At 48.0% G+C, this 60,948-nt stretch overlaps 1 protein-coding gene across 1 annotated transcript; it reads left to right on the top strand.

Annotated features, from left to right (window-relative positions):
* The first annotated feature begins 43,598 nt into the window (after positions 1–43,598).
* On the top strand, positions 43,599–54,997 carry LOC143989309 (E3 ubiquitin/ISG15 ligase TRIM25-like). Its single transcript, XM_077489394.1, has 2 exons — positions 43,599–43,675; positions 52,421–54,997. The coding sequence occupies exon 2, from the start codon at positions 52,423–52,425 to the stop codon at positions 54,016–54,018; it is 1,596 nt and encodes a 531-aa protein (XP_077345520.1). The 5' UTR covers positions 43,599–43,675; positions 52,421–52,422; the 3' UTR covers positions 54,019–54,997.
* The last annotated feature ends 5,951 nt before the right edge of the window (positions 54,998–60,948 follow it).

Consider the following 60,948-nt stretch of genomic DNA (forward strand, 5'->3'; position numbering starts at 1 on the left):
TGTCTCTCCTGTGCTGACCACTGTGATTGGCTGTAGAGTATTGGAGTGAAGGGGGTTTTATATTAATTGCCCTCCTCAGTTGGCCATTGGTAGTGTCACTGAGATAATACATTTACTTTTTTGGATTACATCTCAAAATATGGCGCTAGCCATGGAAGCCACCCAAAGCAGGCTGCCCTTGTTCTCCAGGTTTCTCCTATCTATCTATCTATCTATCTATCTATCTATCTATCTATCTATCATCTATCTATCTATCTATCTATCTATCTATCTATCTATCTATCTATCTATCATCTATCTATCTATCTATCTATCTATCTATCATCTATCTATCTATCATCTATCTATCTATCTATCTATCAATCTATCTATCATCTATCTATCTATCTATCTATCTATCTATCTATCTATCTATCTATCTATCTATCAATCTATCTATCATCTATCTATCTATCTATCTATCATCTATCTATCTATCTATCTATCTATCTATCTATCTATCATCTATCTATCTATCTATCTATCTATCTATCTATCTATCTATCTATCTATCTATCTATCTATCATCTATCTATCTATCATCTATCTATCTATCTATCTATCTATCATCTATCTATCTATCTATCTATCAATCTATCTATCATCTATCTATCTATCTATCTATCTATCTATCTATCTATCATCTATCTATCTATCTATCTATCTATCTATCTATCTATCATCTATCTATCTATCTATCTATCTATCTATCTATCATCTATCTATCTATCTATCTATCTATCTATCTATCTATCTATCATCTATCTATCTATCTATCTATCTATCTATCTATCTATCTATCTATCTATCATCTATCTATCTATCTATCTATCTATCTATCTATCTATCTATCATCTATCTATCTATCTATCTATCTATCTATCTATCTATCTATCTATCTATCATCTATCTATCTATCATCTATCTATCTATCTATCTATCTATCATCTATCTATCTATCTATCTATCTATCTATCTATCTATCTATCTATCTATCATCTATCATCTATCTATCTATCTATCTATCTATCTATCTATCTATCTATCTATCTATCTATCTATCATCTATCTATCTATCATCTATCTATCTATCTATCTATCTATCATCTATCTATCTATCTATCTATCTATCTATCTATCTATCTATCTATCATCTATCTATCTATCTATCTATCATCTATCTATCTATCTATCTATCTATCTATCTATCTATCATCTATCTATCTATCTATCTATCTATCTATCTATCTATCTATCTATCTATCTATCTATCTATCATCTATCTATCTATCTATCTATCTATCTATCTATCTATCTATCATCTATCTATCTATCTATCTATCTATCTATCTATCTATCTATCTATCATCTATCTATCTATCTATCTATCTATCTATCTATCTATCTATCTATCTATCTATCTATCATCTATCTATCTATCTATCTATCTATCTATCTATCATCTATCTATCTATCTATCTATCTATCTATCTATCTATCTATCTATCTATCTATCTATCGGCTTAGGCAAGCAATAGATGATTCAATTTTCTTTTGGTACTATTTGGTAAAACGATTACTGCTAGCTCCTAAAGCCACCAGCAGTAACAGTATTCAAAAAGTCCACCAGGCTGATTGTACCCAAATTGAAGGATTATGTCTGCATGGAGCTTGCATGTTTGAATTGGGTGCATACATGGATCGACTTGGGTGCAACCAACCTGCCCATACATGAGCCAAATCTCAGCTGGTCGCTGCTGAACTGGCCGAGATTCGATCTATCTATGGCCAGCTTTAGTGGTTTGCACTTCTGCTTGGGGTCCATAGTTTAAAGCCAGGATGCTATGTGCATGGGGTTTGTATTTTCAACATGGGCGTAACCATGGACTAACTTGGGTTCAACCTGCCTGCCCATAGATGGATCAAATCTCGGTCGGTCCCTGCTAAACCGGCCAAAATTCGATCCATCTGACTGTTTTTGGTGGTTTGCACTTCTGCTTGGGGTCCAAAGTTTGAAGCCAGGATGCTATCTGCATGGGGTTTGCATGTTCTCCCTCAGCTTGTGTAGGTTTCCTTTGTGATCTCTTGTTTCCTCTCACATTCCAAAGACATGCTGGTAGGTTGATTGTCTCCTGTCTAAGTTGGCCCTAGTATGTGTATATATGACTGTGAGATAGGGACCTTGTCCTAATATTGTTAGTGTTATGAATACCTGTAATAAATAAATAAATAAATCTATGATCAATCCATGTATCTATTATTCTTGTGCTGGAAACCCCAACCTAGGTGGAGGCGGTTATATCATTACTTATTATCATTACTTATATTTCCTGTGCCTCTTTAACAAAAATCTTCAAAATCTGCAAAAAACAAATTTCAAACATCTTGCTCAACCTGAACTTGTAGAAGACTCTGCACAATGTGGGACATTGCGACATCATTCCGACATGGCCTCAGGCAAGGGTGCAGCTGCAGATCATTGGGCCCAACAATCCCCTCCCCCCAGCGATCTGTATACTGTTCTTAACATAAGTTACACTATATTTTCAAAAGTTTTGGGACACATGCCTTTACATGCACATGAACTTTAATTGCACCCATGTCTTAGTCCGTAGGGCTCAATATTGAGTTGGCCCACCCTTTGGAGGCGCTATAACAGCTTCAGTTCTTCTGGGAAGGCCGTCCACAAGGTTTAGGAGTGTGTCTATGGGAATGTTTGGCCATTCTTCCAGAAGCACATTTGTGAGGTCAGGCACTGATGTTGGATGAGAAGGCCTGGCTCACAGTCTCCGCTCTAATTCATCCCAAAGGTGTTCTATCGAGTTGAGGCCGGTCAAGTTCCTCCACCACAAGCACACTCATCCATGTCTTTATGGACCTTGCATTGAGCATTAGTCCAAATCATTTGGTGGAAGGGGGTTATGGTGTTGGGTTGTTTTTTCAGGAGTTGGACTTGGCCCCTTAGTTCCAGTGAAGGGAACTCTTAAGGCGTCAGCATACCAAGACATTTTGGACAATTTCATGCTCCCAACTTTGTGGGAACAGTTTGGGGATTCCCCTTCCTGTTCCTACATGACTGCCCACCAGTGCACAAAGCAAGGTCCATAAAGACATGGATGAGCGAGTTTGGGGTGGAGGAACTTGGCTGGCCTTCCCTCAACCCAATAGAAAACCTTTGGGATGAATTAGAGTGGAGACTGTGAGCCAGGCCTTCTCGTCCACATCAGTGCCTGACCTCACAAATGCACTTCTGGAAGAATGGTCAAACATTCCCATAGACACACTCCTAGACCCCCTGGACAGCCTTCCCAGAAGAGTTGAAGCTGTTATAGCTGCAAAGGGTGGGCCAACCCAATATTGAACCCTATGGACTAAGACTGGGATGCCATCAGCAGCGACCTGTGTCCATAAGGGTTGCAGGGGCACCACCCCCCTAATCTCTATGTGCCAGCCCCTAATCTCCATGCGGGGTTCCGGACTTGCTGGAGTTCTAAAAGTTATTTTTTTATTTTATTTTCTGAAGCACGTGATTAGAGCCGGAGGCACTAATTGGCTTAAAAAATGTTGGGCTCGGGGCACAGAACACTGTGCCCTGAGCCCACCCACTTGTGACACTAGAGAATCAACATTCGCTATTGTCTTCCTCCTGGCCAATAAGGACAGGAAGCGGGTTCTAAGACCGGATTGGCCAGGAGGAGAAGCGACCGGCTTTCTTGGGAGGAAAAGCTGGGGAAGCCGCCAAAGCTGCCTGAGACCTGGATAAGGTAAGTGCGGGGCTGGGAGCGCGTGGTGGGGTTGTTTGCCGCCCCCCAAAAAATGGAGTATCAGCCCCCACTGGATTTCACAGTGGGTACAGGGTCATTGTCACAGGGGGTATAAGGCCAGTGTTACAGGAGGTACAGGGTTAGTGTTCTGGGGGTACAGGGTTAGTGTTCTGGGGGTACAGGGTCAGTGTCGCAGGAGGTACAGGGTCAGTGTCACAGGTAGTACAGGGTCAGTGTTCTGGGGGTACAGGTTCAGTGTCACAGGGGGTACAGGGTCAGTGTCACAGGAGGTACAGGATCAGTGTTCTGGGGGTACAGGTTCAGTGTCGCAGGAGGTACAAGGTCTGTGTCACAGGGAGTACAGGGTCAGTGTCACAAGGGGTATAGGGTCAGTGTTCTGGGGGTACAGGGTCAGTTTCACAGGAGGTACAGGGCCAGTGTCACAGGGGGTACAGGGTCAGTGTCACAGGGGGTACAGGGTCAGTGTCACAGGGGGTACAGGGTCAGTGTCACAGGGGGTACAGGGTCAGTGTCACAGGAGGTACAGGATCAGTGTTCTGGGGGTACAGGTTCAGTGTCGCAGGAGGTACAAGGTCTGTGTCACAGGGAGTACAGGGTCAGTGTCACAAGGGGTATAGGGTCAGTGTTCTGGGGGTACAGGGTCAGTTTCACAGGAGGTACAGGGCCAGTGTCACAGGGGGTACAGGGTCAGTGTCACAGGGGGTACAGGGTCAGTGTCACACGGGGTACAGGGTCAGTGTCACAGGAGGTATAGGGTCAATGTCACAGGGGGTACAGGGTCAGTGTCACAGGTGGTACAGGGTCAGTGTGACAGGGGGTACAGGGTCAGTGTCACAGGGGGTACAGGGTCAGTGTCACAGGAGGTACAGGGTCAGTGTCACAGGGGGTACAGGGTCAATGTCACAGGGGGTACAGGGTCAGTGTCACAGGTGGTACAGGGTCAGTGTCACAGGGGGTACAGGGTCAGTGTCACAGGGGATACAGGGTCAGTGTCACAGGGGGTATAGGGTCAGTGTCACAGGGGGTACAGGGTCAATGTCACAGGGGGTACAGGGTCAGTGTCACAGGTGGTACAGGGTCAGTGTCACAGGGGGTACAGGGTCAGTGTCACAGGTGGTACAGGGTCGGTGTCACAGATGGTACAGGGCTGGTGTCACAGAGGGTACAGGGCTGGTGTCTCAGGGGGTACAGGGTCAGTGTCACAGGAGGTACAGGGTCAGTGTTCTGGGGGTACAGGGTCAGTGTTCTGGGGGTACAGGGTCAGTGTCACAGGAGGAACAGACAGGACTTTCAAGCGTGGCCATTTACCTCCCCAGTGGGCATCATTCAGTATAGGTGATGGTGGATATGACCTCTGGGGGGCATGATATACATATGAATACCGCCTCTATTTACATATGAATCCTGCCGGTCTGCCTTTATTTACCTATAAATACCGTCACTATTTATATATAACTATTGGTATTTACATGTAAACACAGGGTCTGAAGGTGAGTCATCTGTACACAACAATAGGGCATAGCTGAGCAGCATTAGTAACAGAACTTCACACTGAGATATTAGGACACAGCATGGGACTAAAACCTCAAGGGACAAGGGAATTTAAACTGGGATAGTTGCCAAGTATGAGAAAGCTGCTTTGGGCCCCACAACAATGGCAGGGCCCAGGGCAGCTGCCCCTTTTGCCCTGCCTTACAAATGGCCCTGACAGGGGTTACAGGGTCAGTGTCACAGGGAGTACAGGGTCAGTGTCACAGGGGGTATAAGGTCAGTGTCACAGGTGGTACAGGGTCAGTGTCACAGGGGGTACAGGGTCAGTGTCACAGGTCATACAGGTTCAGTGTTCTGGGGGTACAGGGTCAGTGTCACAGGGGGTACAGGGTCAGTGTTCTGGCGGTACAGGGTCAGTGTCACAGGGGGTACAGGGTCAGTGTCACAGGAGGTACAGGGTCAGTGTTCTGGGGGTACAGGGTCAGTGTCACATGGGGTACAGGTTCAGTGTCACAGGAGGTACAGGGTCAGTGTCACAGGGGGTACAGGGTCAGTGTCACAGGGGGTATAGGGTCAGTGTCATAGGGGGTACAGGGTCAGTGGCACAGGGGGTATAAGTTCAGTGTCACAAGAGGTACAGGGTCAGTGGCACAGGGAGTACACGGTCAGTATCACAGGGGGTATATGGTCAGTGTCACAAGGGGTATATGGTCACTGTCACACGGGGTACAGGGTCAGTGTCACAGGGGGTATATGGTCAGTGTCACAGGGGGTACAGGGCCAGTGTCACAGGGGGTATAAGGTCAGTGTCACAGGGGGTACAGGGTCAGTGTCACAGGGGGTACAAGATCAGTGTTACAGGGGGTACAGGGCCAGTATCACAGGGGGTACAGGGTCAGTGTCACAGGGGGTACAGGGTCAGTGCCACAGGTGGTACAGGGTCAGTGTTCTGGGAGTACAGAGTCAGTGTCACAGGGGGTACAGGGTCAGTGTCACAGGGGGTACAGGGTCAGTGTCACAGGGGGTATAAGGTCAGTGTCATAGGGGGTACAGGGTCAGTGGCACAGGGGGTATAAGTTCAGTGTCACAAGAGGTACAGGGTCAGTGTCACAGGGAGTACACGGTCAGTGTCACAGGGGGTATATGGTCAGTGTCACAAGGGGTATATGGTCACTGTCACACGGGGGACAGGGTCAGTGTCACAGGGGGTATATGGTCAGTGTTACAGGGGGTACAGGGCCAGTGTCACAGGGGGTATAAGGTCAGTGTCACAGGGGGTACAGGGTCAGTGTCACAGGGGGTACAGGGTCAGTGTCACAGGGGGTACAGGGCCAGTATCACAGGGGGTACAGGGTCAGTGTCACAGGGGGTACCGGGTCAGTGCCACAGGTGGTACAGGGTCAGTGTTCTGGGAGTACAGAGTCAGTGTCACAGGGGGTACAGGGTCAGTGTCACAGGGGGTACAGGGTCAGTGTCACAGGGGGTATAAGGTCAGTGTCATAGGGGGTACAGGGTCAGTGGCACAGGGGGTATAAGTTCAGTGTCACAAGAGGTACAGGGTCAGTGTCACAGGGAGTACACGGTCAGTGTCACAGGGGGTATATGGTCAGTGTCACAAGGGGTATATGGTCACTGTCACACGGGGTACAGGGTCAGTGTCACAGGGGGTATATGGTCAGTGTCACAGGGGGTACAGGGCCAGTGTCACAGGGGGTATAAGGTCAGTGTCACAGGGGGTACAGGGTCAGTGTCACAGGGGGTAAAAGGTCAGTGTCACAGGGGGTACAGGGCCAGTATCACAGGGGGTACAGGGTCAGTGTCACAGGGGGTACAGGGTCAGTGCCACAGGTGGTACAGGGTCAGTGTTCTGGGAGTACAGAGTCAGTGTCACAGGGGGTACAGGGTCAGTGTCACAGGGGGTACAGGGTCAGTGTCACAGGGGGTATAAGGTCAGTGTCATAGGGGGTACAGGGTCAGTGGCACAGGGGGTATAAGTTCAGTGTCACAAGAGGTACAGGGTCAGTGTCACAGGGAGTACACGGTCAGTGTCACAGGGGGTATATGGTCAGTGTCACAAGGGGTATATGGTCACTGTCACACGGGGTACAGGGTCAGTGTCACAGGGGGTATATGGTCAGTGTCACAGGGGGTACAGGGCCAGTGTCACAGGGGGTATAAGGTCAGTGTCACAGGGGGTACAGGGTCAGTGTCACAGGGGGTACAAGGTCAGTGTCACAGGGGGTACATGGCCAGTATCACAGGGGGTACAGGGTCAGTGTCACAGGGGGTACAGGGTCAGTGCCACAGGTGGTACAGGGTCAGTGTTCTGGGAGTACAGAGTCAGTGTCACAGGGGGTACAGGGCCAGTGTCACAGGTCATACAGGGTCAGTGTTCTGGGGGTACAGGGTCAGTGTCACAGGGGGTACCGGGCCAGTGTCACAGGGGGTACAGGGTACAAGGTCAGAGTTCTGGGGTACAGCATCAGTGTTCTGGGGGTACAGGAACCATTATTAAATATGATGAAATAAAAATTAAAAAAAAACTTAAATTCTTATTGTGTCTTCAATTTCTGTGCTAAACCATACAACTGTGCAAGACCTCGGATTATTGTTCCATATTATCTGCAGAGTATTACTCTTATGCAGTAGTAAAGTAAAAAAAAAAAAAAAAGATTTGGGCCCCCAGGGCGGTTTAAGCACAGTAGTATTACTGCGAGTGACCGGCGCTACAGGCCAGGCAACATACCTGTACATGGCTCAGCACATGCGCACTGGTGCACCGCTCCTGCTGTGCTGTGTTCACCAGGATGTAAGAAGAAACATGTAACAAAAGAAAGAAGATGTTAAACAAATGTTAGAAATAGCAGCCCCACCCATACTCCACCCTGCAAAACTGGTGAGTGAGTACACAGTTCAACCCCCCCCCCCCCTTGACAATTGCATATGTCCCTCGTCTCTGCTGTTCTGCAAAAGACTGCCACTCCTCTGAAAAGTAATCCACAAACAGATTGCTTTTCAGAGGCATTTAACTTGGGTTAAGGAGGTGATATGTCACTTCCTCACCACCTGTTTTAACCCCCTAAATGCTGCATCAACCCTACCACAAGCGCGTGCATTTCACGTGGTTTTGGGGAAGTTGCAGCGCCATCTCTCTGGTAGGGGCCCCAGTGCATTACTTTGCGCAGGGGCTCAGGATGCTGTTACGGTTGCCCTGCCTAAAGGCTTCCTGGTGAAGAGGAGTAAAAAGTCCCCTCCGGTGTCCTACTAAGTGCGGGGTGAGGACAAGGGGAGAGAGCAGGCCGCCCCACGGCATTGATGGCGTACGCCATGTCCAAGCTGAGACCGGCTCAGTGCCCCACCGGAGGCTCTCATACCCCCCGCCAGCCCCTACTGACCCCTGTCACCCAGTTCGGGACCCTGATGAATGGAGAGAACCTGGAGCAGAGCTTTAGCTTGGGATTGGCGTCGGGAGAAGGCAGGAAAGAGGAAGAACGGGGGGGGGGCAAGTCACTGCACCATGGGCCTCTGGGTTGTACTTGCCCCCTGGGCCAAAAGTTACCAGTCAGCCAAAGGAATAACTAGAACCTCCAGGGCCCTGGTGCAATAAACCAAGAAGGGTCCCCTGACCCCAGCCCTTTCCATCGGCCCCAGGGCCCTTCCCACTGATACTGAGGTCTTTTACTCCCATTGTTGGGCCCTTTATTATAGTCCTGCAGTCGTACCCTTTCACATGTTCTGCAGCGGGCCTCCTTCCTGCCTTCTTGGTGCCCCCTCATGCTGGAGGAATACAATGCCAGGGTCCAGTCGCAAGTGCAACCTTTGTGATCCTGGTATTTCCACCACTGACCTTACTATTACTAGGGGGGAGAGATTTTAGATGATGTAAGAGGGCACTCAGGAAGATGGAGGTTCTAAAATACACACTCCTCCAGAGTGCTCCCTGAATGCCTCCAGAGTGCCCCCTTATATCATCCACATTGCCCCCTTAGTGCCTCCAGAATGCCCCCTTATATCCTCCTCTAGAGTGCTCCCTTAATGCTATCAGAGTGCCCCCTTACATCATCCACATTGCCCCCTTACATCCTCTAGAATTCTCCCCCTAGTGCCCCCTTGGTACCTACAGAGTACTCCATATATCCTCCAGAGTGCCCCCCTACATCCTCCAAAGTGCCCCCTTGGTGCCTACAGAGTGCCCCCTTACATCCTCCAGAGTTCCCCCAACTGCTCCCTTAGTGCCTCTAGAGTGCCCCCTTTGTACAGTAGAACTAAGGGTGCACTCTAGAGGATGTAAGGGGACACTCTGGAGGCTGTAAAGGAGCACTCTGGAGGAGGATGTAAGGGGGCACTCTGGAGGATTATTATTATTATTATTCAGGATTTATATAGCGCCAGCAATTTACGCAGCGCTTTACAATATAAAAGGGAGACAATACAGTGACAATACAATTAAATACAAGAGGATTAAGAGGACCCTGCTCAGAAGAGCTTACAATCTAAAAGGATGTAAGGGAGCACTCTGGAGTAGTGATGGACGAACGTTTCGCCCGGCGGTCGTTTCGCGGCGAATTTCCGACATTCGCGGTCCGCACGTTCGAACGCCTTTTTCCGTCGTTCGCCGCGGCGGACTTACGTGTTTAATGTATACAAGAACTTTAACCTTTGGTGACACGTTTATCATGTGATACAGGACAGCCAATTGAGACATGACAGCACATGGACACTTGGACATTCCCCCTAACCTATAAATACACCCGATCCGGTGGCCATTTTACATTCTTTCTTCTGTTACGATAGGGACAGGTTCCTGTGTGGAGTAGGGAGAGATAAACCACTAGCTATTTGGTACACAAAAGTTCTTTTCAGGACTGGTATAGGTGTTAGGTGTTGATAGGTTTGCTGTGCTGCTGATTCTTGCAGCAGCCTGAGTGTCTTTTGTTAGTTTAGAGAAAGGGAAAGGACGGTGTATGCTACAGGGACAGCCAGATTAGTCTTTCATCATCATCATCATCATCATCATCATTAGCTGTTACTATCAAGGTCCACAAAAGAGCTGTTCCAGTAACCACTAATCGTTCTCTTTTTTTGCCAATTTGTATAGGGACAGGAAGGAAGCAGTGTTGTCAGGCAGTGAGGGTAATTTTAAAGACTTGCTGTTATTATTAGTTCCACAAAGGTTCTTTTCAGGACTGGTATCAGTGGTACAGTAATAGGCTTGTACATGTATAATATTCTTTCTTCCAAATATAGAAAGGATATTATACTTGACTGCTGCCCTTCTGCTGCAGTCTGCTAAACATTCACAACTCACTTGTTCCACAAAAGTTCTTATAAGGACTGGTAACTTGGTATAGGGTGCTACGGTACATAGGCTTGAGTGCGGTACAGTCTGCTGTTCTGTAAGGACCGCTATCGGTCCACAATAGATAGGGTTGACGTGCACCACTGCTGACCGCTGCCCTATACTGCAGCAGTCCTTCAGCGGTATAGGGACTGACGTACAGTCTGCTAAACACTAATACACAACCTGCTTGGTCCACAAAAGTTCTTATAAGGACTGGTAACTTGGTATAGGGTGCTACGGTACATAGGCTTGAGTGCGGTACAGTCTGCTGTTCTGTAAGGACCGCTATCGGTCCACAATAGATAGGGTTGACGTGCACCACTGCTGACCGCTGCCCTATACTGCAGCAGTCCTTCAGCGGTATAGGGACTGACGTACAGTCTGCTAAACACTAATACACAACCTGCTTGGTCCACAAAAGTTCTTATAAGGACTGGTAACTTGGTATAGGGTGCTACGGTACATAGGCTTGAGTGCGGTACAGTCTGCTGTTCTGTAAGGACCGCTATCGGTCCACAATAGATAGGGTTGACGTGCACCACTGCTGACCGCTGCCCTATACTGCAGCAGTCCTTCAGCGGTATAGGGACTGACGTACAGTCTGCTAAACACTAATACACAACCTGCTTGGTCCACAAAAGTTCTTATAAGGACTGGTAACTTGGTATAGGGTGCTACGGTACATAGGCTTGAGTGCGGTACAGTCTGCTGTTCTGTAAGGACCGCTATAGGTCCACAATAGATAGGGTTGACGTGCACCACTGCTGACCGCTCACCTATACTGCAGCAGTCCTTCAGCGGTATAGGGACTGACGTACAGTCTGCTAATCACTAACACACAACCTGCTTGTTCCACAAAAGTTCTTATAAGGACTGGTAACTTGGTATAGGGTGCTACGGTACATAGGCTTGAGTGCGGTACAGTCTGCTGTTCTGTAAGGACCGCTATCGGTCCACAATAGATAGGGTTGACGTGCACCACTGCTGACCGCTGCCCTATACTGCAGCAGTCCTTCAGCGGTATAGGGACTGACGTACAGTCTGCTAAACACTAATACACAACCTGCTTGGTCCACAAAAGTTCTTATAAGGACTGGTAACTTGGTATAGGGTGCTACGGTACATAGGCTTGAGTGCGGTACAGTCTGCTGTTCTGTAAGGACCGCTATCGGTCCACAATAGATAGGGTTGACGTGCACCACTGCTGACCGCTGCCCTATACTGCAGCAGTCCTTCAGCGGTATAGGGACTGACGTACAGTCTGCTAAACACTAATACACAACCTGCTTGGTCCACAAAAGTTCTTATAAGGACTGGTAACTTGGTATAGGGTGCTACGGTACATAGGCTTGAGTGCGGTACAGTCTGCTGTTCTGTAAGGACCGCTATCGGTCCACAATAGATAGGGTTGACGTGCACCACTGCTGACCGCTGCCCTATACTGCAGCAGTCCTTCAGCGGTATAGGGACTGACGTACAGTCTGCTAAACACTAATACACAACCTGCTTGGTCCACAAAAGTTCTTATAAGGACTGGTAACTTGGTATAGGGTGCTACGGTACATAGGCTTGAGTGCGGTACAGTCTGCTGTTCTGTAAGGACCGCTATAGGTCCACAATAGATAGGGTTGACGTGCACCACTGCTGACCGCTCACCTATACTGCAGCAGTCCTTCAGCGGTATAGGGACTGACGTACAGTCTGCTAATCACTAACACACAACCTGCTTGTTCCACAAAAGTTCTTATAAGGACTGGTAACTTGGTATAGGGTGCTACGGTACATAGGCTTGAGTGCGGTACAGTCTGCTGTTCTGTAAGGACCGCTATCGGTCCACAATAGATAGGGTTGACGTGCACCACTGCTGACCGCTGCCCTATACTGCAGCAGTCCTTCAGCGGTATAGGGACTGACGTACAGTCTGCTAAACACTAATACACAACCTGCTTGGTCCACAAAAGTTCTTATAAGGACTGGTAACTTGGTATAGGGTGCTACGGTACATAGGCTTGAGTGCGGTACAGTCTGCTGTTCTGTAAGGACCGCTATCGGTCCACAATAGATAGGGTTGACGTGCACCACTGCTGACCGCTGCCCTATACTGCAGCAGTCCTTCAGCGGTATAGGGACTGACGTACAGTCTGCTAAACACTAATACACAACCTGCTTGGTCCACAAAAGTTCTTATAAGGACTGGTAACTTGGTATAGGGTGCTACGGTACATAGGCTTGAGTGCGGTACAGTCTGCTGTTCTGTAAGGACCGCTATAGGTCCACAATAGATAGGGTTGACGTGCACCACTGCTGACCGCTCACCTATACTGCAGCAGTCCTTCAGCGGTATAGGGACTGACGTACAGTCTGCTAATCACTAACACACAACCTGCTTGTTCCACAAAAGTTCTTATAAGGACTGGTAACTTGGTATAGGGTGCTACGGTACATAGGCTTGAGTGCGGTACAGTCTGCTGTTCTGTAAGGACCGCTATCGGTCCACAATAGATAGGGTTGACGTGCACCACTGCTGACCGCTGCCCTATACTGCAGCAGTCCTTCAGCGGTATAGGGACTGACGTACAGTCTGCTAAACACTAATACACAACCTGCTTGGTCCACAAAAGTTCTTATAAGGACTGGTAACTTGGTATAGGGTGCTACGGTACATAGGCTTGAGTGCGGTACAGTCTGCTGTTCTGTAAGGACCGCTATCGGTCCACAATAGATAGGGTTGACGTGCACCACTGCTGACCGCTGCCCTATACTGCAGCAGTCCTTCAGCGGTATAGGGACTGACGTACAGTCTGCTAAACACTAATACACAACCTGCTTGGTCCACAAAAGTTCTTATAAGGACTGGTAACTTGGTATAGGGTGCTACGGTACATAGGCTTGAGTGCGGTACAGTCTGCTGTTCTGTAAGGACCGCTATCGGTCCACAATAGATAGGGTTGACGTGCACCACTGCTGACCGCTCACCTATACTGCAGCAGTCCTTCAGCGGTATAGGGACTGACGTACAGTCTGCTAAACACTAATACACAACCTGCTTGGTCCACAAAAGTTCTTATAAGGACTGGTAACTTGGTATAGGGTGCTACGGTACATAGGCTTGAGTGCGGTACAGTCTGCTGTTCTGTAAGGACCGCTATAGGTCCACAATAGATAGGGTTGACGTGCACCACTGCTGACCGCTCACCTATACTGCAGCAGTCCTTCAGCGGTATAGGGACTGACGTACAGTCTGCTAATCACTAACACACAACCTGCTTGTTCCACAAAAGTTCTTATAAGGACTGGTAACTTGGTATAGGGTGCTACGGTACATAGGCTTGAGTGCGGTACAGTCTGCTGTTCTGTAAGGACCGCTATCGGTCCACAATAGATAGGGTTGACGTGCACCACTGCTGACCGCTGCCCTATACTGCAGCAGTCCTTCAGCGGTATAGGGACTGACGTACAGTCTGCTAATCACTAACACACAACCTGCTTGTTCCACAAAAGTTCTTATAAGGACTGGTAACTTGGTATAGGGTGCTACGGTACATAGGCTTGAGTGCGGTACAGTCTGCTGTTCTGTAAGGACCGCTATCGGTCCACAATAGATAGGGTTGACGTGCACCACTGCTGACCGCTGCCCTATACTGCAGCAGTCCTTCAGCGGTATAGGGACTGACGTACAGTCTGCTAAACACTAATACACAACCTGCTTGGTCCACAAAAGTTCTTATAAGGACTGGTAACTTGGTATAGGGTGCTACGGTACATAGGCTTGAGTGCGGTACAGTCTGCTGTTCTGTAAGGACCGCTATCGGTCCACAATAGATAGGGTTGACGTGCACCACTGCTGACCGCTGCCCTATACTGCAGCAGTCCTTCATCGGTATAGGGACTAAGAGTTTTGTCACAGGGTCATTTAAAAAATGACAGGCAGAGGAAGAGGCAGGCCCTTCCGCAGGGGTGGTAGGGGTAGGGCAGGAGCAACAGGCTTGAGCCAAAGTGGGAAGTTGCAGAAGGTGCGTTCAATTACTTTAAAGGATGCACCAGACTTGGTTGAGTGGCTCGCTCAGCCTTACTCTTCTGCACCCTCCTCATCCTCTCGATCTGCACCCTCTTCTTCACTCTCTGCTATGTGCACCCCCAAAGACACTACCACCAACAACACGACCACCACCACCACCACCACATACCTTCCGCTTGAGTCACTGGAATTATTTTCCGATCCATATCAAGAGGACATTTCTGATGCGCAGCCACTCTTGGTATTGGATCAGGAAGAGGAGGTAGCAACAAGCGCTACTCAGCAGTCTGACGCCAGTACCCAGATCAGCCCAAGGAGGAGGTTGGTCCCCGGTGTTGCTGCCTACTCCGAGATCTCTACTTATAGCGGTGGGGAAGGTGACGTTGATGATGACGTGTCTAGTGATGTCACGTGGGTGCCCACAAGAGAGGAAGAGGAGGGGAGTTCAGAGGGAGATATGGACCAGCAGATAGGGAGGAGAAGCAGCAATGACTTACATTGCACAGCAGGGACAAAGCAGACTGCAAATGTATCAGGAGCGAGTCATCGACCATGTACGGTCACATCTGGCGCTCCCAGGACACCGGCACATGGCTCCGCAGTGTGGGCTTTTTTTAACGTGTCCGCTGCTGACAATAGCGTTGCCATCTGCAATCTTTGCAGTCAACGCGTTAGTCGCGGTAAGCCCAATACTCACCTAGGGACGACCGCCTTAAGAAGGCACATGAGCAGCCATCACCGAGCCCAGTGGGAGCAACGGAACACACAAAGCCACACTGCAGGCTCTCACCGTCCAGCCTCGTCTTCTACTTCTCCTTCTCCTCTCTCCTCACAATTGTCCTCCACTCCACCTTCCATCACGCCAAGCTCACATTTTTCTGCAAAAAGGCAGGCTTCCGTGGGCCTAATGTTTGAGCGTAAAAAAATGATGACGCCGGATAACCCTCTTGCCCAACGGTTGGCGGCTGGCTTGTCAGAACTCATAGCCCGCCAACTACTGCCATATAAACTGGTGGACTCGGAGGCCTTTCGCAAATTTGTGGCCATTGGAACACCACAATGGAAGGTCCCAGGAAGGAAGTATTTCTCAGAGAAGGGCATCCCAGAGCTATATGGCCATGTTCAGCGGCAAGTGAATGTATCTCTGGCACACAGTGTCGGTGCCAAGATACATCTGACCACAGACACGTGGTCTAGCAAACACGGGCAGGGAAGGTATATCAGTTTTACTGCCCACTGGGTGAACCTTCTGACGGCCGTCAAGCATGTAACCCGTGGCACCCGTGTAGATTTGGTTTTACCGCCACGGATTGCATGCAGGCCTGACTCTTCTTCTCCTCCTCCTACTCCATCCTCCTCCCTCTCCTCCTCGGCTGCCTCCTCCTTTTCCGCTGCTAGCGTCTCTTCCACTGCACCGCCCAAGCTCCCCAGAACCTATTCCACATGCCAGGTGAGACGTTGCCATGCCGTGCTGCGTCTGTTGTGCCTGGAAGCAAAGAGCCACACTGGCCCGGCACTCCTTTCAGCTTTGCGTTCACAGGCAGATGAGTGGCTAACACCGCTCAATTTGACAGTTGGTAAAGTGGTGTGTGACAACGGTGCCAATCTGCTTAGCGCATTGAAACAGGGCAAAATCACGCACGTGCCGTGCATGGCACACGTCTTAAACTTGGTCGTGCAGCGATTCCTTGTCAAATACCCTGGGGTCCAGGACATCTTGCGGCAGGCAAGGAAAATCTCGGCCCATTTCAGAAGATCTTACACGGCCATGGCTCGCCTTGCTGACATTCAGCGGCGACACCATCTGCCGGTCAGACGTCTTATTTGCGATTGCCCGACGCGATGGAACTCAACCTTCTATATGCTTGATAGGCTGCTCCAGCAGAAACGTGCAGTTAACGTCTACCTGTATGAACTCTGCGAAAGAAACGGTTCTGGGGAGCTGGGTTTTTTTTCACCGCGCCAGTGGCTGCTCATGCGCGACACATGCAGACTTCTGCGGCCATTTGAGGAGATCACCAAACTGGTCAGTCGCAGCCATGGCGCCATCAGTGACATGGTACCTTATGCCTTCTTTCTGGAGCGTGCATTGCGTCGTGTCATTGATCAGGCTGTGGAGGAGCAGGAGCGGGAAGATGAGGAAGTCGCAATGCTGGATGAATTCCCAGGGGGGGCTACTCTATCTGAGACAAGTCAACAACAGGAGTCTGATGAGGAGTCAGAGGAGGATGGTGCCGGGGCGGATGAGCAGGAGCAAGAAGAGCATGCTTTAAACCTTTCTGGGATCCCTGTTGTGCGAGGATGGGGAGAGGAGAATGAAGAGGACGACATTATCCTGGATGATGAGCAGGAGCCAGGCCACCACACCGCTTCCACTTTAGTGCAAATGGGGGCCTTCATGCTCCAGTGTTTTAATAGGGACCCCCGTATAAAAAGCATAAGGGTCAAGGACCAGTACTGGGTGGCAACGTACTTAGACCCCCGGTACAAACACAAAATGGCGGAAATGTTACCGCCGTCGCAGAGGGCTGTCAGAATGCAGCACTTCCAGGCCTTGCTTCGAGAAATGCTGCATTCTGCTTTTGCGTGCGCTGGCAGAGGAGCAATTCCCACTCCCAGAGAAGGATTTGCGGGTACCAATCCAACAGCGCCTGCAAGAAGAGGCCGGTTTGAAGATGTGTTGGTGACTTCGGATATGAGGTCATTCTTTCAGCCGACCCATCGACAGGTGTCATCCGGATCCAGCATCAGGGAACGCCTAGACCGTCAGGTGTCCGACTACATTGGGTTAACGGCCGATGTGGACGCTCTGAGGAGTGATGAACCCCTAGACTACTGGGTGGGCAGGCTTGACCTCTGGCCAGAGCTTGCCCAATTTGCAATCGAACTGTTGGCTTGCCCCTCATCCAGTGTCCTGTCCGAAAGGACGTTCAGCGCAGCAGGGGGGATTGTGACCGATAAGCGTACTCGCCTAGCTCACCACAGTGTTAACTACCTCACATTTCTAAAAATGAATGAGGCATGGATCTCGGAGGAATTCAACACATGTGACCAGTAGACCATGTATATGTCTATAAACTATTTTTTTAATCAAGCACACAGACCTTCTTAATTCATTTGGCTCACTTCCTTGACCCAAAAAAGCACACCGTACTATATGCCCCTACCCTCCTCTTTGAAGAGGTTGAGCGGTGTCATATTTCTACTGGGGCTGCTTATGATATCCCTGTGCTGTGCTGACTTCCTCCTGGGGGTTCTTATTATGAAGGGATCACACTATCCCTGTGCTGTGCTGACTTCCTCCTGGGGGTTCTTATTATGAGGGGATCACACCATCCCTGTGCTGTGCTGACTTCCTCCTGGGGCTGCTTACGGTGCTGCTGTCAGTGCTGTATGTCACGGTGCTGCTGTCAGTGCTGTATGTCACGGTGCTGCTGTCAGCGCTGTATGTCACGGTGCTGCTGTCAGCGCTGTATGTCACGGTGCTGCTGTCAGCGCTGTATGTCACGGTGCTGCTGTCAGCGCTGTATGTCACGGTGCTGCTGTCAGCGCTGTATGTCACGGTGCTGCTGTCAGCGCTGTATGTCACGGTGCTGCTGTCAGCGCTGTATGTCACGGTGCTGCTGTCAGCGCTGTATGTCACGGTGCTGCTGTCAGCGCTGTATGTCACGGTGCTGCTGTCAGCGCTGTATGTCACGGTGCTGCTGTCAGCGCTGTATGTCACGGTGCTGCTGTCAGCGCTGTATGTCACGGTGCTGCTGTCAGCGCTGTATGTCACGGTGCTGCTGTCAGCGCTGTATGTCACGGTGCTGCTGTCAGTGCTCTGTATTACGGTGCTGCTGTCAGATGCCTCTATCACGGTGCATGTGTCATTCCGGTATGTCACGCTGCTGGTGATCATCTCCTGCACCCTCTTCTTTGCCTACCCTGGTCCCTGACCTTCCCTCTCCTCCATTGCCTTCATTAGCTCCATAGTCCTGAATTGTTAGAACAATTTCCCAAATAAAATAAAAATGCTTGTAGTTATCGATCCCAAATTCACCTCATACATGTATTATGTCATTGTCCAGATGGTGGGACTACGTTTTACCCCCTAATAATTACCACGTGGCCGCAAATTCGACATGAAGGTTTGCAAAGTTCGCCTCCCATTGAAGTCAATGGGGCCCGCGGCGAACGTTCGGTTTCGCGAACGTTTGGGTCCGTTCGCATTTCGCTTTCGCGAAACGTCCCGTCGGAAGTTCGTCCATCACTACTCTGGAGGAGGCTGCAGGGGGGCACTCTGGAGGATGATGTAAGGGGGAACTGTGGAGGATGTAAGAGAGCACTCTGGAAGAGGATGTAAGGGAGTACTCTGGAAGAGAATGTAATGGGCTGCTCTGGAGGCTCTAAGGGAGCACTCTGGAGGAGGATGTAAGGGGGAACTCTGGAGGATGTAAGGGAGCACTCTGGAGGATGTAAGAGAGCACTTTGGAGGATGTAAGGGGGTGCTCTGGAGGTTGTAGGAGAGCACTCTGGAGGAGGATGTGAGGGGGTGCTCTGGAGGATGTAAGGGAGCACTCTGGAGGGGGTGGCAAGGGGGCACTCTGGAGGATGATGTAAGGGGGAACTCTGGAGGATGTAAGGGAGCACTCTGGAAGAGCATGTAAGGGAGCACTCTGGAAGAGGATGTAATAGGGTGCTCTGGAGGCTCTAAGGGAGCACTCTGGAGGAGGATGTGAGGGGGTGCTCTGGAGGATGTAAGAGAGCACTCTGGTGGAGGATGTGAGGGGGTTCTCTAGTGGAGGATGAAAGGTGGTGAACTGGAGAAGGATGTAAGGGGGCACCCTGGAGGATGTAAGGGAGCACTCTGGAGGAGGATGTATGGATTAAACTTAGCCTACCCACAAGACCTGAGATACACTTCTGAAACATTTCAAACGATTTTCATGGAGCTAAATGCCGACAAGCTGTCAAACAAGGTCCAGGTCCTGAAAAATAAACTTATTTTCTAAGTACTAACTTAGTCCAGGATTAAGAGGTGGTATTTATGTTCCCTCAATAATATTGCACTGTTGGCTTGTTACTAGGGATGCACCAATACCGGTATCAGCGTCGATACTACACATTAGGGTGAGTACCAAATGCACCGATACCGGAGCTGTGACTGTAGATCTGGTATCTGAGCAAGTATTGGTGCATTTGGTTGTGTACAAGTACTTGTCCTAATGCATAGTATCGGCACTGATACCGATATCAGTGATATCAGAGCAAATTAGGAAGCCACACACAGTGCTGCAAAGGAGCATGGATTTGTTTCCCATCGGGAAGCTGGTGAGTGATAACCCACACCCTGGCTTACTAATTGGCCGGGGAAGCTGGCCTCATGCTCCCTCATGACACTGAAGGGTAGCGTGGCTTCCTGGACCATCAGGAAGTTGGGTGGTGGGTCATGACCCGCCGTCACCTTCCTGATAATTCAGTGTTGGGAGGGAGCATGAAACCTTTCACATTTAGTGTATAAAGTACCTCTGCGCCAACCACCTTGACAAGGGGAATAGAGGGATGCTGCAAACACTGAAGGGAGCTTCACCTGCTCCCTGGGCAATATCGATTAAGTGGTTTTAGTGTTGCGCAAATGGGGGAATACAAGCAAGGAGGGGAGAGGGAGGGGGGGGGGAAAGGGGGAGAAAGAGAGGGAAGGAGAAAAGAAAAAGGGGAAGGGGAAGAAAGGGCAGGGAGGGGGAAGGGGAACAGATGAGTATGCAGGTAAAGGATAAAAGGGTAAAGGTCAAAAAGTGCTAGTGTAAAATTATATGTGTCTGGGTGTGCACAAATCCTTGTTCGGTACGTGCTAAACTAAAATAAATGTTAGAGAGTGGCAATCAAATATAGATTCTGATAGAGTGCCATACAAATAAAAACTCACAGTAATGGATGAATGCCTGAAACAATAGACATACAAATCGTGGGTGCTGTACAAAACTGCAATAAAATATGCTGACAATAAATGAGTATATAACTTATGGTGATAGTCCAAAATATATGACAAAAAGTGTACAGTGAGAATAATCACATAAGCACAATCCCATGTGATATGCCAAGTGGAAAAAACACAGATATCAATCAATCCAATATAACAAAATGCATGTTCCATGCGGTGTTTATAAAGTGCCAAGTGAAAAAAATACAGATAACAATCAATCCAATATAACAAAATGCATGTTCCATGCGGTGTTTCTAAAGTGCATATAGTGCTAGCAGCAAAAAAACTTTACAACACAAGTGAAATGATAAACACATAAAAATAAGGTGCTGGTAATCAGTCTGGGATATTCAGTCCTGTGGACGTGCTGTGTTCTAAGGGGAAGCACTAGCTTTGAACTTCAGTGATCCATGCAGGCATACATGTGCAGTGACTTAATCCTTCTATTTATCCAATACGTGGATGGATGTGCCCTTACCTCACGGCTGTGAGGTTACAGCCTTAATAGTATAGGTGGGTAACTGGCTCCTGTTCCTGGGATAGGTATGCCTCACGGCTGTGAGGTTACAGCCTTAATAGTATAGGTGGGTAACTGGCTCCTGTTCCTGGGATAGGTATGCCTCACAAGATAAAGAGATAATGTCCCATAGTGTAGTAGTTTCAACCAATTGAATTTTATTTAAGTATAGTGACAGGGTACTCACATTCTGAGTGAATAAAAACTGCAGTAATAGAGCAACAAGCAGAGTAACGAACGGTGCGTTCCAATGTCCTTCCTAGTGTCTCTCTCACTTCCTTCCTTGCGCATTCGTCACCGTCACGTGACTTCTTCAGGGAAAATGATTTTCCCTGAAGAAGTCACGTGACGGTGACGAATGCGCAAGGAAGGAAGTGAGAGAGACACTAGGAAGGACATTGGAACGCACCGTTCGTTACTCTGCTTGTTGCTCTATTACTGCAGTTTTTATTCACTCAGAATGTGAGTACCCTGTCACTATACTTAAATAAAATTCAATTGGTTGAAACTACTACACTATGGGACATTATCTCTTTATCTTGTGAGGCATACCTATCCCAGGAACAGGAGCCAGTTACCCACCTATACTATTAAGGCTGTAACCTCACAGCCGTGAGGCATACCTATCCCAGGAACAGGAGCCAGTTACCCACCTATACTATTAAGGCTGTAACCTCACAGCCGTGAGGTAAGGGCACATCCATCCACGTATTGGATAAATAGAAGGATTAAGTCACTGCACATGTATGCCTGCATGGATCACTGAAGTTCAAAGCTAGTGCTTCCCCTTAGAACACAGCACGTCCACAGGACTGAATATCCCAGACTGATTACCAGCACCTTATTTTTATGTGTTTATCATTTCACTTGTGTTGTAACGTTTTTTTGCTGCTAGCACTATTTGCACTTTAGAAACACCGCATGGAACATGCATTTTGTTATATTGGATTGATTGTTATCTGTATTTTTTTCACTTGGCACTTTATAAACACCGCATGGAACATGCATTTTGTTATATTGGATTGATTGATATCTGTGTTTTTTCCACTTGGCATATCACATGGGATTGTGCTTATGTGATTATTCTCACTGTACACTTTTAGTCATATATTTTGGACTATCACCATAAGTTATATACTCATTTATTGTCAGCATATTTTATTGCAGTTTTGTACAGCACCCACGATTTGTATGTCTATTGTTTCAGGCATTCATCCATTACTGTGAGTTTTTATTTGTATGGCACTCTATCAGAATCTATATTTGATTGCCACTCTCTAACATTTATTTTAGTTTAGCACGTACCGAACAAGGATTTGTGCACACCCAGACACATATAATTTTACACTAGCACTTTTTGACCTTTACCCTTTTATCCTTTACCTGCATACTCATCTGTTCCCCTTCCCCCTCCCTGCCCTTTCTTCCCCTTCCCCTTTTTCTTTTCTCCTTCCCTCTCTTTCTCCCCCTTCCCCCCCCCCCCTCCCTCTCCCCTCCTTGCTTGTATTCCCCCATTTGCGCAACACTAAAACCACTTAATCGATGAAACCTTTCACAGGCTCTCTTGCAAGACTGGATGCCAGTGTTGGTACTCAGTATTGGCGAGTACCGATTAAAAAATATTGGTACTCCTATCCCATACCGAAAACCAGTATTGGTACATCCCTAATGGTTATAGTACAAGAGTCTTCTCAGCTCTCCTATGTCCTACAGAGATATGGATTGTGGAAGCTTACAGGTCTTTGCAAACATTCACAGAGCTGAAAATCTTCATAGGAGATGGACCTCTATTATTGCAGTGATAGTAGGTCACTCTCTCATGAAGATTTACAGCTCTGTGTATGTTGGCACAGCCCTGTAAGCCTCAAGTCTCCATATTGGAGAGGTAGGAGAGCTGAGAAGACTCTGAGTGAGGGGGCAATGTCCACTTTGTCCCATGGGGAAAGGAGAAGTCTCCAGTGAGACTTCTCCTTTAAAGGAGACACTCAAAAGGGACATTAAGAGAAACAACACCTATCTTTGTTGAACATTTTTTGAATTAAAAATGTTCTATACCTCCGCTAAGAAGTAGAACACAGAGGTCTAGGCCTTGGACTATTGCTTTAATGTCTCGTTATTGGTACTTGGGATACGCTACTCAAGCTGATTTTCTTTGCCAGTTTGAATTCTTTCTCTTGTTTTTATACTGTTTGTTATTTAACCACCAGGCGCCTGCGCTATAGCCGAAAGACGGCTACAGCACGGACTCCAATTGCCGGGAGGGCGTCCCTGGACGCCCTCCTGTTTACTTCCGCAATGCGCGTGTCCGCAGGCGCGCATCAGGGAAATTCTGTGTTGGCTGTGTCCCTTGGACACAGCCAATCACAGATCGTGCTAAATGGCCAATCATAGAGGCCATTTAGCACTCAATCTGAGTGTCCAATGAGAAGTGATCTCATATGTAAACATATGAGATTATCTCTCATTGGCGGTGTTCTGACACAAAGTGTCAGCCTATTGGATAGTGTCAGGGCCGAGGGACAAGGAGAAGCCTAACATCTCCGAAGAAGAACGCCACCTGCACACTGAGTCCAGGTTGAAGAACCACCATCCAAGTGGGCATAGGATATCTCATAGTGACAGGGCCCCTCGCGGGCTCACTTCGCTCGCCACGCTTCGCTTGCCACGCTTCGGGCAAGGCCTCGTTTCGCTTGGCTCTTTTATATTCTAGCTCTTTGTCCACTTGGATGGTGGGGCTTGAACTGGACACAGTGCGCAGGCGCCGTTTATCTTCGGAGATGTTCGGCTTCTCCTTGTACCCCGTACTGCGCATGCGCAGTATAGGGCGGACACTATGTGATGGGGGACACTATCTGACCGGACCGGATCTCCCTCCTCACACAGAGACAGCGTGTGAGGAGGGAGAGCGAACGGCTGCAGCATCAGTGTAAGAAGAAAAAAAAAGGGAAAATAAAGTGCCCACAATACCTGTCAGTGCCATCTGTCCCCAGTGCCACCTGTCAGTGCCATCTGTCCCCAGTGCCACGTATAAGTGCCATCTGTCATCAGTGCCACGTATAAGTGCCAGCTGTCATCAGTGCCACATCAGTGTCACGTGTCATCAGTGCCACCTATTAGTGCCATCTGTCATCAGTGCCACATATTAGTGCCATCTGTCATCAGTGCCACATATTAGTGCCATCTGTCATCAGTACCACATCAGTGTCATGTGTCATCAGTGCCACATATTAGAGCGATCTGTCATCAGTGCCACATATTAGTGCCATCCGTCATCAGTACCACATATTAGTGCCATCTGCCATCAGTGTCACGTGTCATCAGTGCCACATATCAGGAGGATGTAAGGGAGCACTCTGGAAGAGGATATAAGGGGTTGCTCTGAAAAGGGATGTAAGAGGACACCCTGGAGGATGTAAGGGGGCACTCTGGAGGAGGATGTAAGGGGGCACTTTGGAGGATTTAAGGGAGCACTTTGGAGGAAGGTGCTAGGGGGGTGGCCTGAATTCAGCTGATTAGTGTAGTGCCAATCTTGGCCTCTACTCATATGGCGAGGTGTGTATAAGCTACACCATACTGCCTGATCCGAGGCCAAGCACAGCAGTTCTTTTTTTTTTTTTTTATTTGTGTTTATTAACAGTTTTTCAATACATACAACATATACAACACATGACCCATAAACCCCCCCCCTCCCTCCCAGACCCCTGTGCAGCCCCCCAGTCAGTACCAAATCTCATACCATGTACATCAGCTGTATCCCATGAAAATCATGCTTCCCAAAGAGTAATGATGTGTCCCAACCCTGAAGGCACAACAGAAAGACCCATCATGCTCAGAGCAGCAACCCGCCCCCTGCACCAATGGCTACCAAGGAATCCTCTCCCCACTCAATAATCTAATTCAACGTATCTTTGGCGTCCAACCAGCCCTGCCACACCTTCTCAAATTTCTTGGGGCATCCCCTACTTTGGTATGTGGCCTTGTAAAGTGGTAGTGCTTTGTTAATCAAGCTTTTCCAATAAGAGTTTTTTTCCAATATAACAGGATAGCTTTACGCACGTAGAACAAAGACAGAACAAAGACAGGGATATCATAGTCCTTTGTGCCCTTCTAGGCGCCAACTCCTCCACCAGCCCGAGCAAACATACCGCGACTGTGAGAGGAATCGGCACTGAAAGGACTGTTTGTATGGTGTCCATCACTCCCTTCCAGAAGACCGTAATCTGCTGGCACTGCCAAAATATATGATCAAACCACCGTGCAATGCCAGCACCCCGCTGAACCCGTGCCATACATTCCAGATAGCCTTGCGGGAGTATAATGTACCCTGTATAGAATTTTAAATTGAATAAGTCTATCTCTGGCTGATACCAGGGTCTGAAATGGGTAGCCCCACATGTCGTCCCAGTCCTCCCCCCCAAAGTCTGTCACCAAAGCACTCCATGTGTCTTTGCATTTTTGGATCACATTTGGCCTTTCAACGAACAGCTCTTTGTAGACCGCGGATAGAGGCTTCAGCAAGTCCTCCGTCCGTAGCACACTCTCCAGGGGAGACACACCCAGCTCCAAAGCATCAAAACCGAACTGAGTGCAGAAGGCATGCCTCAACTGGAGGTAGCGAAATAAATACCAGTTTGGAAGATTATATTTCATTTTTAGTTGATCAAACGTATATAGCTTCGTCCCCCCCACCACGTGCTTTAGTTGTTTGATGCCAACCCTGGCCCATATCACTGGGTCAGGAATCGCACCAAAATGCGGCAGTTTGGGATTAAACCAGAGAGGAGTGTCTGGCGACCAACACCCTACCCTGTTCTTCATCAAGACCTGTGCCCTGTCCCAAGCCCTCACTGTTGCTCGCATTGAGACTGTCAGAGAAGGGGAAGCCCGTGGACCCCTATATACCAAGTAGGATAGACTTTCATAGGAGCCCAGAAGGGCTGCCTCTAGTACCGTAGCCGAATCCCTTTCATCCCTTGTTAACCAACGCCTGACGACCACCATCTGTCCAGCTATAAAATACTTAAAAAGATTTGGTAAGGCCAAGCCACCTTGACCCCAGGGTTCCTGCAAAACACGGAGACTTATCCTGGGATGTGCGGCGGCCCATAAAAACGAACTGAACAGACTATTCACCCTTCTAAAAAAAGAGCAGGGAATCCAAATTGGTGTGTTTCACAAAAAGTATAGGAACACCGGTAGTACTTTCATTTTTAGTAAATTAGCCCTACCAATCAGGGACAACGGCAAATGTTTCCATGCATCTAGTTGTACCTTAACCTTCGCCAGTAATGGAAGAAGATTCAGAGACATATAGTCACCTACTCTTGGTGATACCCGCACACCCAAGTACTTGAACTCCGGCACCCATGCAATGGGAACCTTAGCGGTTGCCAGAGCACGGGTCCCCCGTCAATAGCCATCACGTTAGACTTCTCCCAGTTAACCCGTAGCTCGGAGTATGTGGCAAATTTGTCAAGCACCTCAAACACTGCCTCCAAGGATGGCCCTGCGTCTTGCAGAAAAAGAAGCATGTCATCTGCGTACAACGCTAAGCATTCCTTGATACCCCCTACCTCCAAAGCTCCAACCTCAGGGGACCTCCGCAGAGCTATAGCCAGGGGCTCTTTTGCTAACGCAAACAAGGATGGAGACAGCAAGCACCCTTGACGCGTGCCCCTGCCCACTTTAAACTGAGAGGAGATCGAGGTACCTATTTTAATAACCGCCTTAGGATTACTATAAAGCAGAGATATCCAGGTCACAAAAACCTCTCCAAAGCCCATGTGCCGCAGAACTGCTAGCATGTACTGCCAATCTACTGAATCGAAGGCCTTAGCCATGTCAAGGGAGACCACTACCCTCGCGCCCGTCCTGTCATGTTCAACCTGCAGATGAGCAAACAGCCTACGCAGGTTGGTGTCCGTAGATTTTTGCGGGATGAAACCCGTCTGGTCTATGTCCACCAAGGTAGTAAGGACTTGAGAAAGTCTGGTAGCCAAAATTTTCGTTAAGATTTTTAAATCTTGGTTCAGCAGTGCTATCGGCCTGTACGATGAACATGACAGGGGATCCTTGCCTGGCTTTGGCAGCAGAATAACCTGCGCCTCTAACAAGGAGTCAGGAAGACACTTGTGTTCCAGACAGTAATGAAAGAGACATTTTAGCCTAGGCACCAAGTCCTCCAAATGCGATCTATACCATTCGACACAGAAACCATCAGGACCAGGAGACTTATGTGGAGGGAAGGACTTAATGGCCCTCTCAATTTCCCCGTCGGTTATATCAGCATCCAAAGTGTCCCTGTCGGCCACAGACAGCACCGGGACCTGCAGGGATGCCAACAACCCGTCTAATTCTAGGAGACTGTAGGCCGGGATGGGAGCATACAAGGCCCTGTAGTATTCCACAAAAGTGTCCAAGACATCCGCTGGATCTGTGAGAATGTCCCCCCGATCATTTTTTATGCAAGGTATGTTTGTCTGTACCCTCTGTTCTGCTACCAACATAGCAAGCAACTTACCATTTTTATCCCCTTGCTCAAAGAGGGATTCAGCCAGCTTTGTCCTAGACGTGTGGGCCAATTCAGTATAATGGAGTGCCAAAACGTGCCTCGCCTCCAGAAGTTCACCATAAGTGATATCGGATTGACTATTTTCATGTGCCAAAGCACACACCATCTCCCTGTCCTGTAATTCCTGTTCTTTTTTATTATGAGACCTGCGGGCCTGCTTAACGGCTGAAATATAATGACCGTGCATGCAAGCCTTAAACACATCCCAAACCGTTGTTGGGTCAGCCGACCCTACATTATCTTCCCAATAATTTTTAAAGTGTGGCGCAAACTGAGTGGACACCTCTTCCACCTCCAGCCAGCCAGGGTTCAACCTCCACCCCCCCCCCTAGAAACCGAGGCGTGACCAATATGTATCAACAGTGGCGTATGATCAGATAAACCACCCGCTAAATATTTAGCTCCGCCCACCAACTGTAGCATGGATGCATTTGCGAACGCTAAGTCGATCCTCCAGGAGGATCTGTGCGTTTTGTAAAGATGCAAGTAACCTCTAGTGGTAGGGTTCTTCCACCGCCACAATTCTGTCAGGGAAGCCGTAGCTGCCCAGGCAGAAAGGTCAGCCGATGCCACTTTAGACGCATTAGAAGAGTCCAGAGCGGTAGAGAGTATGGCATTAAAATCTCCAGCTATAAGGAGAGGGAGATGCATGTAGAGCGCCAATTTACCCAAAAGGTCATACAAAATCTGAATCTGGAAGGGAGGCGGAATGTAAACTTTAACCAAGACCATCTTGCAAGTACTAATATCAGCAACTACAATCAGAAACCTTCCTCCTGGGTCCGAGATCACACGATGTATGGTGCAGGGTACCGCCTTACTGATTAGGATTGACACCCCCCTGGAGTAAGCGGAGTATGTTGCTTGTATTGCCCGTTGTACCCAGGCTCTGCGTAAAGCCAGCACCCTGATCCCATCCAGATGCGTCTCCTGCAGGAACACTACATGAGGACTAGTCGGTTTTAAAAATTGAAACATTAAAGCTCTACAGAATTTGTCATTTAGTCCACGGACATTCCAGGAGACCACATTAAACATTTGTCCCGCCATCATCCCCCATTAAACCTGTCAGATATGAGACACAATACATGCATTAACATATAGAAATACAGTTGACCATGCGAGGCATACATGTGACTTGAAAAGTACAAAAACTGACTTGGAGGGCTGCACTCACTAAACACCCTACCCCCTGACCCCCATAAACTCCCTGCTGCTGTGTAGCGAACCAAAAAAACAGGTACACGCAGCTTTCCCCCAAACCTTGCCCTAAAACAGTCCTTGAGGGTATGACCATTGAAAGGGTCAAAAGGACCATAAGACACAAAAAGAACAATTTGACAACCCCCGAAAAAAAAAAAAGAAAAAAAGTATCAAAGTGTCAAAAATCGAACTGTCAAAAACATGGTGCCCGGATTCCCGGAGCTCCCAACTCCGCTTTGGGACCCCCCCTCAGTTCCCAGGATCTGATGTGTCCAACAAAAGAGCCAAACATATACTGAAAGGGAGTGGCTCTGCCCTCGACAAAGTGTCTATAAAAATTTGCGTATGAGGAGGGGGTAGCAACTTATGAACTTCTCCCCCACACCCTGAGTCCGAGGGAGCCAACTTCAAAAGCAGGTAAACCCAATAGCGGCACAGCGGGTAACTCAACCCCCGAGGAGCAGACCAGCCAAACTCTTGAAGGAGGCCGAAGAAGGAGGCAAAAAGGAAAAAGAGAGTCCAAACCCGCCATGGAGTAAACTAGATATGCCAGACCTCACCGATCACAGCGACTGGAGCCAGGCGTCTGCTTCAGCAGAGGAATCGAAGAACTTCACCGAGCCCCCGTGCCAGGATAGAGCATGGAGTATTTCAAATCTCGTTCACGGAGCCTTCTTCTGATGTCCGTAAAAGTCTTGCTTTGCCTTTGCAGGTCAGCCGAGAAATCAGGATAAAGATGCACCACCGTGTTCTCAAAAGGCAGGGCCTGATGTTTACGGGCCTCACGCAGTATACGGTCCCTGTCCCTATAGTTGAGGAATCGTACCAGGAAGGGCCTAGGCAGAGCCCCGGGAGGACCCCGGCCAGTAGGGACCCTGTGAGCCCTTTCCACCACATAGGTTGGGGGGACCTCGGTCAAGTGGAGGAGTGTTTTAAAGAAGCCCTCCGCAAACTCAGCTGGGCGCTCCCCCTCTGCCCCCTCCGGAAGGCCCAGGACCCTGACATTGTTCCTCCGCATGCGATTTTCTGCGTCGTCGGCTTTAGCCACCAAATTCTGTACCGTACACTGCAAAGTACGGATGGCTTCATCATGGCGAGTTGTGGCGTCCTCCGTTGCCGAGATTCGCGATTCGGTTTCAGAAAGTCTGCCCCTAAATTTGTCCAAGTCAGCTCTTATGAGATTGCATTCCTCCTCCAGGTGGTCTACACGGACCAACAATGAGGTTCTGCTTTGCTCAATTGCCGCAAGAATAACAGTGGTATCATTGGCTTGAGGGGTTGCCGGCACAGGCGGAGCAGCCGCCTGCGGTGCCGCCTGCTCCATATCTGCCATCAGCGCCTTAAATTGGTTCAGAAAGTCACTAGGACACTGTGCAGGTTGCGGTGGTGCCTTTTTAGCTGCAGACTTGCCTTTGGAGGGCATGAGGGAGTAGACAGACACACTGTAAGTATGTAGGGTGGTATGTAGGCAGTGAGGTGCGCCCCTTTAAAAGGTTTCAGCCACAGGGTATGCAAGTAAACAACCAGGATGCCTAACAGTTAGCCCTATATTTCCCCTAGTGCCCAAAGGCTGCCGGAGGGCCAAAAGGATAGCAGATACATACCAACAGGGTGCGGAGTGGGCAGGGTATGTCCCTTTAAAACAGTTCAGCCATACACTAGCAGATGGTGGCAAGCAGTGCTAATGAAAAACTGTCTCTGACCTCCACCTCACTCCCCTAGCCTTCGTCCTGAGACTCTACAGCTGCCCCCAGATTGCAGGGCTCTCCTCCCCTTCTATATGTATTGTGGCCTCCACAATCTGCACCAACCTCAGGGAGAGTGGCAGCCCCTGCCGCCGCTGTCAGGGTCGTTACCTGGATGGTCGCGGTGCTGCCCGTGTTGGTGCGCGCCGATGTCCTGCGGTGCGTGCTGGGGTGCGTGTTCCTGTGCGTGCGGTGTTGCGCGCTTCTGTGGGCGCTGGTGCGCGTCAGTGTGTGCCCTCGCGTGCCCCTGCTGGCGCTGGTGCGCGTCAGCGCGCTGTGGTGGGCACTTCGGGTACCGCTGGTGTGTCTGCCGGCGTTCAGGGGCGCGCGCGCGCGCCTATGCGCGCGCCCGTGCGCGGTGCTTGGCGCCAAACGGCCTATTTAGGTCTGCCACTGACATCTCCCAGGTGCTGCCTGATCAACAGCTTCTCGGTTCCTGTCCCGTTGTTCGTATCCTGTGTTCCTGTTTGCTTACCTCCTGACGACCCGGCTTTCCCTTGACACCGCTGACCTCTGCCTGCATCTGACCTCCGCCTGTTTGACCTCTCTTTTGCCTGCTCCTTCTGTGCCTCTGCTGCCCGCCTGTTGCCGTACCCTGCCTGCACCCGGACTTGCCTGCTCTGCTCCTGTTCTGTACCCAGTTGCCTGTGTCCTATCTACACACCTGCTGCCAGAAGCTTCCTGCAAGTTCCTGCTCCTGGAGCCATATCACAGGCTCTCTTACCACTCCGCACTCTCAGCCACCTGTCTGCTCTATCAGGGGTTGTAAGTCGGACACGTACGGGAGACCACCCTCTGCCCAAGCGGACTCATCGGTTCGGTAAGTGCCAGCCCGACAGTATCAGGCAGCCATGACTGAGTCCGGGCAGGAACCTCCCCCACCGGTCTTTCATCTGCACCCTCCGTAGTGATGCTTCCTCCAGAGCCAAGGGTACCTACACCCGAGAGGTTTTCTGGCGATCGCACCAAGTATCGTGCGTTTCGCAACTCCTGCGAATTGTACTTCGCACTGCAGCCCCGGACATTCTCTCTAGAGGCAACCAAGGTGGGCTTTGTGATATCCCTGTTGTCCGGCGAGCCTCAAACCTGGGCCCATCGTTTATTGGAGCAGAAATCTGGAACCCTGGATAGCCTTGACAACTTCTTCTTGGCCATGTCTCAGCTCTATGAGGACCCTCAGTTGACTGCGACTGCAGAAGCCGCACTACACTCTCTCCAACAAGGTCGCAGAGCGGCCGAGGACTATGCAGTGGAGTTTCGCCGTTGGAGCTCCGACACGGATTGGAATGACGCCGCCTTGCGTCACCAATTCCGGATGGGACTTTCTGACCCCCTTAAGGATGAGTTGGCACGGGTAGGAATACCACAAACCCTGGACGAGTTAGTCAACCTCTCCATTCAGATTGACCGCCGGTTAAGGGAACGCCGGTCGGAGAGGTCCTCCAGCCACTTCCGTCCCACCTGGGTGCTCCCCAAGGTTCCCAGTTCTGCTGGTCAGTTCTCTTCTACCTCTTCTGCCCCCGCTCAGGAAGCTCCGGAACCAATGCAGCTCGGGTTACTCCGGCCCTCGTTGACCCCTGAAGAAAAGCAGCGCAGACGTACCCTTAACTTATGTCTCTACTGTGGTGAACCTGGGCACTATGTCAGGGCTTGCCCCAACAAGACACGTAAGTGTGTTTCCTCTTCCTTCACGTGTGCCTCTGTTCTACGAAAACCCAGTTCTCACCTTGCCCTTCTCCTCACTTTGCAGCTTCCAGGAGGGAGTTTTCCAGTGTCAGCCATCATTGACTCCGGAGCATGCAGCTGCTTTATCGATCTGACTTTCGCTGCCAACCATCACATCTCGCTCATACCCAAGGCCCAGGGGCTTGCTGTACATCTAGCCGATGGCTCCGCCCTTAGTTCCGGTCCTGTCACTCAAGAGACTGTTCCTCTGCTGGCTACTATGGGCACCTGTCACCAGGAGCACCTGCGTCTGGATGCCATCTCCTCCCCCTTGTTTCCAATTATCCTGGGGATACCCTGGTTGCAGGCCCACAATCCAAGCATTAACTGGGCCACAGGAGAAATCAAGTTTCTCTCCGATTACTGTCAACAACACTGCTTGGCCCGACCGACATGCAACTCCTCTTCACTTCTCTGTTTGGATGTCGATCCAAAATTGCTTCAGACCGTTCCGGAACCCTACAAGGACTTTGTGGATGTTTTCAGCAAGAAAGGCGCAGATATTCTTCCCCCCCACAGGCCTTATGACTGCCCTATTGAACTGTTACCAGGTACCGAAGTCCCCTTTGGGAGAATTTTTCCATTAACGGAACAGGAGTTAGGCACGCTGAAGGAGTATATTGACGAAAACCTAAAGAAAGGGTTTATCCGTCCTTCTACTTCCCCTGCCGGTGCTGGCATTTTTTTCGTTGAAAAAAAGGACCATTCCTTACGTCCCTGCATTGACTATCGGGAATTGAATAAGATAACTGTCAAAAATCGTTACCCTTTACCCCTAGTACCCGAGTTGTTCCAGAGGCTGGGGTCTGCAGTCATCTTTTCGAAATTGGATCTTCGCGGAGCTTACAATTTAATCCGTATCCGAGAGGGAGACGAGTGGAAGACAGCGTTTCATACTCGTTTTGGGCACTACGAGTACCTTGTCATGCCCTTCGGGCTGTGTAATGCACCCGCAACCTTTCAACATTTTGTCAACGATATCTTCCGCGACTACCTGGACCTATACGTAATTGCATACCTGGACGATATCCTAATCTTTTCCTCATCCTTGGAAGACCATCGTAGACATGTCCGTAGTGTGCTAGCTCGTCTCAGGGTACACGGGCTCTACGCGAAACTCGAAAAATGCGAGTTTGAACGCCAGTCCATCCAATTCCTGGGCCTGGTTATATCTGTGGAGGGCATCAAGATGGACCCCCAAAAAGTATCTGCCATCCTGGCCTGGCCTGCACCTGTGGACAGGAAGGGCGTACAACGTTTTGTCGGTTTTTCCAACTTTTACCGGAAATTTATCAGGGGCTTCTCTGCGATTATTGCTCCCATCACCGAACTGACCAGGCAGGGTACCCGATTCTCTTGGACCCCTGAGGCACAGCTGGCCTTCGAAAAACTTAAGATGCTGTTCACCTCTGCATCTATTCTAAAACATCCGGACCCAGCCTTACCCTTCGTTCTTGAAGTGGATGCTTCGGAAATCGCTGTGGGGGCGGTGTTATCTCAACGGCAGGGTGCCAAGGCCCTTCTTTTCCCGGTGGCGTTCTTTTCTCGCAAACTGTCATCATCCGAAAGGAACTATGATGTTGGGGACCGAGAACTTCTGGCCATTAAGGCGGCTCTGGAGGAGTGGCGTTACCTATTGGAAGGTGCTGCACATCCCATCCTGGTTTACACCGACCACAAAAACCTGGAATATTTGAGAACTGCCAAAAGACTTAGACCACGGCAAGCCAGATGGGCTCTTTTTTTTTCCCGGTTTCAATTTCATATCACCTATAGACCTGGTTCTAAGAATGTCAAGCCGGACGCCCTGTCACGTATGTTTTCTATCCCTGAAGAGACTCGGCCTCCTGATACTATTCTCCCTTCTGGGAACTTCTTGCTCCTCCAAGGGGACCTTATCTCCCGGATCAGACAGGCTTCTGTTGGAATGCCCCCGAGCCCCGAGGTCAGCTGTAGTGAGGGGTTGTTCTGGCATAAAGGCAAGATTGTAGTCCCTGAAGCCTTGAAGTTAAACGTGTTGGAACTCTGCCACGATCATAAGATGGCCGGACACTTTGGTACCCGGAAGACCGCCGAACTGATTCAGCGCACCTTTTGGTGGCCTCAACTTCTTAAGGACTGCAAGGACTATGTGGACTCGTGCAGCACTTGCTCCCGAAATAAAAACAGCCGGACGCGGGCTTGGGGCCTACTGAAACCTTTACCTGTCCCTGAGAGACCGTGGAAAATGATTTCGATGGACTTTATCGTGGAACTCCCCCTTTCCGAGGGGTTCTCTACTATCTTTGTTGTCGTAGATAGGCTGTCCAAGATGGCCCACTTCCTCCCGATGAGGGGCACTCCCTCGGCTATGGAGACGGCCAAGATCTTTGTCAAAGAAGTTGTAAGGCTGCATGGGATCCCGGCAAGTATTGTTTCTGACCGAGGCGCCCAATTCACCTCGAGGTTTTGGAAAGCGCTCTGCGGGTCTCTTGAAATTGAACTGGCCTTTTCCTCCGCTTATCACCCCCAGACAAACGGACAAACGGAGAGAACCAATCAGTCCCTGGAGCAGTACATCCGCTGTTTTTCTTCCTTCTCGCAGGATGACTGGGTCTCGCTACTACCCATGGCGGAGTTTGCTTATAACAACTCCTTGCACTCCGCCATCAACCAGACACTGTTCTTTGCCAATTACGGCTTCCACCCAGCCTTCTTGCCCAGCTCAGTCCCAGAATGCCTTGTTCCAGCAGTTTCCGAGACATTGGACTTCTTTTCTAAAAACAACCAACTCCTAAAGGAAACCATGGCCCGGTCCCAGGAATGCTACAAACGGGCGTTTGACAAAAGGAGACGGGGAGAACTCCCGGCAGCCAAGTATGGTTATCTACAGTCAACCTTAAGATGGCCTGTCCTTCCAGGAAGTTAGGCCCTAAATTCATGGGCCCCTTTTCTGTAAAAAGGAAGATAAACGAAGTGGCATATGAACTTAACCTGCCTGACTCTTTTAGAGTGCACCCGGTCTTTCACGTGTCCCTACTGAAGCCCGTTACCCCAAATCCCTTTGCTGACCGCACCACCGACCCACCCGAACCTGTTATAGTGAACAATGAAGAGGAGTTTGAGGTTGAAGCAATCCTTGATTGCAGGAAGAGGGGTAATGTAACCCAGTACCTCATCAAGTGGAAGGGTTATGGACCTGAGGACAACTCCTGGGAACCCGAGGACAATCTACATGCTCAGGAACTTTTGCGGGCCTTCAAGAACCGTCAGGTTTCCAGATCGGCTCACCTGGGCAGCCGGAGTCTGCCCTTAGGGAGGGGGCACTGTCAGGGTCGTTACCTGGATGGTCGCGGTGCTGCCCGTGTTGGTGCGCGCCGATGTCCTGCGGTGCGTGCTGGGGTGCGTGTTCCTGTGCGTGCGGTGTTGCGCGCTCCTGTGGGCGCTGGTGCGCGTCAGTGTGCGCCCTCGCGTGCCCCTGCTGGCGCTGGTGCGCGTCAGCGCGCTGTGGTGGGCACTTCGGGTACCGCTGGTGTGTCTGCCGGCGTTCGGGGGCGCGCGCGCGCGCGCCTATGCGCGCGCCCGTGCGCGGTGCTTGGCGCCAAACGGCCTATTTAGGTCTGCCACTGACATCTCCCAGGTGCTGCCTGATCAACAGCTTCTCGGTTCCTGTCCCGTTGTTCGTATCCTGTGTTCCTGTTTGCTTACCTCCTGACGACCCGGCTTTCCCTTGACACCGCTGACCTCTGCCTGCATCTGACCTCCGCCTGTTTGACCTCTCTTTTGCCTGCTCCTTCTGTGCCTCTGCTGCCCGCCTGTTGCCGTACCCTGCCTGCACCCGGACTTGCCTGCTCTGCTCCTGTTCTGTACCCAGTTGCCTGTGTCCTATCTACACACCTGCTGCCAGAAGCTTCCTGCAAGTTCCTGCTCCTGGAGCCATATCACAGGCTCTCTTACCACTCCGCACTCTCAGCCACCTGTCTGCTCTATCAGGGGTTGTAAGTCGGACACGTACGGGAGACCACCCTCTGCCCAAGCGGACTCATTGGTTCGGTAAGTGCCAGCCCGACAGCCGCGCGGTCGCCCTTTGCGGCGCGATCCAGAGGCGGCGATGGCGTTGGCGGTGAGAGGTCCTTGCACCAGTCCTCAATGCTGCGTTCGCGAGGCTCCACTCCCGCTCGGCTTGTTCGTATTAGCGCTCCACGGGCGTGATACTCCACCGCGGCCGGCCCGGAGGCTTCACAGGCCTCAAAGATGGCGGCTGGTCTCCACAAGGCAGCTAGGCAGCAGCCGGTCGGGGCCCCCTAACACAACGAACTCCGCAATAACGAGCCTGGCCAGTCCCTAGGATGTCCTGGGGTGAGAGGGGGAGTCCTGCAGCGTCACTGGGTCCTTCAGCAGAGAGGATGGAGTAGGATTATACTCAGGATTCCGGGAGCTCAAGCACCTTACGTCCTCCCTGGTTCACATCCGGCCACGCCCACTAGCACAGCAGTTCTTTAATCGCCTTTGAAGTGCAAATGCGCACTTCAAAGTCGCTGACATGGATGTTTTTACAGGCACTTTTCTCCTGTCTATGGACACTGCGCGGTGGCGGAACACCAAGGCCCAGTCACAAATGTGAGCTTTGCAACCCTGGCAGTTCCACCACCACAGTCAGCCCCTCTATCTATCTAACTATCTATCTAAGGCTGGCCATACATTATACATTTTTCTTGTTTAATTTTCCATTAGATTTACCAAAACCATATAATATGAGGTCAGACCTAAATACTTTCAATTTGTATGCAATCAGGCAGGCCCTTGTACTACATAGTTGAAGGTAAATCTAAAGCAAATTGAACAAGAAAATTGTCTGTCTATCTATCTTAGGCTGGCCATATATTATACAATTTTCTTTGCATAAAACGTTGAACAAAACACAGTCTCTCAGTTGGGAATAGATGGTATGGGTAGAAAAGCTCAGGTGCTTGTTTGGAAACTGCTGACACATTAAATATGTATATGAGGGCTCCTGCGCTATATGTAAAAAAATTATTAAAAGGCACAGTTCTATTCCAATAGGTGCAGCAAACACTTTATGAGTTGGCTCTCATTAAATATGAATAGAATGAAAAGGGGTGTTGCGCGTCCTAAAATAAAACTCAGCAGCTACTAAATACTCAATCTATATCTTAAAAGTGTCAAAGATATGATAGTGTGAATAATAATTAAAAACAAAGTGCAAACGTGCTTAATAAATCAAAAATAATGATATCAGGAAAAAATAGAACAAAGTGTATCTGTGCGTAGCATATCAAAAAAAAAAAAAAAAAAAAAACTTCAAAATAATATGCAAGTAATTCAAATATCAACGACAGTGGTGCTGTGATAAAACATATAATATAGAGTAATAAAGTGCGTACAGCGAAAAAAATATATAAAAAATCCAAAAAAAAAACAAAACTATTGGGTTTAATCAGAGTGACCCCATACATAGTCCAATCGTGAATATTAAGGGGAAATATCACAACCAAATGAAAAAGTGCAGTTGTGTGTTCACAGTGCCAAGCCAACTCTCTCCGTTCAGGTGGTTTTCACGTGTTAGTGCTGGTCACACCAGGTAATTACCTTACTGCTGTAAGGTATACAGCAAAAATAGCCTTTTATAAGGAACACTTGAATTCGGGAGATGGACGGGGGGGAACTTCACACTTCTCTAGCGTCACCGTCAACCATCAAATTCCTCCGTGGGTACTATCAGCATATACACTCAAGGAATAGATAGAGTCCACCATAGTGTAGTAGATTAAAATAATATCAATTTTATTAAACAAATAGCAAACTACTCACAAAGGTAGAGAGGGACAGAGCGCACAGCAAAACAGACCGACGAGCGTGTCGCTCGGGTGTAGGCGTCACTTCCGGTTTCCTACGCGTTACGTCACACAGTGACTTCAACTGGGATTTAGCAGCCGACAAGTGATTCAAACTTAGCAAAGTCTCTGCCCAGACTTGGTTGTAAAACTTCAGCTGAGCACAGTCTCTCACAGGAACTTAGTTGTAACCGAAGGATGAAATTAGGAACTTTCTTACAGTACCAGAATCTTGCAGCCGGTCCGGCGATACCATAAGAATGTGGATTTACTTGGTTTACTTTCAGCTTAACTTCCAAGCTCTTACCGAGCAGCCAGCCTCGTGGATGGCCCTCTTCCAAAGAGTCCTCCCCTGGTTGCATTTTTCAGTTGCTGGGCCTCTCCAAACCCGAGACGGCACTGGACCACCTTGAAATCCTCCTTCCAGTTACTGTGCCTCGGACTAGCCAGTCTCCAGACTCGGAAATGGATGGATCCGCACCCCAGGCCATGAGGGCCTCTGGCGGCTGGTCAGGGGGACCAGGACCAGGGAGTCAGAACATACTTCTGGACCGAAAAAACCCAGAACCACGTGACTTCAGCACCTTAAGTACCCTCTCCCGCAATACACAGCGAGACAACGCATCCACTGATTGGCTCCAAGAGAGAGATTGGTACCCAATGCGTCCAACCAGACTGCGTTCCAATGCCTGTCAGAGATGATACATGCACCTATGACCAGGCATAACATAGTACAGTCCAGCCAAACTCATGTCAGAATTACAATTTAGTGAAATTAACTAAATTCGCAGCTGGATGAACACTCAGGTTGGACAGTCCCTCTCTCACAAGGCCTAGCAGCCAACTTGGTGCTTACTCAGGAACAAAGTCTTTGTCACAGACGTTGTTGCAGAACATGTAGGGAAACTAAGCTTTAGAACACTTGTAGGATACCGGGATCTTTCAGCCAGCTTGGCGATATGCACAAGACTGGATTCTCTCGATTACTTCAGCCCTTCCAGGCTCTTGTTAAGAAAACCAACCCGTACGTAGTGTTCTTCTAAAGAGTCCTCCCCTGGAATGCTCGAAGTACACTGGGTCTCTCCCAAACCAGAGACGGCACCCAACCACCTCGGAATCCTCCTTTAGTTTCCTTGCCTTGGGCTAGCCAGCCCCGAGACATCAAAGTCAGGTGGATCTGCACCCCAGCCCATAGCCTTCCTTGGGGCTGGTCATGAGGACCAGGACCATGTAGTCAGCACATCATACTGGACCGGAACCCCCAAAGCACGTGACATCCGCATCTTAAATACCCTCTCCCGGAGGGCACAGCGAGAGAGCCACTCCCACTGACCTGGCTCCGAAAGAGAGTAACTTAAGCACCTAACCAGACCATAGTTCCACCTCACCTTAAGGTGCTGAAGTCACGTGGTTCTGGGTTTTTCTGGTCCAGAAGACCAAACTATAGTCTAGGGAAAAAACGAAATTTACAAACATAGCGCGTACTCTTTAGGAGTACCGGCGCTACATACTGAAGAGTACACGCTATGTTTGTAATAGATATAGATAGATAGATAGATAGATAGATAGATAGATAGATAGATAGATAGATCTATATATATATATATATATATATATATATATATATATATATAGAGAGAGAGAGAGAGAGAGAGATAAATCTATATATATTTTTTTTAAACTTATTAGATAGATAGATAGATAGATAGATCTATATATATATATATATATATATATATATATATATATATATATATATATATATAATCTATATATATTTTTTTTAAACTTATTGCTTGTAATAGTGATGACCAGTGAACAATGATCATCACTGTTATAAGCGATGACAGTGATGATCACTGTTATAAGCAATAGCTTGGTTACTATTGTGATCTGCAATTGGCTACAGCTACTCACATGGTACAGGGTGCTGTAACTGGCCCAGATACTATGTGATAGCTGTGAGCAAATCATAGCACCATGAGCAAGATGTCACGAATGGAAGCCATTCATGACAGGTTTGCTTACATTTAATCACGTGATCACTATGATTGGTTAGAGCGATCACATGATACCCTCAGCCGCTCACAGTGGAGGCCAGTGTGCATGTGCCGGTTAGGGTTGCCACCTTTTCTTCAAGTCAAACTTGAAACACTTTAGCGGCGCACAACAATTTTTTTTTATAGTATAAACTATACATATATTTTTCTGTTTAATAACATTTCTAATCATATGAAGTTAAAATGGAAGTAAACCCTTCCAAACAACTTTGACCTACAGGTAAGCCTAGATTAAGGCTTACCTGTAGGTCCAAGTAATATCTCCTAAACCTATATGGTTTAGGAGATATTTGCCCGAAAATGGGCACCGCTGTCTACGGCGCATGCGCCGTAGACAGCGGCGCGCAGGCGCACTAAATGCGGCAAGTCCAAGAATGGATTTGCCTAATTTGTCGACTCCCGTGCGCATGCGCGGGAGTGACGTCATCGCGGCTCCGCCGAATGGCAGCGTCGGAGCTCCGAGACGCGACTCCCGTGCGCATGCGCGGGAGTGACGTCATCGCGGCTTCTCCGCTGTCATTCGTCGGAGCTGCGAGAGACGCCACAACCAAGATGGATGCGGCGGACTACAGGTGACAGCGGCGACTTCGCTGGCTCCTGTGTCAGGTAAGTGACACATAATGAGCTACTATGCGATGCATAGTAGTCCATTATGCTTTACCTTTGCAGGGAAAAAAAGAGGAAGTAAACCCATCAGGGTTTACTTCCTCTTTAATAACAAGAGTCCCCCTTTACATCAGAGTCCACAGAGTTCCCCTTTTACATCTGAACTTGCAGAGTGACCTTTCACTGATTTCCCCTCACTTCCTGTCCCGGTGACAACGTTTCACCAGACAAGACGTGAAGGGAAATCAACAACCGACAGGTTTTTATTTCCTCTCTGTATTGGAGTTGGATATTTCTCTTTACTTCCTTTTGGTATTTACAATTTAAATGCAGCAATTTAGAAATTGGATGAAAAGTTTAGCTCTGGGAAACACTTTTTGAAAGCAAAAACTTGCCTTTTTATATACAACTATATAGATCAGACCAAAATGAAAGACAAATGAGGGGGAAAGAGGGACAGAGGGACATTGCTCCAAATCAGGGACAGTCCCTCGAAATCAGGGACAGTTGAGAGCTATGGGGTTGGCACCTTATCCCTTTAACCACTTGCCACCCAGGCCAATTCTGACATTTCTCTCCTACATGTAAAAATCATAATTTTTTTGCTAGAAAATTACATAGAACCCCCAAACATTATATATGTTTTTTTAGCAAAGACCCTAAAGAATGGCGGTCGTTGTAACTTTTTAACGCGCACGGTATTTGTGCAGCAATTTTTTCGAATGCATTTTTTTGGGGAAAAAAAACAGTTTTGTGCTTTAAAAAAAAAAAAAAACAGTAAAGTTAGCCCAATTTTTTTACATAATGTGAAAGATGAAGTTGCAGTGAGTAAATAGATACCTAACTTGTCACGCTTCAAAATTGCACACACTCGTGGGAATGGAGCCAAACTTTGGGACTTAAAAAAATCCCCATAGGCGATGCTTTACATTTTTTTACTGGTTACATGTTTTGAGTTATAGAGGAGGTCTAGAGATAGAATTATTGCTCTCGTTCTAACGTTTGCGGTGATACCTCACATGTGTGGTTTGAACACCGTTTTCATTTGTGGGCAGGACTTACATATGCGTTCGCTTCTGCACGCAAGCTCACGGGGACAGGGGTACTTTACATTTTATTATTTTTTAATTTTCCTTTTTTTTTTTTTTGTTTGACACTTTTTAAAAAACAAAATGTTTTTAATCACTTTTATCCCTATTACAAGGAATATAAACATCCCTTGAAATAGTAACTAGAAAAGCTACAATTTCTGGGGAAATTGTGTGAAGTGTTCTTGCCTCCACCTAATGGAGTGGGCGGAGTAACTGGGTGGAGTAGCTTGAGTAACTGTTGTGTGGTTGGAGTAACTGTGAAAAGTGTTAAAAAGATTAATATTGTAAAAAGTATACATGATAGTAAAAAAGTTGAAGTCCCACCATTAGCTGAAAACGCTGTCTGCTGGGACACACACGGGTCCCAGAGACAGCGCGGACAATTCCTATTGCGCTGCGCGACTCGCGCATGCGCAGTAGGGAACCGGGAAGTGAAGCCGCAACGCTTCACTTCCTGATTCCCTCACCTAGAATGGTGGCGGCAGCATCCGAGAGCCGAGCGATCGATCGGCCTCGGCTGCCGACATCGCTGGACCCAGGGACAGGTGAGTGTCCATTTATTAAAAGTCAGCAGCTGCAGTTTTTGTAGCTGCTGGCTTTTAATATTTTTTTCACAGTGAAATCCATCTTTAAGTACCAAAGTTTGGCGCCATTCCACGAGTGCGCGCAATTTTAAAGCGTGATATGTTTGGTATCTATTTACTCGGAGTAACATCATCTTTCACATTATACAAAAAAATTGTACTAACTTTATTGTTTTTTTTTTATTCAGAGAAGCGTTTTTTTTTCAAAAAACAAAAAAACACGTTTGAAAAATTGCTGCGCAAATACTGTGTGACATAAAAAGTTGCAATGACCGCCATTTTCTATTCCCTGAGGTTTTATATATATATATATGTTTGGGGGTTCTTGGTAATTTTCTGGCAAAAAAATGATGACTTTTACATGTAGGAGAGGAGTGCTGGAATTTGCACGGTATGGAAGCGGTTAATATGTGTTCAGTTTCAAGGGGATGAGGTGGCAACCTTACTCAGGACAGGAAGTGAGGGGAAATGTCGCTAGCGGAGCTCTGGATGGCGGTAATACCCTGACAGGGGTTCTAATCCTTCCCCACTGACTAGAGATACATGAATATCATGTGTTATGTGTACATATTTAGAACATATCATCTTATCTCTCATATTTATCCAGTTCCTTTTTTTTATTCCTTAAAATGTCTAAAATCTGAATTCTCTTTCTTCCCAGAGTGCCCACACCTCATACATTACAGTGTATATTTATATACTCCATTAGAACACAGAGGAAGGAACTCTTCCCTCTTCTAATATGGCCGCTGTGGCCTCATGCTCACGCTGCGCACGCGCCTCCTCTCTCTCACCATTGGCTTGAATCTTCTCTAGTGTGCTACTGAAAAATGTCTGCCGTTCTCTCTGTTACTGGGGACATTGTGGTAGAAATGTTTTATCGTAAATATTTTTTATACACTTTTGTGATCTATCGCGGTGTTTCTGTAAGCTGACATCAGAAATTTTAATGAAGTAGAATTTTGTTCGCTGGGAAGTTGTCGCCCTCGCTCACCGAGCTGGATGTAACTATGGTAACAAGGAAGTAGGCGTGTGTCTGTGGTGTACAGGCAGCGGAAGTGGAACCCCCTAGACCGAAAGTGGGGTCTGTAGTAGTGTTGGTGGGTATTGTTTACGGTGTCTGTGATGGGGAGGGGTTTCCTGTGGTGGAGGTGATGTGGGGGTGTCATGGGGAGTGAGGAGGTGTGGGGAAGGGAGGGGTAAATGGGGGGGGGGGGATCAGAAGGTTGGATATGATTTCAGAGGTATGTATTGGGGTGTGAGGAGTATATATGGGGTGGGATATGGAATGAGGGGTACATGGGGCATGAGTGATATATATTGGGATATGGTGTGAGGGATGCATAGGGGGTCGATGGAGTGTGAGAGGTATATATTGGGATATGGAATGGGGGGTGTTAATGGGGTGTGAGTGGTACATATAGGGTATGAGTGATATATATTGGGATATGGTGTGAGGGGTATATATGGGGGTGTCATGAAGTGGGATGTGGTGTGAGGGATGCATAGGGGGGGTCGATGGCAGTGAGAGGTATGTATCAGGATATGGAATGAGGGGTACATGGAGGGGGAGGGGTTAATGGGGGTGAGTCATACATATAGGGTGTGAGTGATATATATTGGGATATGGAATAAGGGGTATATGGGGGAGGGTTAATGGGGTGGGAGCGGTATATTTAGGGTGTGAGTGATATATATTGGGATATGGTGTGAGGGGTACATGGGGGGGGGGGTAGTGGTAACTAGGGTGTGAGCGGTACATATAAGGTCTGAGTAAAATATATTGGGATATGGAATGAGGGGTACGGGGGGGGGGGGGTTGATGGGGCATGAGTGATATATATGGGGATATGGTGTGAGGGGTATATATGGGGGTGTCATGAAGTGGGATGTGGTGTGAGGGATGCATGAGGGGGGGGGGTCAATGGATGTGACAGGTATGTATCAGGATATGGAATGAGGAGTACATGGAGGGGATGTTAATGGGGGTGAGTCACACACATGAGGTGTGAGTGATATATATATTGGGCTATGGAATAAGGGATATATGGGGGAGGGTTAATGGGGTTGGAGCGGTATATTTAGGGTGTAGGTGATATATATTGGGATATGGAATGAGGGGTACATGGGGGGGGGGGGGGTGGTAACTAATGTGTGAGCAGTACATATAAGGTGGGTGTGAGAGTTATGTATCAGGATATGGAATGAGGGGTACATGGAGGGGGGGGGGTGTTAATGGGGGCGAGTCATACATATAAGGTGTGAGTGATATATATTGGGCTATGGAATAAGGGGTATATGGGGGAGGGTTATTGGGGTGGGAGTGGTATATTTAGGGTGTAGGTGATTTATATTGGGATATGGAATGAGGGGTACATGGGGGGGGTGTGGTAACTAGGGTGTGAGCGGTACATATAAGGTGTGAGTGATATATATTGGGATATGGGGTGAGGGGTATATATGGGGGTGTCATGAAGTGGGATGTGGTGTGAGGGATGCATAGGGGGGTCGATTGCTGTGAGAGGTATGTATCAGGGTATGGAATGGGGGTACATGGAGGGGTGGTGTTAATGGGGGTGAGTCATACATATAAGGTGTTAGTGATATATATTGGGATATGGAATAAGGGGTATATGGGGGAGGGTTAATGAGGTGGGAGCGGTATATTTAGGGTGTGAGTGATATATTGGGATAGGGAATGAGGGGTACATGAAGGGGGGTTGTTAATGGGGTTGAGTCATACATATAAGGTGTGAGTGATATATATTGGGATATGGAATAAGGGGTATATGGGGGAGGGTTAATGAGGTGGTAGCGGTATATTTAGGGTGTGAGTGATATATATTGGGATATGGAATGAGGGGTACATGGGGGGGGGGGGGTGTTAATAGGGTGTGAGTGATATATATTGGGATATGGTGTGAGGGGTATATATGGAGGTGTCATGAAGTGGGATATGGTGTGCAGGATGCATGGAGGAGGGGGATGGATGGGGTGTGAGGGGGGTATTTGGGGGTGCGATAAGCGGTGAGTAGTATATATGGAGGATGGAATGTGAGGGCTACATGGGTAGTGAAGGTTGCAGGTGAAGATATGTGGGGAGACCATAGGAGGGTGAGGTTTATGGGGGAATCATAAGGTTCGATCTGATTTAAGAGGTATGTATTGGGGTGTGACATGGTGTAAGGGGTATATATGGGAATGTCATGTGGTGGGGTATGGAATAAGGGGTACATGGGAGGTGTCATGGGGTGTGAGGGATATGAATTGGGGTTGGATATGGTGTGAGGGCTTAATTGGGGTGTCATGAAGTAGGATATTGTGAGAGGTGTAAGGGGTATGATGTGAGGGGTGTCATGGAGAGTGATGTGGTGTATGTATGAGGGTATGATAGGTGTAAGAGTATATCTATGGGTATCATGGGATAGGATATGGTGTAAGGGGTATAAATTGGGGTGTCATTGGGTGGAATATCATGTGAGGGTTACATGGTGTGAAAGGTACAGGTGTGTCATGGAGTATGATATGGTGTGAGGGCAGGGCTCGACAAACCCCGGGCGCCAGGTCGCATTTGCGACTAGAATTTGCATCCTGGCACCCGGGGCAACACAGCTGGGGTATCCTGTCTCCGTGTGGACTCCAAACTCCGCCGTGCGCTTGCATCGGGCCGCGCCGGCCAGTAATTGAGGCTGCGGCTTTGCGGCCTTCTAAAGTCTTTCCGCAGTCTGGCGCCATCTTGTGGTGGATGTTGAAATTGCAACCCATCCAATAATGCTAATCCTAATGGAGCTTCAAAGCTCTGCCTGTTTTTCACTGCCCGCCCAAGTGATTGCGGGCATCATCTGGCGCCTTTTGCCCAACGATGAGTGTGGTGGCTGGTAAATATATATATAAAATTTTTTTTCATAATAGCTTTTATTTTTTAAAAGTAAAAAAAATTAATTTTAATTAAGGAAAAAAAAACTATTATTTGTAATCCTACCTGCTTGGCCCCTTTCACAAGGGCTGTCTGATCAGGTTCACCTGTCAGTTTTTCAGGCGGACCTGATCGAACCCTTAGCGGGGATATGGCAGAAATAAAAGAAGTCACATTCTTTTGTTAACCACTTCGTGCCCGCGCTATAGACGAAAGATGTCTACAGCGCGGACACCAATTGCCGGGAGGGCGTCCCTGGACATCCTCCTGTTTACTTCCCCTCTGCACGCCGCCATGGGCGCGCATCGGGGAAGTTCTGTGTTGGCCGTGTCCCTTGGATACAGCCAATCACAGATCATGCTAAATAGCCAATCACAGCGGCCATTTAGCACTCGAGCGGTGTGTCCAATGGGAGGTGATCTCATATGTGGGGGGCTGGGGGCTATCTTCCCCTCACTCGTCTCCATGTCAGGCCAGGGACAGGTCCAGATCGCCGTCACGGACCTGGCTCCTAACTTTTTTAGATTCCAAGCAAATTTGTCAACCCCTGTGTGAGGGGTATATATGGGGGTGTCATGGGATGCCACTTGGTGTGGGGTATATATGAGGGTGTCATAGGTTAGGGTATGGTGTGATGGGTATAAATGGGGGTGTGATGCGCTGTGAAGGGTATATATATGGCGGATGAAATGTGAGGAGTACTTGGTGGGTGTGAGGGTTATCTGTAGAGCTGCACGATTCTGGCTAAAATGAGAATCACAATTTTTTATTTTTTTTGCTTAGAATAAAGATCACGATTCTCGCAGCGTAACATCGTCTTTCACATTAGGCAGCATTCACCCCTGAGCGTTTGCAGTTCCTATAATATCTGAAAAAAGGCAACAAAAAATGCCCAACAAGCAAAATCTCATTCGTTTCAATGGCCCCTGTTCACATCTGAGCGTTTTGTCACCTGGAGCAAACCGCCTGAATTTAAAGAAAGTAAATGAGCTCTTTTTGGGGCGAAATACAGGCATTTTTCTGATTTTTACATTGGTGACTCTCTGACCTGTAAAAACGCACGACTTTCTGCCTGAAAACGAAACGCTCAGGTGTGAATGCGACCCTTATACAAAAAATCGGGCTAACTTTACTGTTTTTTTTTTTTAAATTCGTTGAAGTGTATCTTTTCCCCAGAAAATGCGTTTAAAAGACCGCTACGCAAATACCGTGTGACATAAAATATTGCAACAACTGCCATTTTATTCTCTAGGGAAGGGGTGCTCAACCTGTGGCTCTCCAGCTGTTTGCGGAACTACAAGTCCCATGAGGCATAGCAAGACTCCGACAGCCACAAGCATGACACCCAGAGGCATGATGGGACTTGTAGTTTTGCAACAGCTGGAGAGCCACAGGTTGAGCACCCCTGCTCTAGGGTCTCTGCTAAAATATATAATGTTTGGGGGTTCTAAGTAACTTTCTAGCAGAAAATACTGATTTTAACTTGTAAGCAACAAGAAGGTTTGGTCTTTAACCACTTTCAGACCGGACCAATTTGCTGGTCAAAGACCAGACCACTTTTTGCGATTCGGCACTGCGTCGCTTTAACTGACAATTGCGCGGTCGTGCGACGTTGTACCCAAACAAAATTGACGTCCTTTTTTTTCCCCACAAATAGAGCTTTCTTTTGGTGGTATTTGATCACCTCTGCGGTTTATTTTTTGCGCTATAAACAAAAATAGAGCGACAATTTTGAAAAAAACGCATTATTTTTTACTTTTTGTTATAATAAATATCCCCCAAAAATATATAAAAAAAACATTTTTTTCCCTCAGTTTAGGCCGATACATATTCTTCTACATATTTTTGGTAAAAAAAATCGCAATAAGCGATTATTGGTTTGCGCAAAAGTTATAGCGTTTACAAAATAGGGATAGTTTTATAGCATTTTTATTAATAATTTTTTATTTATTTTTTTACTAGTAATGGCGGCGATCAGCGATTTTTATTGTGACTGCGACATTGTGGGGGACCCATCGGACATTTTTGACACATTTTTGGGACCATTGTCATTTATACAGTAATCACTGCTATATAAATGCAGTGATTCCTGTGTAAATGACACTGGCAGTGAAGGGGTTAACCAGTGGGTGGCAGTGTAGGGGTTAAGTGTTCCTAGGGGTGTGTTACTAACTGTGGGGGGGTTGGGCTTTCATTTAGTGAACACTGATCTCTGTTCCAATCACATGGAGCAGAGATCAGCGTCACTAGTTGCTAGGCAGAATGGAGAAATGTTGTTTACAACGGCACTTCTCCATTCGGCCGCTCCGTGAGACGATCGCGGGGATGCCCGCGGCGATCGAGTCTGCGGGTCCCGCGACCGGACTCACGGGGGTCCCCGACCAGCCTCCGGCGGCGCGCTCCCGATGGCAGGGCCGCAAATTTAAAGGGACGTACATGTACGCCCATTTGCCTGCCCGTGCCATTCTGTCGACGTACGTCGTCGTGCGCTGGTCGGCAAGTGGTTAAAGCAGTGTTCCAGCTGAAATATATATATATATATATATTTTTTGAAAAGTCAGCAGCTACGAACACTGTAGCTGCTGATTTTTAATAAGCACACTTACCTGTCCAGGATGCCCACGATGTCGGCCGCCCGAGGCTGATACGTCCATCGGATCGGGTGCCGGCGCCACCATTCGAACTAAGGGAAACAGGCAGTGGAGCCTTGCGGCTTCACTGCCCGTTTCCTACTGCGCATGCGTGAGTCGCGCGGCGCTTTGTGAATGGACGGCTGTGTTCTGGTATACACACGTAGGTCCCAGAAGAGACCGCACCCAAATTTCCCATAAGACAGCGAGAGGAGGAGGAGAAGAAGAATGAAGACTACCGCGTAATAGGAAGTGGCAGATTACGACGATCTGCCTAGCCTTACCATTTCTGGTAAGTAAAAAAAAAAATTTTTCCCACATTTTTAGGAGCCTTTTTATGTATATATTTTTTTTTTTTTAAGGGAGAAGTCCAGCCTGAGCTTGTCTGGCTGGGTTTTCTCCTATGGATCACAGGAGTGCAATTAGTTTTGCACTCCTGTGACCCTTTTTCAGCAGAGAGCGGTCTGCAGTCTGCTCTCTGCTCACGTCATACAGATCAGATCAGGCACCGTGTCATCGTGACTCTGGGAGCCGGGATCCGCCAGCTGCCTGGACTGATGGCCGTCTCACTCTCTGTGAACCAATGTGACGGCCGCTCCCCGCACCTCCACAGCTCAGCGCTCCAGTGAGCGTAGAGGAGCAGAGCAGGAGAGCTGCTGATTGAGAGTCAGCAGCTCTCCTCTCGGGGATCTGTGAGAACCGAGCCATCGGCAATGTTTGATGGCTCGGTTCTCAGTTCAGAGACACCGGGGGAAAGATACAACATCGGTCCCATGCTGCATCCACCTAGGTAAGTATAAAAAGAATAAAAAAAAAATACAAACTGAAAAAACAACTCATACTTCTTTTTTTAAGTGGTTAAACTGACCTCATTTACACACAGAAGTTAATTCCTTTGATCTAAAAGATACGAGCGATACAACACTGAGAAATGTTGATAAACATTGCCGGCTTTATTTTTATTTTTTTGGCAGCTCTGAGCGGCTCTGCACTTGTCACATAGAATTGAGGAAATGTCGGGTTATTGAGGGGGGTTTAATCGAGATTGCGATCTTTTAACGATTCATCGTGCTGCTCTAGGTATACGAGTAGTTTCAAGTGGTTGTAAACCCTTACAAACCACTTTGACCTACAGGTAAGCCTAGATTAAGGCTTACCTGTAGGTCCAAGAAATATCTCCTAAACCTACACGGTTTAGGAGATATTTGCCGAAAGACAGGCACCGCTGTCTACGGCGCATGCGCCTTAGACAGCGGCGCACTGAGCGCGCCTCGGTCAACGGCGATATGCCGCGAGTGGCGGCTCCCGTGTGCATGCGCGGGAGTGATGTCATCGCGGCTTCGTCGAAATGACGGCGGCAGAGCTGCGAGACCCCACCGAGAAGATGGATGCGCCGGACTACAGGGGACAGCGGTGACTTCGCTGGCTCCTGTGTCAGGTAAGTGACACATAATGAGCTACTATGCGACGCATAGTAGTCCATTATGCTTTACCTTTGCAGGGAATGAAAGAGGAAGTAAACTCATCAGGGTTTACTTCCTCTTTCATGGGATAGGATATAATGTGATATACAGTGAGGGGTACATGGGGGTTATTATGGGATGTGAGGGCCATATTGGAGTGCCATGGGGTGTTAGTGGTATATATGGGGGAGTGAGGGGTATAGTTATACATTTGAGGGTTATGTAGGGCAGCAAAAAGGGTCGCTGGTTCGAAATCCCGACCACGACACCATCTGCCTGGCGCTTGCATGTTCTCCCTGTGCCTGCGTGGGTTTCCTCCGGGTACTCCGGTTTCCTCCCAAAAGCTAAAGACTTGCTGGTAGGTTAATCGGATCCTGTCTAAATTGACTCTAGTATATGTATGAATGTGTTAAGGACCTCAGGTTGTAAGCTTGAGGGCAGGGACTGATGTGAGTGTTCAGTGTATATGTAAAGCGCTGCGTAAATTGACAGCGCTGTAAAAGTACCTGAAATAAACAAATAAAATAAATGTGGTGTGAGAGGTACCGGTGTGTCATGTAGTATGTTATGGTGTGAGGGGTATATATGGGGGTGTCATGGGATGTCACTTGGTGTGGGGGATATATATGAGGGTGTCTTAGGTTAGGATATAGGGTGAGGGGTATAAAGGGGGGCATCATGGGGTGGGATATGGTGTGAGGGGTACATGGGGGGGGGTCATGGGGTGTGAGGGGTATAAATTTGGGTGTCATGGGGTGGGATATCATGTGAGGGTTATGTGGTGTGAGAGGTACAGGTGTGTCATGGGTTAGGGCAGTGATAGTGAACCTTGGCACTCCAGATGTTTTGCAACTACATTTCCCATGATGCTCATGCACTCGGCAGTGTAGTTGAGCATCATGGGAAATGTATTTCCAAAACATCTGGGGTGCCAAGGTTGAGCATCACTGGGTTAGGGTATTGTGTAAGGGGTATAAATGGGTGTGATATTATGTGATTGGTACATTGGGGGGGTTGGGGGGGGGGGTCATGGGGTGTGATGTGCTGTGAAGGGTATGTATGGAGGATAAAATGTGTGGAGTATATGGTGGGTGTGAGGAGTATATGAGTAGTTTTATGAGATAGGATATGGTGTGATATACTGTGACGGGTACATGGGGGGGGGGGATATCATGGGGTGTGAGGGGCATATATTGGGGTGCCATGGTGTGGAATATGGTGGAAGGGTTACATAGGGTGGTTAATTGGGTTTGAGGTGTACATAGGGGATTATGGTGTGAGAGGTATATATGGAGGGTGGGTTTAAGGGGGTACATGGGGTGTGAGGGGGTACATGAGTAGTATGATGGGATGGGAAATAGTGTGATGGTTACATGGTGTCATGAGGTGTAAGGGTGTATATATTGTCTGAGAACTATGAACACACACAGAAGCGCAATCCCAGTTCTTTGCTTCAGTATTAAAATTCTTAAAGGCATGAGGCAATGCAGTCCCAAAATAGACAAACATTAAACTTGAGGATGTGGGGAGGTGGTCTCCAGCAGATGAACAGGGTGGCCAACAAGGTAGGTGCCAGCAGCAGAGGGGGCTTGCTATTTAGGAAAACCTGATGGGTTCCCTTTAAGTCATCATCTCCCTGAGCTCATCACTAGATAGAATTTTCAGGTTGGTGTCCAGTATAACCCTCACTTCCATCATCTCTTCCTCAGCAACATTCCACGAACTACAACCCCTGACATACGCACCTTCACAGACACACTTACTCTGGATTCTGCATTTCAGGGATTTTTCACTTTTCATTTTTTTTTATTTTTTTTTTATTTCTTCTGCTGTCAGCGATGGCGAATGCGGATGTGAGGAAGGAGCTGGACTGTTCCATCTGTCTGAACATCTATACGGATCCCGTGACTCTCCGGTGCGGACACAACTTCTGCCGGATGTGTATTGATCGTGTGCTGGATTCCCAGAAAGGGACGGCTCATTACGCCTGCCCTGAGTGCAGGAAACGGTTCAGGAGTCGCCCGACGCTGCAGAAAAACATAACGCTGTGCAACATCGTGGAGAGCTTCCGTTCTTCTCAGCCAGAACGGAAGGAGACCGGCATCTCCTGTACTTACTGCATTCACACCTCTGTACCTGCTGTTAAATCCTGCCTGCTTTGCGAAGCCTCTCTGTGCGACAGTCACCTGAACGTCCACAGCAACTCGCCAGAACACGTCTTATCTGACCCCACTGCCTCCTTGGAGAACAGGAAGTGCCCCGTCCATAAGAAGGTCCTGGTGTATTACTGCACCGAGGACGCCACCAGCATCTGTGTGTCCTGCTGTCTGATCGGAGAACACAAAGGGCACCAAATTGAATCCCTCGAAGAGGCTGCGGAAAAAATAAAAAAACAATTGCAAAGCGATATTCAGAAGCTGGGGACAAAGCGGGAGAAGACCGAGAAAAGGGTCCAAAGTCTGCAGGAGCGCAAGAGGAAAGTCCAAGGGAAGGCGTCTGAGGAAACGGAAAGAGTGGCTGCCCTGTTTAGAGACCTCAAGAGGCAGTTGGAAGAGCTAGAGATGAGGGTCCGGGGAGAGATCTCTGGGCAGGCGGAGCAGGTCTCGCGTTCGGTCTCTGATTCCATCCAGCAGCTGGAGGCCAAGAAGTACGATCTGTCCAGCAAGATGCGTCAGATGGAGGAGCTGTGCAACTCGATGGATCCCCTGATTGTTCTACAGGAATCGGCCCAAGGTGGTTTGTGCGATGGAGAGGATGGAGATGACGATACAGAGAGGCAGAATAAATTCCTTCTTACCGCAGGTGATCTGGACGTGGCTTTGATCTCGCACACGCTGCACACAGGTTTATCAGACATAATATCGGGAATCAACGGGGCAAGCTACGTGCAGGAAATCGCAGACATACTACTGGACGTAAACACGGCAGGTTATTACCTGCACATATCGGATGACCGAAAAACCGTATCCTGGTCAGACATAAGCCAGAATCGGCCAGAAACCCCGGAGAGGTTTCAGTACGCTCCTCAAGTGCTCAGCAGCCGGAGCTTCTCCTCGGGGCGCCATTACTGGGACGCCGAAGTCAGTGGCTCAGATGAATGGCGAGTGGGGATGTGCTACCCCAGTATAGAGAGGAAAGGAATTAAAAGCCAGTCGGCGATTGGAAGCAACAACAAATCCTGGTGTCTGCACAGGACTGAGGATCGGTATTTGATGATCCACGACGGGAATAAGATACAGTTGGCTGACAATAACTGCATTGAGCGAGTCAGGATATACCTTGATTACGAGGCCGGGCAGATCTCCTTTTATGATCTGTGCGACCCAATCCGACACCTCCACACCTTCACCGCCACCTTCACCGAGCCCCTGCTCGTTGCGTTACGTGTATGGGAAGGTTGTGTAAGGATATCCGGGGGTAAACAAGAGATGTGAGACATGTGGATATGATTGGTGGGATGTTCAGCCAGTAAGAGAATACAGTGGGTGTAGAATGTTTTATTTAAAAAGTGCATTTATACCTGAGATTTCCCCACCTCTATCAAAGAAGCACAGAGTGTGCTGCTCCCAAGCCCAGGATCACCCTTCAATGGAGTCGGGTACTAAAAGCTTGGTTGGGGGCTTGGTCTATGCCCCTTCTGAAAAATATATGCTAGCGGCACTCAAATTCAACGCTGACAAGCTTTTTTGATCCAAACAAAGAGTCCCAAAGAGGCACCTCCTTCTCTGATGTGTTTCAATGGTCAGACTAGGCTTAACCACTTACTTGCCCGTGCTATAAAAAGATGGCATGGACCTCCAGTTCTGGGGCACTGATCTGGAGTGCTTTAGACAAAGCTGATCACCGATCTTGGTAAAGGGCCAAACACAGCGGGCCCTTTACCATGTGATCAGCTGTGTCCAGTCACATGTAAACAAATTTGCCAGTTATCCGCTCTCCTTTCCTCATACAGAGACAGCGTTTGAGGAAAGGAGAGCTGATCTGGCAGGGCACAGTGAGTGCATTGTTTACACTGATAATCAGGACACTGATCATCAGTGCCTCGATTTACAGTGCAGTTTATCAGTGCCGCCTCATTAGTGCTCATCAGTGCCCATCAATGTAGCCTCATCAGCCACACACCAGTGCCGCCTCATCAGCCGCCCGTCAGTGCAGCCTCATCAGCTGCCCATCAGTGCAGCCTCATCATCCGCCCATCAGTTCAGCCTCATCAGCTGCCCGTCAGTGCAGCCTCATCATCCACCCATCAGTTCAGCCTCATCAGCCACCAATCAGTGTAGCCTAATCAATGCAGCCTCATCAGTGTAGTCTCATCAGTGCAGAACTAAAATTACTTATTTTCAAAATTTTATAACAAACTAAGAACATTTTTTTCATAATGTGCTGTCTTTTTTTTTTTTTTTTTTTTTTTTTGTTTATTTACCAAAAAAAAAAAAAAAAACCCAGTGGTGACAAAATACCACTAAAAGGAATCTCTGTCTCAAAAAAAATGATAAAAATTGAATACGGGTACAGTGTTGCATGATGGACTAGTTGTCATTCAAAGTGTGACAGCGCTGAAAATTGCCCTGAGCAGGGAGCGGGTGAAAGTGCCCCTCATTGAAGTGGTTAAAGCTGAATTCTAGGTTTGGCAATTTTTTGCATAGTTACGTTGGTTCAAGGCCAATGTGTTATGTACCTGGTGGTGGAGCCTGACGTGATGAGGAAGGCCTCTTTTACATATTCAGCCCAAGGCCCCATGGTAAAGTAACAGAAGACACAAGAATGCAGAGTGGCACAAGTGTCTGTAGTTCTTCCGGTTATTGGCAGGGGTAGGTAGCTGGTGTGTTTACAAAGACAAGCCAGGAGACAGGATCAGCTGGTAGTGGCTGGGGCTCAGAGGGTTAGGAGCTGCTGGCTAGTAACTGGAAAACGTCAGCAGATGCTGGACTGGTAGGCAGAAGGCACTTGACTGGCAGGTGACAGCATGCGGGCACCAGGCTGGCAGGTGCTTAGTAGGCAGTCAACAGACATTTGACTGATCCAGGAACAGAGGGAAGCAACGTCAGACAGGCCGGGTCAGTAATAGACGTACAGAGCAGGTACAAACAGGAGAGTAGTCAGAGTTCAACCTGGAATCGGCAACAGTGAGGCCAATTGGGTATAAGGGAAGACAGAGACAGATACCAGGCACAAGCTGGGATCAGTGCAGGTGGAGTTGAGATGTAGTCAACGACAGGCCGGGTAAGCAATGAATGGATGAGCAGAGGAACATGTTGCAGCAGGAACTGAGAGATTAGTCAGAGTTCAGGCTGGAGTCAGCAACGGTGAGGGGATCAGGTATAATGGAAGGCAGAGAGATACCAGGCACAAGCTGGGGTCAGTGCAGATGGAGTTCAGGCATAGTCAAAGGCATGCAGGGTCAGGAACGAATGGTCAAGCACAGGAACAGGTTGCAGTAGGAGCTGGGAAATTAGTTCAGGCTGAATTCAGCAATGGTGAGGCGGACCAAGTATAAAGGAAGGCAGAAATGGATACCAAGGCTAAGCTGGGGTCGGTGCAGGTGGAGTTTAGGGGTAGTCAGGCAGGCCGGGTCAGCAATGAATTGAAAAGCAAAGATACAGGTTTGCAGGTTACATGGGAAATGCTGTAGATCAGAAAGCAATTAATCAGTGCAGCAGCTCTTTTTAAATAGTACATTTGGTGCCAGTGTTGGAGACAGGTGCGTGCACATGCACAGCGGCCCGTGCCTGCGCACCGAAAGCACCATCTTTTCTATGGGCAAGCCCACCCTGACACAATGTAACTCTATGTGCCATACCTGTGGTAGTGGGAAATCACTTTAGTAGGCACCGTTGCTACACCACTACTGCAGTGATTGCCCTGACTACCGGGTCCCATGCCAAGCAGCTGTCCTTCCCCATTGTGAACACAGGCGTCATTCAGGAAACACTTTGCACTCAATGAATGCAAAGCGTTCTCTGATTGGACGAGGTGGGGCAGTGACATCATCCCTACCTTGTCCAACACTTTGCATCCACTGAGAAAATGCAAAGTGTTTTCTGAATGGCACCCATGCTGAGTGAGCGACGTCCTGCGTTCTTAAATAAAGTATGCTGTACTAACCTCCTATGTTCAGTTGGCAGCAGGGCAGCCACTTGGCATGGGACCCGGAAGCCAGCAGCAATAGACAGCGCTACTATGGTGATTTCATAGACAGCGCTACTATGGTGATTTCATAGACAGCGCTACTATGGTGATTTCATAGACAGCGCTACTATGGTGATTTCATAGACAGCGCTACTATGGTGATTTCCAGCTTCCACAGAGATCTCACAGGTTTGGCACGTACATACATTGGACCAGTGTAGCTATGTAAACATTGCCATACCTAGAGTTCAGCTTTAATTGTAGAGACATCCATCGCCCTACAACAGTTTCCTCTACTATTAAGCCCGGGTTGATGGAGCTCCTAGACGAGGATTCTTTGTTTGGATCGAAAAAGTTTGCCAGCAATTAGTGCCACTGGTATACATTTTTCCAGACTTGTAACTCTTAAAGGGGTTGTAAAGGTAAATTTTTTATTTTCTACATAGGTTCCTCTAAGCTAGTGCATTGTTGGTTCACTTACCTTTTCCTTTGATTTCCCTTCTAAATGTTTTTTTGCTTTGTCTGAATATCTCACTTCCTGTTTCTCCTCAGTAAACTTCTCACCATCATCTGAGCTGGTGGTTAGTCAGCCAGAACAGCTTACTGAACAGCTTACTGGGGTGAAACAGGAAGTGAGAAATTTAGACAAAGAAAACAAAGAAAAAAAACATTTAGAAGGGAAATCGAAGGAAAAGATAAGTGAACCAACAATGCACTAGCTTAAAGGAACCTATGTAGAAAATAAAAAAATTACCTTTACAACCCCTTTAATACCTTGTCCTTTCATTGCAGCCAGCATTAAACATCTCCATGATGGGTCACCATGTATGATGTGTATGACCTGATCCAACACCTCCACCAAGCCCCATCAGAAATGTTGTGTCATAGTATGTGGGGGAGGCATGTAGACATTTCGCCCAGACTGATGACATCCCAGGAATGGGAGGGGTAACCCGATTGGTGGAATTTGAATGCAATAATATCTGGCAGTGGGTGGGGAGCCCTTTGGGGGTTTCTGTTACAATTATGAGCAACCTACCCCTTCCTCCACATGTTGCTTTGTTTGGCTGTAACAAAACACTGTCCAAAAGAGTCAAATCTGTGAGCCCCAATCAAGAAAACTTCAAATAGTAGACCGACTCCACAGGTAATTTCCACCACCAAGGGGGTCACGAATAGAGGTTTACCAGAAATCCATGAATCTCTTATAGTGAAGTCATTGAAAGCATATAGTATCTATGGTCATATATTGGCTATGGATATTCAACACAATTTTCCGGGTTACATAGTTACTCCGTTAGTCAGGTTGAAAAAAGACACAAGTCCATCTAGCTCAACCAATTAAAAAAAAAAAAAAAATCATACAATCCCATATAAACAATCCTTCACACACAGTTGGTCCAGAGGAAGATGAAGAACCCCAGCAAAGCATGATCCAATATGCTTGGGTACATTGTTTGGCCCAAACATTCAATGCCACTATGAATCCTCCAAAAGTCTCAACATCTCCCAACGCACTCAAAAGGAACATGAGCTTCACATAGTGCACAATCCCATATAAAACGTTCAAATGCACTTATAGCCAAGAGTAAGCATTACGCAATGAAGGGAATCACAGCCGGTAAAACAGACTCGCTTCCGGGTCACTCCCGGTGGCGCGATGACGTCAGCATGAGGCTCCGTCCTATGTGTTTCGTCTGGCTCATCTGTATCATAGTTAAAAAAAAAGTGGAAGGGAGAGTTTGACTTCACATCCTCATCTCCAGGGCCCTGTAGATATAGGGGGGTGTAATGAGCTATAGGTTGAATGCCACAGCTATGCAGGCTCAAGTGTTGGGAGACGGCATATAAGGTTAGATGTACACTCAGCCCTTGAGTGACCGCTGACCCCATCGACAGTTAAGGGTTTAGAATTCTTTTCTTTTTTTTTTTTTGCTTTTATGCTGGACAAAATGGTGACCATATCTTTTCATGTTCTATGCTTTTACCCAGCAATGCAGTCTGAAGACAATGGAGACGATTCTGTAGTATAGAACTTTTTAGAAGGCCCTCCCGTTGTATCTTATATTCAGCATGCTGTTATTTAACATTTTCTGTCTGTTACATTCGCTATATTTATGTGTGAAAATAAAAGACCGAAATAGAAAAAGTATATAAAAAAAACATCAGTGACACAACTAACAATGGTGGCCTATTGCAGTTCTGTTGTATCTGTGGAAGAACTAAGATTTAATTCATGTATATAGCATTACTATGCATCTGTTCTAGTCTATGGTGTATTTTAGGCTATGGTAGTGACCATTGGCAGCGTTCATTCATGAAGGTATTAGAGCAGGGGATAGGCAACTCTAATGCCGCGTACACACCGTCGGAAAAAGCTCTGATGGTTTTCCCGTTGGAATTCCAATGGAATTCAGCTCAAGCTGTCTTGCCTATACACGGTCACATCAAATTCCGATTGTTTATAACACGGCGACGTACAACACACACGACGGGACTAGAAAAAGGAAGTTCAGTAGCCAATAGCTTCTATCTCGCAGTTGAATCTGAGCATGCGTGATTTTTGGCGTGTCGGAATTGCATACACGCGATCGGAATTACCGATAGAAAGTTTTTCCGTCTGGAAAATTGAGAACATGCTATCAGTTTTTGGCTGGCGGAAATTCGGACAGCTAAATTCTGATGGAGCTTACACACGGTCGAATTTTCCGATGAAAAGCTCTCATCGGTCTTTTTCTGTCCGGAATTCCGATCGTGTGTACGCGGCATAAGGAGACGGAGATCTACTGGAACACCATGGAGGACCAGGATGTAGTGCGCTTTTCTTGTTAAGGGAATAACATAGCAGGGACCTTTTTAAAAAGTAGACATTTTGACAAGTTCAGTGGTCAGTAGTACAAAAAGGACAGAGTTCAAAGGTCAGCAGTATGTAACTGAGACATCAGTAAAAAATTAATGCTGAAAGCAGGGTTCAGGAGTAAAGCAGAACTCGGTCGTATGCAACGCAGATTATCAGGCGTAAGTAACCAGAGTTTAAGGCCCTGTTCACACCTGAGCGGTTTTCAGCTTGTAAAACGCTCAGCTCTGAAGCTCCAAAACGCCCAGCAAGCAAAATCCCATTCATTTCAATGGATCCTGTTCACATATGAGCGTTTTTGTCGCCTCAAGCAAACGCCTGAAGCTCAAAAAAGTACATGAGCTTCTTTTTGGCAGATTACAAGCGTTTTTGGCCCCTTCATCAGGCATGTGTCCTGCGTGACTCCGGAACGTTGCACTCTCCTTGTGTTGTGATCATGCAATAAATTGCCCATTTGGACGCTATCTATGTCGTTCCATGGTGTGCTGGCAAATATCTTCACTGTGACTTGAACCAGTATCCAGCTGGTTGTTGCTACGGCACCCAAACTCGAGAGCTCATCCAGGAATGTGTTTGATGGGAATATGAAGTATTATGCCGCGTACACACGATCGAAATTCCGGCAGCAAAAGACCGATGATGAGAGCTTTTCATCGGAAAATGCGACCGTGTGTATGCTCCATCGGAATTTAGCTGGCCAAATTCCCACCAGCAACAATTTGAGAGCATCTTCTCAGTTTTCCCGAGGGAAAAATTTTCTATCGGAAATTCCGATCGCGTGTATGCAATTCTGACGCGCAAAAACTCACGCATGCTCAGATTCAACTACGAGATGGAAGCTATTGGCTACTGGGTATTGATCTTCATTTTTCGTGCCCCGTTGTACGTGTTGTACGTCACCGCGTTCTTGTCGGTCGGAATTTGGTGTGACCGTGTGTGGGCAAGACAGCTTGAGAGGAATTCCGTCGTGAAAAACATCAGTACCTTTTCCGACCAAAATTCCAAGGTCAGGAGTAATGCAGAGGTCAGTAACATGTAACACAGATGTCAGGCATAAGTAACCAGAATTCAGAGGTCAGGAGTAATACTGAGAGCAGTGGTCAGTAGTAAGAAATGCAGAGTGCAATGGTCAGGTATAAGTACTGGCAGAGGTCTGTAGTATGTAAAGCAGGGGTTAGTAGTATATAACACACGGAACAGGGGTCAGGAATAAGTAATGCAGAGGTCAAGTAGTATGTAACACACAGTACAGAGTTCAGCATCAAGTAACGCAGAGTTCAAGGGTCAGAAGTATGTAATGCAGAGCACAGGGGTCACTGGTATAGAACACACTGTGTAGGGGAGGTGAATAAGACTACTTTCACACTGGAGTGGGCGT

Source organism: Lithobates pipiens, unplaced genomic scaffold (genome assembly GCF_037356315.1).
Source record: "Lithobates pipiens isolate NorthernLeopardFrog02 unplaced genomic scaffold, aLitPip1_a1.2 Scaffold_18, whole genome shotgun sequence".
NCBI classification, from domain to species: domain Eukaryota; kingdom Metazoa; phylum Chordata; class Amphibia; order Anura; family Ranidae; genus Lithobates; species Lithobates pipiens.

Excerpts from the sequence above, each read along its gene's own strand:
- LOC143989309 (XM_077489394.1), top strand. The coding sequence starts at position 52,423 with ATGGCGAATGCGGATGTGAGGAAGGAGCTGGACTGTTCCATCTGTCTG.